General features: G+C 42.3%; 2 protein-coding genes across 3 annotated transcripts in view; one reads left to right on the top strand and one right to left on the bottom strand.

The window, feature by feature from the left end:
• THEMIS (thymocyte selection associated) overlaps nt 1-26,401 on the top strand; it is an 81,479-nt gene extending 55,078 nt beyond the window's left edge. Inside the window, exons 5-8 of one of the 2 annotated variants that reach the window (XM_076335493.1) lie at nt 16,638-16,791; nt 19,142-19,152; nt 23,373-23,384; nt 26,282-26,401. In XM_076335493.1, the coding sequence (XP_076191608.1) occupies nt 16,638-16,791; nt 19,142-19,152; nt 23,373-23,384; nt 26,282-26,401 (297 nt within the window). Of the gene's footprint in view, nt 1-16,637; nt 16,792-19,141; nt 19,153-23,372; nt 23,385-26,240 lie in introns of both variants that reach the window. The other variant, XM_076335492.1, reaches the window with a different exon arrangement.
• Nucleotides 26,402-40,758: 14,357 nt separating this feature from the next.
• On the bottom strand, nt 40,759-56,054 carry C3H6orf58 (chromosome 3 C6orf58 homolog). The gene is given in 7 exon segments (XM_076335491.1): nt 40,759-40,782; nt 40,784-40,887; nt 43,398-43,636; nt 44,084-44,217; nt 47,044-47,228; nt 51,339-51,425; nt 55,736-56,054. Coding segments are annotated over 7 exon segments (1,092 nt in total).
• Between the last annotated feature and the right edge of the window lie 16,035 nt (nt 56,055-72,089).

Here is a 72,089-nt window from a genome sequence, read left to right as displayed (position 1 = left end):
GCATCACTGATCCTGATGTATTTACTTGAACCTGGGTTGATTTCCCTACTTTTATCACTAGCAAGACAAAAGTAGATATCGGGAGCAAGTGATGTGCAAGACTCTGCAAGAAAACAGAGTATATTAATGAAATGTACTCAGCAGAGAGCCTATTACGGTATCTGTCCTCTCTCCTGTGCTACTGCAGAGCTAAAAATGATTGATAATAACCTTGTAGTTACTATACAATTTGCCTACAATTTTACAGTTGCAGTCATGGCATTGATCTACAGTTAAATGAGATAATTCCTGTGTGCTATCTTGCCAGTCTGCCAGCAGCAATGTACCAATTGTACCTGTAAAGTCACAAAAAATGAATACCTGATTGAATCCAGGGCTCAATACAGAAGTTTTAGATAGCTACATTATGAAATTGCTATAAAGACTATTCTTAAGTTTGTAAGAGAAATGTGATGAGGACTATTTAAACCTAGAAATTTCTATCAGTAATACTGCTTTTATCAGCAGAGTATTTTATAGCCTCTGCTTTCTTCCTCTCACTGGAGGAAGAAACTGAATGTTGCAAACCATTTTTTCTGAAAAAAAAAAGGAAACCTGGAATTGCAGTCTTACTAATATTAAGTTCTAAGACATTAGAAAATGTTCATGCAACATTTGCTAAATTAATCTGCAAAACTGGTGGACTACTAAGAATACTGAAATAAACTGGTTTAAAATACAAGATCTTTTCTTTCTGCTTTTTTTAAATCTCAAACATACGTACGATGGATGAAAATTCAAGCTCTTAGAAATTTTAATGGAAAATTCCAGTGAAACCCTACTTTGGACTAGAAATGAGGCAGTTCAGTGAAGACTTGCTGAAGCTTTCAAATATATGCGTCAATCTTTCACCCAATTTCTTCCCAAATGTCTTCTTTCACCCAACCCCCCAAACTTAAAACGAAACTTTTCGGTCACAAAACCACACAGACCACCTCCTGCAAAGGTTTGCTCAAACCAGAGCATGGTGAAACTCACTAGCTTTAAAGAGCTCTACACTGCAAGTGTGGCTTCTTACTCCTCCCTGGGTCTAGCTCTCGCTTGCATTGAAGCCTCTATTTGCTAAGCCAATGTAAAATGGGGCCTTAAAAGGGAGCCAGTCACTGTCACAGAGGGGCGTGTTTCCCTGTTGCTAACATGCTGGTTATAGCGGTGGCCAAATGGGCTAGGAGGAGTCAGAAGTTGCTGACCCGATAAATTCTGGCTCGGAAGGAGGCATCGGGGGTATTCTCAGGTTGCCTATGACACAGCTTTTTAATTCACAGCATTTTGTTTCCATGATTTCAGTCAAGAATGCAGAACTTGGGACTGTATGTCTTAGGAAATGAATAGTGCTGAAGGGAAGGCTTCTGTTGGCAAGCGGGGTTGTGTCATCCGCAGACTGTTGCTACTTCACAGATGCTCTCTGATGATCCATGTGAAATTAATGAGAGATTTTAGTCCAACTCCAGGTAGATTAGAGAATTTTCTCCCAAGAGCCATTGTCACTTGCAGTGTCGCCTGCTGTTGATCTTATTAGTTATCCAAGAAAGTGAAATAAATGTTGGAGGGTGAGGCTAACCTGAGATCTGCATTATTTATATAAGCTTTCAAATGTCACCAGACACCCAGAAAACATAGATGGATTTGTTAGTTTTGAAGTTTTCTACACCTAAGTAAATAAAAGATTATTAAACCACAGAATTAATGATAACCAGCTGTACATTCTTCTTCTGTTTTTGTTAGCCTTCTCATAAATCCACAAAGAAACAAATATATAAATAATGCCAAGTTATTTTCTCTATTTATTATTTGAATTTCAGTAGCACCCACAATATGTTAAACACTGACCTCATCTGTGCAAAAATATAGTTTGTTCCCTGAATACTTTTCGGTTTAAGACATACAGGATTTGTGTATCTGATAGATTATTTGGCTACATTTTATCATTTCCTTAGTGCCAAAAATACACTTTGCCATAGAAAATATTGAGTCCAAGGTCCTGATCTTTCCAACTGTTAGGCTTGTACAATACCACGGTGAGATTTTCCATTTGCCAAATGGGATTGTTCACCATAGTAAACTTAAGTATGTGTGAACGTGCTGGCAGGGTCAAAGCTTCTACGGTTCTGCTCCTGTAAACACCTACGCATGTGCATAGCTGCACTCACACAAGGATGCACACTGATTTTAATAGACTAATTTACTCCAGCTGATTAGATATTTTTCTTGCATTAATCTGTTTCTCACTGGGTCAAGAAGACAACAATAGCCAAAACCAGCCAAATGCTTTTGAGAATTTGTGTTGCTTTCACTAAACTCTCAGCAAGCCGTTTTTCAACCAGCTTGAAACAAGCACTGGCCACCTCATCTTTCTGCGAGTTGGCCGGGGTCATTTCAGGTTTGCCATTTTGTTTCAGCTGAGGCAACTTCACTTCTGCCATATGCCTCTTTGGTTGCATGATCTACAGCAGTCCTGATCTGCTCACGGTAGCTGGCCGAAGGCACGGCTGGGAGACAGTCCAGTCTCTCTGGCGCTGGAATGTTTTTGCATCTGCTCAATGCTGTGTCCTCTACAGCACTGTACTTCCACAGTCTGTGTTTTTGGTGAAAGACACAGAAGAGAACAGCTCTGGAGAGAGAAATGTCTTCTCACAGCTGGCTGTGGTGAGTCTTTCTTCTCCAAGCCCCCTGTTTCTGGCTGGCTGCGCTGGGCGGTTTCCTGAGGCAGCAACGACTAACTCCTGCCACTTCGGCCAAGAGCCAGCCTCCTCCTCTCCTGCCTGCCACCATTTTGCAAACCAGACAAAGGAAATGAGGGGAGGTTCGAGATCAGCGGTCATTTCAGCAGAGAAAAAAAAGTCCTGCTGCTGCCAACGCTGCCAGTTTGATCGGACACACTCTCCTTTTTGCTCCTGGAGCCAAAGCACGAGAACTGAGTTGGTAGATCTAGGAGACCAGCCTGCGACGCTGCTTACAAGCTCCTCTGTGACATGGGGCATGAAAGCTCTACTAGTAATCTGACGTGTGACACATACCATTGAGGGGAGGTCTAGTCTGCATGGTTGAACTACTTGCTGTTCGTAAGAGTGAGAAAGTTATCTTTCTTGTACAGGTAATAGGACTACAAATATTACCTTTCAAGACTGCCACAAGATTGATATCATCATATCTCTTTTAAAACCTTCTGTGAGCTTGCTTGGGGTTATCTCAATTTCCATCTCCTGAGAAGAAAGTATTCACACCAGAGAAGAAAGTATTCACACCCAGCTGACCATCTGAATGTTGAGCATGAAGCCTCAGGAGAAGAGAGCGTTATATTTTTAAAGGCTGGCTGCTGAACTGAAAAGCAAATGAACAATTAAGCCTGGTTCAAAGACGAAAAGATCAAATTTTAGGCTGCAGAAATAAAACCTTTTCTAAATTCCCAAGGTAATTCAGAGGACAGAGGAAACCAAAGCAGTCCTATGTGATCAAACTCATGAGAGTTACACAGCTCTGTCCTCAGAGCAAACTTTCTTGTCAATAGTTTGAAGCATTGTCCACCAAGCAATTATTTATCTGCTCAGAGAATCTTCTATCTGGTGTATATCTGTGGTCATTGCAGCAAAGCCCTCTGAAGATGTATGTGGTTGCCCTGACCACTCAGAATTTAACAGCTGTGTCGATGCCTAGACATGGGACACAGCAGGACTTTCCATGCCAACAGCTGTTTAAATGCATTGGTCAGCTGCAACAGTGCTTAAAAACCCACCGATGTGGATGTCTTCTTGGGCTTTGTAAATGCAGTATGGGAATTATTTACTTCATTATTTTGGTTAGGAAATGCAGAAACTTATCATTTAGTATGTCTTCTGCACATAGGGTCTTCCAGAAAAATATTAAACAAGTGGTTTAAAAAGCCTAGTTGAGGCCTACATTGAGACTATATGCAAAGTTCAGACAATATTTCATGAAGTTGGACATATTCTGAATGCAAATGAATATGAACTGGGGAGAAGCAACATCCACTTTCAGGGCTGCGTAATCACTAGTGTCATCTGCAGACTGGCAGAACTAACAACCAAGGTTTTATTGGGGTATCATTAGTTTTTAAGACAAATGCATACTTAACATGGCTGAAATTTCATGCTGTCCTTTTGAGCTACCACACTCAATGAACAGTTGTGAGAAAAAACATTCAGTGAGATTAATGCAATCCCAATTCTCTTATTTTTAACCCAAGCAAGCCAACCATTATTATAGCTGAAGTATCATTCTATAATGAAGAAATTGTCCTATATCAGAAAGACATAAGCAGTGAAAGGACACCTATTTGTCAAGCATGCTGTCTGATTGAGAATAAAATCTGCCTTAAAGGTCTAAAAATTACCTAAATATTTAAATACCTTAAAAGATTTTACCACAGACCTTTCTGTGTCCGACAAATATAAACCGGAGGTGTTGGTTCCTGTAAAAGCATGATTCTCTTAATTATACTTGCAAAGCATCAGTATTTGCTTAATGGACTGTTCACATCCAATCTACCATAGCTGTGGTAAGAATATTGTCACTGGTAGATGGACTATGAAGAAATTGTCTGCTCAAGAGATGTGACTGGGAACATGACTGCACATGTAAAAGAGGCTCTGGCAACCAGTTTGCTGAAATCTGTTTGATTTGAACACAGTTTTGTCAGCTTCATCATCAGTGCCAGGGGAGCTCACCAGGAGACAAGGTGGATCCTGATAATGCCATGCACTGAGAACATAAGCAAGAGATTGCCCTAGGGACTGAGAATGAAAGAGATCTTTTAGTCCTTCCTGTAAGCTTGAAGACTCATATTCCCCAAGGACTGTGTGTGGACATGAAAAAGATAATCAAATACAGACCTTATATTCACCATGTGATTCACCCAGGCCTTTTGTCTCAACTGGAAGTACTTGCCTGCCCTGTATGATACATCCAAAAGATCAGAGCAATGAAGAGAAATTGCTTATACCTTCAAGTTTGTCTTAACTTCCTTAGTGGTCTGTAGGAGCTGACCTGTTTCAACTGACCAGTCAGGGGTACCCTCTCATGTCTCACCACTGGGCATGCTATCTTGAGCCAGGCAGTCTTGAAAAATCAAGTGACCCAGGCTGAAGACTGGCTACAGCTCAAAACTCCTCAGAGGGTTTGTTACCTGCTTGCAAAGGATTGTTCCGTTACTGATCCCCTGCAAACTCCTGTAGAGGGAGTTTGAACTGAGGTTCAGCAGCAGCAGCAGCCGTGAAGGCCCAAGGTGGCATTACCCAACATTCATGATCGGATGCTTCCACACCCTGGTTCTGGTAGCTCCCCTAAGAGCTTAAACCACAGGTCCCTGATCCTCTTCAAGAACAATAATACAATGGCTTGGAGTAACAGGCTAAAAAATGACAACACACCACACTGCTTTAGCCAATCCACCTGAGTTCCTGCGTGCATCTTCACAGACCTGCTGAAGAGATCTTGTTTGCTCTGAGATTCCGTGTTGGCAGTCCCTTGCAGCGAACACAGCCTTCGCTTTTCACCACGAGCTGGGGGAGGGAGTGTGGCGTATCTGACAAGATTCCATGTTGTTTCCTTGTTAGGCGTGCTGTTTACAGATCATACAATACAAATATGTAGCATTTGCAAAGGATGGAGGGAGGAGGAGGAGGTGGTGAACAGTTTGGAGGTCTGTTTTCCACTCCGTTTCTGAAATTTTCAATTCCAAACATGGAATAGTATGTGCGTTTGGTTTACACAAGAGCGTTCACATTTCCAAAAATAGTGTGTGATTTATTTCCCAGTTGAAATAACTTTGAGGAATTGTGTAAAAGAAAAAACTTCTCTTTCTTAACTGACTTCCTCTTTCTTCTCTCCCATATACAGTTTTTCCATTGTTTTATGTGTTTTGTAGTTGTGAAACAATTTTAGATTGTGCTTAATCCTTTCTCATCTGATTTAGATCCAGTTTCAGTGTAAAAGCCAGTCTAATTTTAAGAGGCAATACTGGGAGAATTTTAGTTTACCTGTATTTTACTTTAGCTATAACTTAAGCCACAGTTCTGCAGTACAGGTGGTGGGTACATTTTTATGCTCATCTTTTTAATAGTATCCTAAATAAACAGAATACACTGAAAATGAGTAACTGCTGTCTCCAGAATAGTTCCTTTAGGAGCAACAGAAATGAGTGTCGAGGATACCATCACAGTCACCGCACGGGAAGAAACCACATAATTGCCACATAACCACCGGGAAGAAGATATAGGAGGCAAAGCACAGTGGTGCTGTGTTGGAAGAAGCCTGTGGTATGGCACATCCACCTGTGTCCTATAAACTAACCCATTATGCATTAATGTGAACATGTGTGTTACAGGCCTTGACTTCCACAATACAATGTAAAATGACTGAATATGAACCACCTTCTGCTATTCGACATTTTTTAGTGTACGAGCAAAGTACCACCATCACTGTTTTCCATGCTGCTTACTGGGATTACTTTCCAGTTGTTCTTCTGCAAGCCAATTTTTAACACTGATCCAAAAAATAACAGGTTGGGATTTGTACAGATCCTCTCTTCACACCTGTCTCTCTTTGAATGGGCTTAAAAGGCCTTATAAATGCTACAGAGGCATAGCTCTGAAGACCACTGGAGTGCCAAGTCTGTCCTACAAACCCAACTCTCTGGAGAGAACCTAGAAATGGAGTGGATATAACAAAAGCACTGGAAAACAGTTATGAGCAGAGGAGGACATTTAATTCTCTTCTTCACAGCTTGGTATTGAGGCAGCTCAGGGTTTGCATCTACAGCCTGGCTCTGAAGTGGGCTGGTGACCGGGGCTGCCATTTGCCATGGAGATAACCCGAGGAGAGCTCTCAGACCTCCCGTAGCTCCAGCCAGCTCCAGTGCCCAGGAGGGAGGGTGGTTCAGGGAGGGGAGCAGGAGGCAGAAGTGGGCACGTTGTATTATGCGGTTTCCTAGTGATACCGGGGAGCAAATGCCCTTGCAAGCCTTCCCTCCCGTTACTTTTTGTTCCCCGCACTGAATTAAGGAAATTAAAAATCTAAAATGCCAACAGGCAGAAACAGACCGCAAAGTCCCCTTTTAATAGTTTTGGTAAGTACTTGTAATTAGAACTGAATCTTTTCTGGGGGGGAGGCACTTCCCAATTTGCCAGAAGTTCCAGGATGTGAACGTCCTTTCTGATGAGGAAGAATCCAGCTCCTCCCCAGGACATTTTTCAGTATTGACAACAAACCAAAACCCCCTGTGACTTGGCCAGGTTTGTTAACCACCGGTGTGCAGTTTAACACAGCTGCGAGTTGATTCAGTGTCAGAGCTTTGAAATTATGTCAGAGAATAAAGAACAGAAAGGGAAGAGAAAAATGGGACAGAACAGTTTCTGCCAAAACAGACTAGCTTCTAGTGGGCAAGCTGAATTATTTATATACTCATACCTCTGTGTACACATATATGTATATGTGTGTGAGAAGGCAAAATTCTTGAAGGGATCCAAACGTTGCAGAAATACCTGCTAGAATAGCAATGCATTTTACTAATAAAATAACCCATTTTTCTTTTCGATCCTGCTGTTATATTCCCCACTGTGGCCTGGAAACCAGATGATTTTGAAAAACAAGAAGCCTGATGCTGAATTCAGCCATGACTGAGTAAACCCAGAATAATGCTTCCGAACTGCAGCGAGTGACTCCAAATTTACACCCGGTTTCTGAGATCCGAATGCAGTCTGAAGTATTTCATTCCTACCAATGCAGTGTCCTGCTGCTTTCCTGAGGCTGCTGTCTGCCATGCACAACGTTTTCTGTCATGCAGTAAGAGGAAGCACAGTGTGAGCTCTGCAGCTGGACCTGCAGACTCATGCTAGGAAGGGCAGCACAGCAGTAAGAAGTTGAAAACAATTTATTTGAAAAATCTTGCCCCCCCCACCCCCCCTCCCCCTTCCCACTCTCTGCAGGGCCACAATTAGAGGAAATGGGGCAGGATACATTCAGACCAAGGGGAGCCAGAACAAGGCTGGAAGTGGATCAGTAGTTCAAGGGGAGACTGGACAAATATTTGGAAGAGAGACCCTTTGAGGGTTACTAATAGACAAACCACGACAAACTCAGGAAATTCCCTGAGCTGAAACATAGTAAGAGGCTGAAGGTAGCAGATCGTCTTGCTCTGTCCTTACTCTTCTGTAGTGTTGGTGTCTCCTTAGGGCAACAGCAAAGAAACTGAGCGAGACGTATTTTGCCCTGAACCAGTGTGGCTGTCGTTTCATTTATTAGGGACAGAGAAGACCTGAGGACTGAGGGAGAGACAGCTGGGGGAATGGTGCAGCGAGGGGTGCCTCATTTGCGATTCTGTATCAGGAGTTACAGGAAATTTCGTTCTGCTTTTCATTTGGTTTCAGTTCAAATTTTCCCCACACTAGACTGCACTTATGTTCGCATCGGCTTCAGCATTCAGATTTCATTCTGCTGAGTAGATTCCATCTGCAGTTTGGCAAACCTGCAGATAATTAGCTCTCCCTTGTAATTAAATTTCCAGTTAATGTCCCATTAAGATAAATGAGAAGAATTCGCATCTTCTGCTTAAGTGGTGATTTCACAAAAAACAACATTTCATAGTCTTTGAACAAACAAGCACTTTCGTTTGCCGAGGTGAGATGTATTTGTAATACAGAAGCAGACCTTAATAATTTACATCTTTAGAACGCTTTTTTTTATCCCAAGAACTTCAGTGCTTAGTAGGTGAGTAGCCCGGGAGAAGAGCAAAGCCTGCCTTGGGGTTAAGGCATCGAACAACGGGGTCCTCTTGTCGCTTCAGTTCACGGTTGCCTTCTCACGCCGTGAGTGCCATGGAAACCATTGCCCAATCTGAGAGAGCCCAGGCCTAATTTCTGTAGCTGAGCGCTCACAAGCGTGGCTGCAATCGCTGGGCAGGGCGGGCAGGCAGTGCTGCCGGCAGTGAAGGCAGGGTGAAGAGTCAGGGTGTATGGAAAGGTGACAGCTGGGGGGACCTCACCGGTTCCTACCCACTTTTTGAAGCTATGTGGAAAAGAGCACATGTCAATTTGCCAGCATGTAGAATGAAGAAAACAATACTTACCTTTCACTGCACAGTGTGCTGAATAAAGAAAGTGTGGTTTACGACTCAGTACTCAGAAAAAAACATGCCTTAAGATAAAGACATATCTGCAAAAATAAATGTAACGCTAACATCATATACGTTACAGTAAAGACGAAAAACCTTCTCTGCTCTGAGGCTCTGGGGCACAAGCACTCCCCCCTTTATGTATTTAGCAGGGAGAGGAGAGGGAAGAGATGGAGCTGGGAGTGTATTATGCTCTTCTGTATTTTGCATTTGAACTATTGCTAAAAAAGACTTTAAAATACCCTTTTTGATTTGTAACAGTAATAGCTGAAGGTGTAAGCCTGGTCATTTTGTGCTGGTTAATACAGCATTGTTTTGTCCCGGGCCACTCAAGGGTGCCCAAGATCATTTTCTGTTCTCTTTTGCTTGTATACACACAGAGCAAGAGAAAGATGTCTGGGAAAAGAGGCTGACAGCTCTAGTTACCCACTGACATAAAAGACCCTTTGGTAGCAAAGCTTCATTTTAAGTATCTTGAGACGTACTCTGTACTATTCTGGGATGCATTTTGGAAAAGAAAAAGATCTCACTCAACAAATGATTAAATGAGTACTGTGAGCAGTGAATGAGTACATGGAAGTCATTGGATTAAGAACAAAAAGCCTGAGGTTCTGAATTTCTGGAGCACGCAAAGAATTTTAGTAGAATGTAGTAGCAGTACACTCTTGCATGTTTTTTTATTGATAACATAATGCAACTGATTTTGTCTCAATCAGCTGTAGAATACTTACCTGAACTGCGGGAACTGTCAGTGAAGACTGGCAGTATTTAATTACCTCCTTAAAGCCTTCATGAAATTTCCTTGAGAAGTGTGTACCGTGCACATACAACAGCCCTTCTTTAAAGGTAATCCTGTTGGCTGGATCCCTCCCCCCGCCCCCGTTTGCTACTCCCCCCGAAATTATTAATCCGCAGTCTGTTTAATTATCAGATTTTAACTTTTCACCACATACCATTGTCGCAAGAAATCATCAAATCTGATCAAGACTGTTTTCTTCCTGCCTAGTCCCAGATACAACTGCGAAATTTGTTGTGCTTGTGGCCCCAAACGGGGTGAAAGGGGTGGACCAGAAGGAGAAATCTTTGTCAGATGAGAGTTCGCATGCTAAGTTCTTACCTATTGTTGTACCGTCGAAATGCAAGCCCTTGTAACCGAGCTTTCCGCGGGAGGGCTCGGCGGAGCCGCGGGGATAAGGCGGGGGATACAGCCATCTAGCGGCGCCCGCCGCGCCTGCCCGCCCCCGGCGCCCGCCCTCCCCGCAGAACCCCCCCGGCCACGACCCCCTGAGCCAGAACAGCTTGCTCCGTGCTTACAGAGCTCTCGTTTCCCTCGCCGTTCACTCTTTTGCAGTCAGGATGTCGTCGGAGTATTTGTTCAAGCTCACGCATCAACTGCCGTGTCGGGCAAAACTCAGAATGGTCCACGTGCCGTTGATTTCTCTAAGACCATTTGGTTTGATACGTTACTTGCTTTTATTTTTGTAGAAGTGGATACAGCTAGAACATGACTTCCCGCTCTGTTTTGTTTTTTAAATCCAAATACTCTTATTCTGAAGAAGGATTAACTAATTCCGTCACTACTGTTAGGAAAATACCACTTTTTAAATACATTGTTTGAACCCTGAGAATGAGCCTACAGTGGCATCTGCCTATAATCTATCATGACTTTATCACATAGCCTCCCCCTTTTTAATCCTTGGGAAAACCCAGACTACTGACAATGAAAGTCAAATTAATTGTTATTGTAGGCATGTGCAGAAAGTACCTTGTGAGGGACAAACCTGTTAAGAGCTTGAACTCTGATCAAAAAAACTTAATTTGATCAGGTGTTTCATGTCCCTTTTAGGCAGAGAAGAACTCACGAACTAATGTAATTTTGTTCCTGTCTTTGAAATGATATAACCTTGACCCCTTCTTTGGCAAAAATAGTTCATCGGTAGTTTATAGTACCTTACGAGTTCTGCAGGCAAACAATAATTCTCCAAAGTGCTCCCGTCCTGTATGTTAATGAGGCTAAATGAGGATCCTCTTTATTGCCCATGGCCTTTCTGAAGCATCTTCTAACTAGCTTTTCTCCTTTTCCACACTCCAATGGGCTGTGGAAAATGAAGGCTTGATATCATGTACTGGAATCAGTGCAACGGGGAAGACTGTTAAAATTCTTTACTACAAAATCGTAGACCCTTGTCAGTACCCTTAACTATGGGTACACCGTGCCCTTGCAAAAATTACCCTGAAGTGCAAGATAAGTTGGCTTGCCAGTAGATCATGCAAGAAGGCTATCTTGGGATACAAATGAGTAATAATCTAAAGGTAATTGTTTCCTTTTAAGTGGAATAAATCAGTCCTAACTGTCTGCCATAATAATGCAAATTTCCTGAGAGGTGTCAGCAGTTTCCATGTGTGTATTCCCATTATTTGAATTTGTGTTTCCCATCTGTTAGGTGGAAGCATCCATTCCTACCTCTAGTCCATACAGTGGGTGAAATTTTATTTTGACTAACATTGGTGTAAGTCTGACCAATGTAGTTTCTCCAGAATGTAGTTACTCCAGCTTACGCTTTTGCAAACCGGAAAATAATTCAGATCTGTGTTTCAGAATGGCCTAAGGCTCCCATTGTGATAGCACTTACCCTGGTTCTGTATTGATACAATATGGGAATCAAAACCTGTGATTCTTCTCTGCTTCACTGCAGTTCCAAACTGTCTTTGCAGAAAGTCATGCAGATATAATGAAGGTTGGAGCAAAACTACATAGGTAGGTTGTCATTCTGTAGGTTGATCTGAAACTCATGAAGTCTTCTCTATAAATCAGCAGCTATGAAAACCCTGTTTCACTTAGACTGATATGTCTCTCTCTATCCCTCTCTCATAATTTCCTTAAAATATTCTCCAAAATATTAGAAGCTAAAGCTTCGCTCAGCCTGGTTTGGGCTTCCCCATGAGTACACTGCTCTGTGACTCTCTTACAGAATCTTCATTTGTAGCTTGTGGGGATAAATTGTCTTTTTTATCTGGAAACAGTGAAATATGTTTGGACTGCAAAATCATTCATCACACTTTCATTCTATGTATACAGCTTTTTTTCTGGTGGAAAGGTGCATGCAGCAATTAAGCATTTTACAGATAAATATACCCGTGCAGTATATGCCAAATCAAAGATATATTTCTAGAGCTTTGGCTTGAGTTTCTGAAGGCAGCAAAGAGTGCCACTCCAACCCGTCTTTAAAGATTGCAGTAAAAGGTTTATGATCTGTATCTACTAGCATGGGTGACTTATAATAAATGTACTCCAAAGGTGTAGTGCCATGTCCAGCACTGATTGCTCAGACAAATGAGTACTCCTCTTCACTAGAGTCATTTGTAATCATGTAACAGCTTGACTTTCTGTCTGGAAAAGTGTAGTTTTGTCAGATTGGTTTATGCCACTACATCTCTCACAGCATTTTCAGAGACTATGACAGCTGTTGGTTTCATATTTACTCCCACATTTTTCTGTATTGTAATCAAATGTTGTTTCTCCTTCTTTACTCTGAATGTTCTAGATGCTGTTGAGGCTTTCTTTCCTTTAAAAAGAAGAAAAGCAATAATGTGTATTATGAACTCATGTATTATTTTCTTTTTTTGTAAACATATTTAACAGCCTTTTTTTTCTTACTTGCTTTAAGAGCTTCTCTTTCCCCTATTCTATCTCAGAGGTTATACTAGTTTTGCTGGGCCCCTCCAAAGTTGGTTTTGGGGTTTTTTTGATTGTAAGAACTCCTGTGCTATTTTCTTGGCTTACTGAGTAGTTGTGACCAAATACTGCTGTCTGAAGTATGTGTGGTATATGGACTGCCTTCAGTAGTTTTGGATTGTATCTTGCAAAGAAGCAGGAATTTCAGGAGCTGGTGCATCATGGATTACAATTTGGCTCCTGTAAGAGGAAAGATTAAATAGACTAGAAACTCTTCAGCCTGAAGAAGCGGTGACTCAGGAAAAAGAGTAAAAACCTGAAGGCAGGGAGAAAATGAATAGAGAGGGATTACAGCAGCAGCATGAAATTATGAAGTAGGACAATTAAAAAAAAAAGCAACCCAAAGGAAATTTTACACAATGCAGAAGTAAACTCTGGAACTCATTGCCGCATGATGTTGATATCAGAAATGTGAACGAGTTCAAAAAGCAATTAGACACAGCAATGAAAGAAATATTCACAGGGAGACAACCATTAATAGCCCAATTTTTTTAAGTCAGAGGAGAATGCACCTTGGAGCTGTGAGAAGGGGATGCTAGCATACGCCTAAATTGCAGGGAAAATTGGCATTTTTGGAACAGGTTTTGTGTGACTGGGGCTGTAGGTAGGCAAAGCGTTACTATTTGTGCAGTGCCATTCGTAAGAATAAGAACTGCTGTCAGATTTCACCGCTTCTGGTGCAGGCAAACGGAGGGAAGCCTTGCGTGTGGAAGTGAGCTCACGCACACACGCACACCAATGCAGTGCTTTAAGCTCTTCAGGTAATCAAGGGAAATTAATCCAAACCATTCACTTCGAAACTCAGTTTGCTACTGCAGTGTTTTCAGTTCGTGCATCTTAGGTAAACTCTGCACTCACTTACAACTTCTGCAGAATGCTGAAACTTCTGTTCTTACTAAAGTGACGTGCCTCCAGCCCTTTAGTTCTCACCTTAGCTTTCACACTTTTTTGTATCCTGTTTGATAGAACACCTCCTATTTCCTGAGAGGGACTGCGCGGTCTTACGCTACCTTACCTTTATGGCTTTGTGCTTTGTCTTCTGAGTTATTTCTGGACAATGAGCAAACCTAGAGATGTAATGGGCAATGTTTAGCCATTGGGGAAAAATTTTTAGTTCACGCACCTGTAGCTGTTGGTTGGATTTTCCAACTGCTGAGATTCGGGGTTTCCTCACGAGTAGGCTGTTATAACAAATGACAGTGATTCAGATCATGAGTTTTTAACTGAATTAGTGTTTCTTCTGGCAGTAACAGTACTGAAAACCGTGCTGATATCCTGACTTCTTTAAATTAGTGGAACAATGACTCCACATAGATGGAAACCCTGTGCTGTTAAGCCTGCCTAGTGTTTGAAAGACAACTGTAAGGTTTCACTCTTGTATAGTTTAAAAAAGCGTCTTATCTCTGTTGGTCTCTAGTGTATTTGTTATCTATAGTGCTATTAAGAATGTTAAAGTGATATCAGATTTCAGCATGTAGTGAAGTGACAATCCAGTTTGTGTAATCCTGTTTGCTTTTAAAAGTTTGAGTTCTGCATATTTTAATTTGTTTGCAGGGTGCCCCAGGTAACCATTGTATCACAGTGTGTGGTTTTGCTGGTGTCTGATAAGATTAGCACAAACTTCAGTTACATTCTTCTTAATGAGGGGATCTTTCTGTTTTGATACCAAGGCTTGGTTTTAGTTAGTTAAGACAATGCAGAATAAATAATCTGAACATATTCATTCATGATATTAATTGCTAGGATTAATATGTTAAATAAGGAGCTGACTAGAAAATAAGAGAATTCATGATTTTAATTTTTTTTTTATGTCTACTATTTAAATTAAGGTTCCCTAGTTACCTGAAAGCTGACTTTTAAGTGAAAGCTTTCTGTGTGCTAAGTATGCCAAATAACTTGAACATAGGAAGAATCTGCCTATGAATAATAATGTTTCCCTGCCCATCCCAAGACCTTTCATTTGTGATAAACAGGTATTACTGATACTGACGATAGGACAAGTTTAGTGACAGCTTTGAAAAACTGTTATTTAAACGAGGAGGAGATGGACATTTCTCAATAACTGCTTGCAAAGTGTGTGTTCATATTGCCGGGCCAGACTGGCAACCAACAGGTGGTGCATATAGGCATGCTTAGGTGCAGATGATCGAGAAAAGAACTGGAGGTCAAAGAAAGGCCAGGCTCTGTTGGTGAAACAAAGACAAAGGTCCTGTAACCTCAGCGAAGCTATTCCACAATACACCAGCCGCCAAGCATCGTCCTAGTTTGAACATTGTCTTTTCCATTGGGTTATTTTAATTCTCTGCTGTGAAGAACTTCTGACATTTCTGTCCTCTGCAAAATACTTCTCAGCTGTATTCCTTTTTGTACAAATCCCTGAGGTTTTTGTGAATTACATCACTGCTTAAAGCTTTGCTTGACCTCAGAGGCTCTTTTGCAGTCTAGGAGAGCACTAGCCAGCATTGTACAGCCTGTACTGCACAAACTTGCATTGAATACTGTAACTCAATCAACCCCTGCAGATCAAGCCTGCAGTGTTTATTTTAGAAAATGGAAAAAACTACCGTGGATTCCTCTAACTGAAAAATGAGGGTCTTCCACTTATGTCACATTGTGACCCACCCACTGAGGAAAATTGTCCATACATTTTACAGATTTCGTCCTCATCTGTTCTTAATATACTCTCTCAAATTTTCTATTTCAATTACCAGTGACTTTCTTGTTGCTAGCTGATACCTTTTTTCAAAAGGGACAGATTGTCATAAAATGTAGGCTTGTGTTGTGCTTTCGGAAATTGTGGGTTGATTCTGAAAAGATCAGACACTATTACTGTGTAGCTACTGTCAGTTTTACCAACATGACCTTCTCTCTCTGAATAGGACGGGATTTTTCACTGCTGAGGAAGATCTACATTTGATTTTGAATGGAAAATCTATACTGATTATTTTTTAAATTATATACTCTCTGGTATAATGATTGCAATTGGACTGTACCTACACTGCTGCTACCGTATCGCTTCACTGAAGATATTCTTTTTGACACTTTTAATTAGCTCTCATTTACACAGATGAAAAATATGTATTTGACTGAAAGTATTTATGGCATAAATATCTCAGAATTAAAAAAACCCCAGAATTATTGAAATGTATGTATCAAGCCTGAATTTCAAGGGGTGCAAGTGTTGCAGCCATATAACTTACTTTCTGCAATGTAATAACACTATAATTAATAACTCCATAATTGCCTATTCCTATCATCTAACTATACTCACTATGCTATGAATGCTACTGGATAAATGTAATTGAAATGTCAGACTTTATATGAATTTATGATGTAATATGTAACAGAACTCATTAAATAAACCATCGATACAATAAAAATAGTTAATCAGAAAGAAATCTGTATCGACCAAAAGGGATACATAAATATCCCTCCTTGTGTTTCCATGACTCCATACACCCAAAAAAAAGAAAAGAAAGACTGGAGATACTCTTTAAAGGTAATTTTTTCATGTAGAGTGCCTTCTGGACATATTATTTTGTGATGTACATGCCTCAAAGACAAGCATTATGGTAAACGTGATTGATGACTTACTTTGACAAACAGAAGATTTGTGGTTAAAATTCACAGAAGTAACCCAAAGAATGTTGCTCTTACGTGTCACATCTCTGAAAGCATCCAGTTTGGAGTAACAATTTACATGTAAAGTCAATGTGGTCTTCTATGTAATTTCAGAATTTCTGTGTAGACACCACCAAGAAATCGTGCTCAAATCAAGCTGCTGATGTTTCGGAATTACAAGTTAGTTGTCAAAATGTTTTGGTGCATCGTGAGAATAAGAACGACATGACTGGAAAAGCTACATTATTGGAAACCAGTGTGATTAAAGGTCAGTTAAGCTTTATGGTTTGAGTTATTAATATAACAAAGTTTAACCCCAGCCCTGATAAATAATTTACATACAGGACTATCTTGCGTGATTTCACTTGGAATCTGTGGCTTAGTCAAAAGAGATGAAAAGTGAACATCTCTGTTCTTCCTCCATAAATGCCGTAAGGCAAATTCATCCAGGCTCTCAACAGCAGCATAGTATTAAACTGTTTGACACTGCAGCATGAATATTCAGTACTTTTTAGGAACAGACATATGGAAAAGATGTGCTTTCCTTTTGCTTTAGGATGACACTTACACATCATCTGTTATAAAAATGCTGATTCCAACAGGTATTAAAGATGAGCAAGCAATTTACATTAAAGATATGAAGATGTCTTCAACTCACGTTTTTGTATTTTGAAGAAAAAAAAATATTGAGCAAATTACTTGGCCAATAATTGTTTTTAAAGTCACCATTTGATTGGATTTCCCAAGCATTTTTGATAGCTGGCTAGTTCTTCTACTTATTTTTCAAGTTTTTCCTTTTTCAGAAAGGAAACGTACTGAAGTTGAGAAGCCAGATGATAAGAGGACAAATCCAAAGACTTTGCAGTTAATATAAAAAATTCAATTGATTTCATTAATCTTTAGTCACAGGTTATGTCTGAAATATGAACACATCACATTAATTACAACACTAGAACATTTGGAAGACTAAAGCACAAATACTCATCCTCACAGCATTTGTTAGCTGATAATTGATATCAATATAAGAACTTCCCATAAAGTTTCTCTTTATTGTCTTGTTATTCAGTGTGTGAGACTCCTAAAAAGGACTGCCTATTTGAAACTACACATATTGAAACTTCCAAATGCAACATAAACAACTTTTATAGTGAAGAATTGCTGTGGCGTGTTGAATATTCACTAATCCTTATTGTTGTGGAAGTTGATTATTTGGGGACTGGTTTTGAAAGGTATTTTGGTATCTGGCTGCTTTGAAAGATAATCCCAAATGTGTTATTTTGTGGCTTTGAAAAATCTCCCTGCAGACTCCATGTTGTCACTGCTTAATGATTTGATTAGATTTTATAGGGGTAAATAGTGAAGCTTCCATATTGGCAGTTACAAAGGACGGTATCCTCTGTTTAAACCCCAGGAAAAAATGAATACCAAGAGGGGTTAATGTTGTACTCTCTTGTGCCAAGGGAACTACCTGCAAATTACTGGGGCTTGACTTTGAAAACCGCTGTCCATCCTACAGGGATCAGCTGGATCACTTGCGTGGGTTAGTCTCTGTGTGGTGAGGCAGCCAGGGGAAGCTGGAGGGGGACGCACCTGAAGAAAACATTCCCAAAGCATCCTTAAGCCAGGCTTAAAGTTTGTGCTGAGGACTGGCTTATTCACAAGCACAGGAGTCAGTGCTCATGTAGGTGCTTTACTTGGTGGGTTCAGACTCCTCACAGACAGGGAAAGCCACACAGGCTAAAGTCACACAATGGTTTTACAGTCAAGATTTTTCAAAGATTTTTCTGAACGCAGGAGCTCAGTTCGTGCAGCAAGAAGTGGAGTTGTACAGTCATTTCCTGTGCCTCTTACAGGAACTGTGCAGTAGTTTCTAAACTGTGATCCCTTGGCTGAGAAAAGAAGTTTGGAGCTACTGTTACTAAGGCTTCAGCTCAATAACAGGACTGGGAGGTGGCCAAGTCTTTCCATTCTTTGTATTGGAACCATCTTCCTACTGTGAGAGTATTTGTTGCCGCTTGTGTTTCTTTTATCACTGGGCACCACTGAGAAGAGTCTGGCTCCATCTTCTTCACGTCTTCCCATCAGGTATTTATATCCAGTGATAAGATCATCCATGAGCCTTCTCTTCACCAGGCTGAACAGTCCCAGCCCTCTCAGCCTCCCCTCCTATTTTACATGCTCCAGTCCCTTAATCGTCTTCATGGCCCTTTGCTGGACTCACTCTAGAATGTCCATGTCCCTCTTGTACTGGGGAGCCCAGATCTGGACCCAGCAGTACAGGTGTGCTCTCACCAGTGCTGAGCAGAGGAGTAAGGATCTCTGCTGGCTACTGCCTTGTCTAATGTAGCCCAGGAGGTTGTTGGACCTCTTTGTCACAAGGACACGTTGCTGGCTCATGGTCAGCTTGTCTACCAGGACCCCCATGTTTTTCTCTGCAAAGCTGCTTTCCAGCTAGTCAGCCCCAGCCTGCACTGGTGCATGGGGTTATTTTTCCCCCGGTGCAGGACCTTGTGTTTTCCTTCACTGAACTTCATGAGATTCCTCTCTGCCCAGTCCTCCAGCCTGTCCAGGCAACACAACCATCTTGGCCACTCCTCCCAGTTTTGTATCATCTGCAGACTTACTGAGGGTACACTCTGTCCCATCATCCATGTCATTAATGAATTACAGTGTCTGTAGCAGACACCCACAACAACATCACCCATGTTGGTTTGTCTGCTAATCCCGACCCAGAAGCTCTCAGCAGGCTCTTCACCTGTCCCTAGGCAGAGGGCTGCCTCTGTTAGCCATGCTACCAGCAAAGTTTCTGCCTTCTTCTTCACACTGCCCACCTTTCTTGTTAGCTCATGCAGTTTGTGGTTCTGGACACTAGAAAACAGACTTGGACTTTCTGCAGCTGTTCTTGATTTGGACCTTTTACTGAACGTGTTTCAGCACTGTAGTGAAACAAGGCAATATTGCTGACTGTCTCATCTGCCCCGGTTTAAGTCTGCCTGCCTTCTCTCTCTTTATTCATTCTGGGCCAGTAGCATTAGTGTTTTGTCCATCCCATTGAGCCTTATTTATATGTCCCTGATAAACGTTTTTCAGAATCTCCAAGAGCACTTGATTTTCATTTGCTATTTTTCACTTCCTAGCACATCTATTTTTCTTAGCCAATTCTTCATTTGTTTTTAATTCTGAAACAATCTAATTGAGAAGAAAGCTTTTCCTAGGGACTTTTTCAAGTTTTAAATTATCTTCTCTTAGCTGTTCTTGCTCTATTTCCTTTGGCCTTCATTCCATTAAGATCCTAACGTTTGTTGTGGTATCCCTTCTGTGAAAGCAGAGTTTTCTTATCTGCTGGTTGAGATGCACTCATCAATCGTAATGGTAGATTACGGACTTAATTCTTCCTGCTTCCAGTAGACACAGTTTTTTAAACTTTAGGTGTCAATCAGGCTCATTTTTTTCCTATCCATTTCCCTGAGCTTATGGCTAGAGACCTGTGCTTTGCAAGTAGTCCTACATGCATGCCCAAGACTATTAGATAAAAAACAGTGTTAGGGCTGCTGAAGGCTTGCTTGTCCCTGGTCCTGCAAAGATTCACAGCACTAACTCTTCCCAGCTGGCCCAGTTCTTAGCCGTGTTTCTGATTTCGAAGCTCATCCATCGTACGTCTCCTGCCTCATTCCTCATGAAAGCTGCAATTAGTTAATTTTAAGTTCATCCTATATACTGTGTTAGCTTAGACTACTGACAGAAGATCAGATAAAGAATAGCCTTCGTTACTGAGGATTTTTCAAACAAACTCTTAGTACCTCTGTTTAGTACACACATAGAAAATCAAGAAGCAGTACCATAATGTTTCTTCTTTTACAAGGCTAGGAAATTGCTTCTTGTTTAATTGCCTTGGAGTATATCCCTGTACAAACTTTATCTAAATTTAAGTATGCTGTGAGTTAAAAGTTGGAGCTAGGCAGATTCAACCTAGACCAAAGAGCAGTGATGGATTGTACGCTGACATACCCAAATCAAAGCTAAAGTTTTTTCTGAAAGATATGTGTTAGTATAGCCCAAAGTTATTGGGTTTAATTCAAAGATAACTGCAGAATTATACAGGAGATTGGATTAGATGATACAGCAGTTCTTCCTGGCCAGCCAAGGGATCCCCAGGAGTCTACTGTTGCATGCTGCAAGCTTGCCTGTTCCAGAGAGTATACTCTGCTCTGCTAATTCACAAGATAATGGATTAGAAAATATGTCAAGACTAATAACACAGACACACTTCTGTGGGTTTTGAGTGGGAGGAAATGCACCATTCACTGACTAATCTTTAAACTTCTACTGGTGAATGTTAAGCCACCCTCCAAAGCACCAACCTGTTTCAAATTCCTAATAAGGGTGTTGAATCTGTGCTCTCAAAACAACCAGTTACAGAGACAATTACTATTTCTTACCAAAGGCCAGATAGTTCTGAAAAGAAAAGCAACATGTTTTTCTTTCAGTTTTAAAGGCTCTATTGTCTTTCCTTACAGAGTTCATGTTAATAAAGATAGGATATATTATCTTTGTTTCTAAGAAATTGAACCCTTTTCCTCTGTTGCAGTTAAACCTGAATTGGCCACTAAAGATATTATCCTATTTTCTTATATTTGACTGAGTTTGAATTCATTAGAAATAGTAGCAATATCTGCAGGATAATAACTCTCATCGGAAATCTGCTGTATCAGTTTTTCTTTAACCTTGAAATTTATTCTAAGCGGAGTTTCTAAAACATTACCTAATCTTCTTGCTCATGGCTTAGGTTTCTGGAATTGTTAGAGTCTGCAATAAAAAACTGTTTATGTTGATTTTGTTTATTGATGTCAGGACATTTTAGGGAAGATATTTATATATTCCGACTTTAGGCACTTGATTTAGGAGGCCAGTAGGCTAGAGAAAGAAAAAAAGGGAGGGGCCTTCTGATTGCAATTTAGGATGCACATGTAACATCTACTAAATTTGACAGCAAAGATGGTTTAAGAAATTTCTGCCCCTGTGCTGTAGCTTGTGGTCCCATCAGTTAGGGCAATACATTTGGTTATGGGGCTGTGCTCTAAACCAAATATTAAAATAAATTAAACTTAATATCCCCCAAAACTTAAAGCAAAACATAGAATTCTGAATTATTTTGAAAAAAAGCTCTTCTTTCTTCAGTGACATCACAGGGATTTTGCACTAGCATTCTGAATTAGGCACATAAGGATAAGCAATATGAACTAGGAATCCTTTATTGTATGTATGACAACTCTTTCAGCTTCCACACTTTAGCTCAGTCTTTGATTAGGGCAAAACTGTTATTAGATCCTTCGGCTCCTATGGTCTTGTAACTATCTTAAAAAAAATAATTGGACTCTTTTTCCTGGTTTTTGGGCTGTGAACACAAAACTTATTCTTGTCTGACACATCTTCTGAGACAAGTTTAAACAAAGGTAAGAAAATGAATTAAAATAAGGAGACCACATCATTTCATAGGATGACAAGTACACTTCAGTAGATTATATTTAAACATTTTCAATCAGCTTTCTTCTTAACCAAACTCGAACTTGTTGTACGGCAGGGGAAAGAAAGCATAGGCTCTGAATCCTTACATATGTCGTTTATTGGATATGCTTGATTTTAATTGCAGTAAGACGCAGAGGTTCCAGGCAGAAGCTTGTAGAAGTGGTTGCAAGGAGGAGGCATTGCACTGTTAGGTGCAGGGTGAGGAAAGGGGACTTTGCACGAGTTACTTCCCCTGCTCTCTGGCAGTGCTGTCTGGCCCTGCTCCACCAGCCCTGTGCAGAGCAGCAGCTGGCAGCCTGGGGGGTGCCTGGTGGTGCCCTCAGCCCTTCTCCTTACCCTCTTGCAAGAAAGGTATGATGGGGCCTGAAATACACGATTGTTTAAAACTTGCGGTAACCGTTTCTCATCCGTAAGAGTTGTTGATACACTGAGGATTTGTTTTACAAAAAGAGGCAGCAGTGCAACAGTGGAAATTAGTGTCTGTAAGAATTCAATAAAACCAGCGAGATAGACTAGAAAAGAAGTGACAAAGAAGAAAATTAAAAAATAAAAGGACGGTGAAAGAGGTCAACAGATGCCTCTTTCAGGAAATTTCAGATTTTTTAAGAAATTAAATTTAAGAGTAAACTTTTCCAAACAATGGGTTAATAGATTCCAGAGGGAGACAAACATCACCCATACATGAATTGTAACCCTGCAGTGCATATGAAATAGTTTGATTGTGGCAGTTAACAGTTTTTAAAGGTATGCTACATCGCCACGTGAAGGGATGGTTGATGGATACCAGCTCAAGGAACACTCCATTAGTTTAATGTGGTCCGATTCTTCTATCACTCAATACGTTTCAGTAGCACTCCCTGAGGAATTAGTTCTCATTAGCACTGAGGAGCATCAGAACCAGGTCCATAGCAAATAAAATGCTACTGTTTATAGATTTGGCTTATGCAAATGCCTTCAGTTCTGTGTATTTTCACTTAAGCGATGTGTAGAAATAAGGATGTAGTTCTACTGTGTTTAGTTCACAGTATTATTGTTCACTTATATACATCAGTTGTGTATATTCACAACTATTGTTTTTGAGTTAGGCATAAATAAACACTAAATGTTATTATGTGGTTGAATGTTAATTTATGCAGCATAAATCCTGAACTGAGATATTTACCACAGCTATATAACTGTGTTATGGTCACGGCCAGGGGCATTTAGGTGTGCAGCCTTGTAAGTACATGAGTTTGGGTTTCTAGCACTGGTTGCATTCAAGCAAGGGTTCTGATAGGTTGGGTTACTTCTGTTGCCTACATTTTGAAGGAGGGCAGAATAGAGAGCTATGAAACTGTTTGTGACCTTGAAATTTGTGAAAAAACAGCAAGTATATTCCGAGGGAAAAAAACCCAAATCCTACCCACTCGAGGATACAAGTGAGATACATGGAAATTTTTAGTCTGCAGAGCACTACCTTTCCACTATAAAGGCAAACACAATTATACAAATTGTTCCAGGCAGAGCAGAATTAATGAAATCTGGTTTAATAAGTATTCATGTCTGTTGTCCCCTACTGCTCCTCTCCCCTTTCCCTGATAATAACCAAAACTCTCCTTATGGCACTCCTATCAAATGAAAAAGAGCAGGTCTGGAGCTATGTGTGTGTTGAGAGGCCAACCAATATGCACACGCTGATTTATCCTGCTGTCTGCTGCCAAATGGAGTGTATAACAGCTGTGTGCTGCACGCTTTTCTTTCAATAGAGGAACTAATCCAACTCTCGCTTTTGTAACCACGTTGAGACTTTTGCCCCCTTTTCAAATCTGACCGAAATTGTCAAAAAAACTTTTAAAAGTACTGAAGTGATTGATAGATGGATGGATAGACAGCACAATGACATAAGCCTTGTTTTCTTAGCAGGCTGAGATGGCATATCTGATTCAGTAATTCAGTGTTGAGGCTAATAGATTTTTTTTTTCAAACAGGGAAGAAAATTGCATTGATTTCACTGTTCAGATTTCCCTTGGGATCATTCAGCTTGTCCCCTTCATTGCTTAATGCTTTATTGAAGTGTAAATATATACATTTCAGAAGGCGTCCTACACAGGTTTGGGACTAGGGACAGCTGTGATTTAGTCTGGCCTGATGACATTAATTTCCTTTCTCCTTGAGCTGTCTTGCTTAGAAGCGTATCATTTTGTTTGCGTGTGTTTGAGAAAGAAGAAAGTCTAGCTATGCCATCCATGAGCAATCTGTACTTTATATCCATATTAGCAAGTCTAAGCACACAAACAATATTTCCCTTGCTGAATCACAGGGATTAGCTTATTCTTTCAGTGCCTGTTTTATTCATTAGTTTACTTTCACTGATATCAAACACAGCCAACTTGCAAATGAACTACAAACCTGGAAACGCTTATTAACAAGATAGTGGCCACATCTGTGAGTGAGATCTTAATTAAATTTCTCATCATAGGTTTAGGTTTTTGGGGTTTTTTTAATTCCTTTTGATGCCTAGATCTGGAAATACTTTCCTAATTTACTCATTCCTAAAAAGTAGCAGGGGGACTTGTGAATAATTTTCTCCATGATAAACTCTGTGCTGGTATGGCCAGACAGCTGCTTGATTAACTTAATGATTATTTCTGACCTTAAAAAATCTATAAAAGAGAGGATCATAACTTCAGAAAGAAATGAGTCCTGACCAGTTTTTCAGGGGGAGACACCTCAGCCATGGAGAGTCTCAGGAGGAACAAAAGTGGGGTTTGGAGACCATCGAGAGAATATACAGCTGTTTTCTTGGTGAAGGGGAGGGAACACAGGGGTCGCAAGGATAAGCTTGGGAGGATTCTTGTTTGAGAAGCTCAGTCCCATAAAGAAGGACCTGTTTGACAAGCATGGCCTTGCTGGGAGGTCCAATAGTCTGTGAGGCCTTGTGCACATTTGCAGGTTGTTTCAGATTATGTCGTAGCAAATTAACCAAACAGGAACGGCTGTACCAAAAGCAGTGTTTTACACTGTTTTGACATTTCAGGTGAAACTTTTTGCTTTAGAAACACAGTATCCTCTCAGCTCTGCTAAATGTGAGGCTTCCTGACAAACCCCAAGGGTGAGCTGCTCCTGGCAGGGGAACTCTGGTGCTGCTCCCCTGGCTGGCCCTGCTGCTGCCTGACTCTTCCCCACCACAGCCTGGGCCAGGGGATGTGGTGGCTCTAGAAGGAGGATGTGGGGCACTCAGTGACTGATCCTTGTGGGGTCCTGCTCCATGTGACCAGTGGTCCCATGCGTCTTGTGGAGCTACCTGTAGCCCCAGGGAAGCAGTAGGACCACCTAGGCAGAGGAGGAGACCCCGGGGTCTTCTGGCAGCAGCCTGTAGCTCACTGGTGTAAGCTGTAATGTGAAGCTGTTGCTGTGCCAAGACTCAGAGCAGAGCCCGCCCCAGCTGCAAAGAGGCTTCCCGTGAGGGTCTCTGCACTTGTGGGAAAAGGCTACTGCTTTTTGGAACGTTTGTCCTCAGTATTGCCCCAGGCTGGTCTAGGTGGACGTATAAAGAAATGTACTCCAAAACTTTTCATTTTAACCTCAAGCCACTTTCAAGCCTGCATCTTTGTTTGTTATATTGCCTTCTGAATAAGAAGAAACTGGGGGGTTTGGCTCTAGGAAATCCCAAAGTAACAGCGCAGGTTCCTAGCTGCAGAGGCTCATCTCTTCAGGCAATGAAACCCAAGAGCATGGGAGCACATCTGCAATAGGGATGGTACATGCTGCACATCGCAAGTGGACTGCTCTTCTCTTGATACAGTCAGACAATTTTATGTGCCTGCTTTTATGCTGTCAGTGATCACACTTTTTAACCATTTTAATAAACCTTAGAGTTATCTGTGGACAGCTAGCAGGGTGTGGACAACAGATTATCCTGTTTGCCCACAGACTTCGAGGTACAAGTATTATGCGAAAACTGAAATAGGGATTCTTAAGAGTGAAGACTCTCTTATAAAATGCTCAGCTGGGTTTCATTCTTGATCTGCCACAGATATTGTTCAGGAACTTGAGCAAGTCATTTAAGATCTCTGTGAAAATGAGAAAAGTGAGGAGAACATTGTTTTCTTTGCTTTTTGTTTTTGTGGTTGTCTGTATGAATTGTACATTTTTTCAGGGCAAGGGCAGAGTCTTCCATTTCCTTACAGTTATTTTTTGCTAATTGCTCAGGTCTAACAAATAAGGCACTTGGAAAGTGTGAGGCAGAAAAGGAAAAGGAAGAAGAGCACAACTATGACTATGTGGATGAAAACATAATTGAAAACATCAGAAAAGTATTTCAGGACACCACCGTTAGAAATAAGCATGCACTCTCTGAAGGAAGAAGGTGAGTGTGATCTGTGATCGCTTATGGATGCAAACAAATGCAGGCAGACTGGCCAGTAACCTTCACCCCCCAAAACGAGGGAGGGTTTCCCCTGGGAGCTGCCGCTGTTGCTCGCAATGTCCTGTGAATAACACAAGAAAGGCGTCTCTGAGCTGCCACCTGTGACACCCTGTCACTCTTAGCGATGTCACCTTTGTCAAAGTGGTACCTATTGTCAGCCTGGTGATAGAAGTGCACAGGCAAGACCAGGTTTACAGATAGAGACAAAACCTTAATTAGACCAACAGTTACCCTTACAAAAACACGCAGAAACCCAGAGAAAGGCTTTGTATCCGAAAGCCTGTCTAATTTTGCTGATTTGTGCCAGTTTGCTGTAACAAATTATAGTACTCTAAATACAATCCTTTTCCTCTTTTTAGAAGTGGATGCCTTGTTGTGCATGATTAAGGTTTGTCTCTTAAAAAGTTTTCAGGAACTATCTGTGTCTTCACTAAATCCTCGAGGTTCTGCTCTGGCAGTCTGCAGAGTGCTAGTGAAGAGGGCCTTTGCTTCTGAAAAGCTCCAACCATCATTTCCAGCTAAACACATTTTAGACTTTTTTCCTAGATCTGAGTGAAACTAGTCCCAGCTCTTTTCACTCACAGCTGAACCTTCTATGAACTTCACTTGATTTGGCTGAATTGCTTCTCTTGTTAAGAGAAACCCCTGAAAACCCAACAAAACTTGAAATGTGTTTCAAAGATTTTAAAAATTATTTTAATATGAAGTGGTATTTTATTTCAAAATGTACTTAGTATTTATTTTAAAATGGCATGCAATGTTTCTGTTTGAGTTAAGCAGCTCACTGAATCTGAAATAAGCTCTTATTTTTTTTCTGAAATGCTCAAACCCCTCAGAAACATGACATCCAGGGCAGTGTGCGGTATCTGTGCGGCCATCTCTTCCCCTGCTCACAGCCACAGAAACTCCAAAGTTACAGGAAAGACTGAAAAATGAAACAAAGTAGGGCGTTTCACACAATGCATTATTTCCTCAGTCCATATGCCACTGAGGATGGGGACTTGCTCTGTCACGTAAAGAAGTCAAGAAAGAGAGAACGAAACTCTCGTTTGACTAAAATAGTCCTTTTGACTAGAGGCATTAAGGGAAAAGCACAGTTTCAAGAAGCAATGCCAGCCTAGAGATCAGCCTCCAATTATACTACTTACTGTTGTGGCATCAGCTCCTTTAAGTCTTTACCCACCCGCCCTTTAAACCCCCTATCAATAGAGGCAAGGTTTCACTTTACCAGTTGTCTCCTTTGAGGGCTCTAGCAAAACATGAAAGAAAGGACCTTTGCTGCCTTGAGGGAGATCACTGTCTGTCTTGGATTATGAAGCAACCCCATAAATTATCATCCTCAGTGGATGACAGAAGTATCCACCCTCTGAAATCATCAGCTAGCCAAGGAGCACGTAGCTCCTCCAGCCTGCTGGTCTCCCCCCGACCATTATGGCTTTTATCTAGCACTTAAAATTTCTATCAAGCTTCTGTGCTTGCGCTTGTGAGCATTTTGAGGAATATGGATTTGATGTGAGCATGTGAAATTAACCTTTAATGTGGGCAAAAGCCCTATAAAATTTCTAGCCAGATAAAATGATTGATGGAGTTTAAAAAATCAGCTTTTGCACATGTATGCTACACAGCTGGTTGAGGGGGCTATTAAAAATAACCAAATTAGCTGTTTTAGGCTTATTTACAGGCAAATAATTCACAAAAATGAGTTGTCTCTTGCACCTGTGCTGAATGCCTAACATCCGATCAGGTTAGTTCTACTTCAAGGATTCATCAGTCAACCATTTCCCACCCACGGTCCCTCCCTTCCTCAGGACATTTATGCTATTTATGAATATCCACTTTTAATTATTTGGTATATATAATCTATCAAAATTAAATCTATTGATCCAAATTACTTTTAAATAGAGTCATTAGGGGGAAAAAATGTTTTAATGAAATACAGAAGTAAACCTCAACAGTCAGGTGTACTTTGAGAAAATCAGTATTTATTATTTGCAGTGTTTCATCAGCCCCAGAAAAATCTGTCCACAATCAGGGCCAAAGCATGCCAGGATGATACTATTAAGAGCTAGTCCTCACCCTAAGTAGGAGGGAGAAAGAAAGAACAGAGATTTGCCTCAGGTCATTGCTATGTTAATTTTGATAGAATAAATGTGCCCAGAGGGTCAATGATGTTAACATGACCTCATCACTCCAGCACAATATACAATTAAACAAGCGACTTGACTACAGATGCCTCAGCTTGCTATGGCAACAACCACCATTAACATATTTTAACCTTTCATTAAAGATTCAAGAGAAAGTAGGAAAAAACCCTGGAAGCACTTAAAATGTGTGGCTTTCTTTTTAACAACACAAGTTTCTTTCCTTTTTACTGCCATGAGTTGGTTTTTGGGGGATTTTTTTTTAATAAGGAAAGCCCTCAGTTTGACAGTCTTTTAGAAGGCATTAAAGATGTCAGTAGTGGTTTTTCTTGGGTGTGAGAAAAATGGGGAGAGAAAAGGTTCATTACAATGAACTGGAATAGCTCTGGTGCTGCTATAACGTCTCATCGCATGTCCCTGCAATCAAAAATGAGATGGCGGCATGCAGGAGCAGCAACAACAACAACAAACAACAGCAAAACCAGAGAAGGCAGCTTCTGTCTCCAGTGCTGATAGCTGCTTGTAACCTCATGGCTGGAAAAGGACAGAAACAACATGGTCCAGCCACCTGGAGAGCTGAAAACGAGTACTGGTGTCAGGCTGTTTCATGACCTTGCTTTCTGGACTTTAACTTCACACAAGTGCTGGAAAAGGAATGGTCTGAGCTGACTAAGCCTGGGTGCTTATTAAATAGGAGCCAAAAAAAAGGAAAAGTAGAAAAGAGAGAGAAATGCAATAGGGAATGAAAAAACTGCAGAGCTGTGTTTTTCTCTTGTCACGAACTCAACAGTTGAGGCGGTTTTGTCTGAACAAAGTACTTTCCTGTATTTTCAATTTGTACTGATTTTTTTTAAAAGTAATGGTATGAAACAGACTGAGGTGGAACTTTTTTTTTACCTTGGTTGTGCTGAGATGTAGATTCTTGCATAACAGAAGGCTGCAGACAGTGCTATAAATGAAAACCAACCTTTCTGACCCCACCACATCTTCATTAATCTTTTTGTACTGTTTTTCTGTGACATTTCTCTGGAGCTTTCATACCACTGACACTCTAAGCTAGCTGTTTCTCTCATAGCTGCACTTGTCTTTGGCTGAAAGGCTGAGGCAAACTTTGCAGCCTTGGGGATATTGAAGTGAGGAACCCAAATCCGTGACTGGAGTCGTGTGTCCTCAGCACTTTTGAAAGTCCCTCTCCTCCTAAGTAGTATTCAGAGCAGATTTGAGGGCATCACCTACTTTGCTAAATTTCATTGTTAGGTAATTTTTCTACTGCCTGGTGTTTTCACTTTTCCCTAATGTGCAAACTGAAGCTTTTTTCCCAGGGTGCAATCAATGGTGATTACAGAAGAAAGGAAGAGTGGAGGGAGCAAATAAATAGTGTGCTGCTCCGAGAGCTGCAATTCAGTTCTTGGCTTTGACACAGGCAGGACTTCAAACAGCCTGTCTCAAAGCAGTTGTAGGTTCAGAGACCCTAAGGGCAGGGAGGACTACCAGACGACCATGATTATCTAGATGTTCTTCCTACATGCACAGGTCTTGCCATTCCCCTAGAGGGCAGATTAAAACATGCATTTTTGTACTGTGGCAGAGCTGGGAACAGAGCCCACTGGTGAAGTCTTAGCATGCTGGCATATTGCCATTAAATATTAATTAAGTTATTAATTAACTTCCCTTCAGGCCTGCATATCTGTTACCCCAGCCCCAGGGCACACCCTTTGGAAGCCTCTCTCCAAGAGGCGGGTATCTTTTCTCCTGTGTCTGCCAGACCAGCAACATGACACAGGCATCGCCGGCGTAGTCACACTGGAGAAACACCAGGAAAACTTTTTGCTGGAGTCACAGCTTACATTGTGTGAGCTCTTTCGCCCTGTATAGGTCAAACATTTCCCTAAACTGCATAAGCTATACTAGTAAAAGAAAAATTTACTGGTATGAGTTTCACACACTTAGGCAGAGTTGCTGGCATAGCTGTGTCGGAGTCATATATTAGCTTTATTTTTGCTGTAGTCTTGGGTTTGCTGGTATAATTGTACTGACAAGCCATTTTACAGCACAGACGAGACCTAACGTGCAGCCATTAATTTGACTCAAGAGCTCATTCACCTACACTCTCTGTGTAATTTTTAAATCCAAATGTAAAGGTTTCCTGTTTCACCCTGTCATTTTGTTTTGTTTGTTTTCAGAGACATCTGAAGCAAAATAATTCTGAAATTAACTGGAAACAAATAGGAAACTCTGTCCTTCACATATTAAGATCGACCGCAACTGTAAGAAAAAGCTGCTCATGAAAGTGTCCTTCTTGTCTCATGGAAAGCATATGAGGCTGTAATTTAACTATAATAACCCCCTGAGAAACTAAACTGCTTACTCATCCTAAATAAGAAGTCAAAGCAGCTAATGTCTCATGACCCTTTGAAGGGACAAAGTTCTTCTGTACATATTTATTCATGAATTCAGATAATGATGCCAAGCTCAGTCCTGCATTCTTATTTCACCTGAATTACCAGTTGATTTTCTGAACCACTGTAGGGCACATGCAAAAGGAACATCGCTTACTGAAACAGCTGTATGGTTGTTTCCTTTGGTTTTTGGAGGACGGAAGGGTAGAGAGGGGAATGAAGAGTTGTCTAAGGTGAACATCCATTTCTTTAGCCGGTCACATATGCTTCAGGTTAAGGCTCAAAATTGCAAACGGCCAGATTCTGCCACTCGTTCAGCTGATGGGCAATGCTTTACTGCACAAGTATTACTGTTGCACCACAAGCAATTCACCCCGGAAAGCCATGCCACTCCTCCTAGAGGGAAGTGCTACTCAGAAGGACCAGGGGTGCCTAAATTAGATAGCATTGCCATCTCCATAACCCCTTGCACAGCTTAAGTTATCTAGAATCACACTAGAGCAGTATATTTTGCTATTATGTTATGTTCAGCAATTTGCTGAAAACACAGCCAGGAAGGAAGGACAGAAGCTGGAGCTGAAAGAGTAGCGTTCGTGCCAGCCCTCCCAACTGAGAAAAAGGCACATGCTCCCTTCTTTAAGAGGTCTAGGAAAAGCAGTACTGAAGAGCATCACCTGCACCTTGTGGTACCTCATATTCCCACACAAGCATCTGGGGGAAGAGGCAGCCCCAGGTGCCTCTCTGCATCACACGTGAATGGCCAAAACTGCCCCACTGGAGAGAGGGCACAGGAAGAGCAGCAAAATCTCTTCTTTTTTAAACAAAGCAAGTGTTTGCTTTGAAGAATTTCCTTTTACTTTATACTTCTGAAAATGAAAAATGAAAGCCAAATGGTTACATGGTATCTGAAAGGATACAAGACCTCCTTGGCCTAGAAGGAGGGACGTCCCTCTGTGGCCTGCCCCTACCCTGTGAGTGCCGAGCAGCTGCAGGGAGAGCCTCTGCTTACACAGACGAGCATCTCGGTGGGCTTGGCAGTGAGCACGTAATCAGTGCTGATATTAGAGCTGCCATATTCCTGTCTGGGATCGCTGTGTGCGGACACACACGAGCTGCACAGGTAGAGTGTGCTTAACATCTTTGGGTGGCACTGGACCTAGTCCTCATGTTCTGGCTGAGTGAGTCTGATACCCATCATTTATGGCATATAAGAATAAGAACTGGGCAGTGCATGCATAGCGAGTGCTGTGTATCTAGAAGTGTTAGATCTAGGGCAAGTGCATATCCCTCTGGCAGTGCTTTGACTCTCAGGGAAAACTATTGAGAACTGATGTGTAAATACACAGTTGGTGTGCCAAGAGTTTCCAGACTCACAGCAGCTTGATCAGAGTGGCATATCCAGAAATCACAGACAGCTGCACAAAATAGTCAAACTTCCCAGACAGTTTTAGAGTGGAGAAAGGGAACATGTTTAGAAAGCTTAGACAAACCATATTTTCAGTCCTACTGAGCAGTTAAAAAGCAAATGCTCTCAAAAGTGCCTTAAATACTTTAAAGAAAAAGACTTTTCAAGCAGACAGTATGGTATCTTCAGACTTGCCTATTAAAATTCTACTGAATGATTAATTTTCACTAATGCAAATTAATTTAGAATTTCTCAATATTGTCTCACATTAATTTATTCAAGATAAATGTTCATCCTCATTAAAATCAGTTACAATTGAAGTATTAAGAATATTGCTCAGAGTGCTTTGATTCCATGCATATGTAGCATGCAGCGTTTTGCATATCACTAGTTAATACAGAGGCTTGCAGGTGTGTACAAAACTTGTAACTGGCTGACACATCACTTGTGGGTATTTGAAATATATTTTAAGCATTTTTCACAAAAATCTGTATTTCTCTTTGTAGCAGCTCAAAACAACTGGGTTTGTTATGCCAGCAAACACAGTCTGGTATTTGAATAAAAGCAATTTGTTGTGTATTTTACTGATGGTTTTTTTTCTTTTTCTGCTGAATGTGATGTTGTCCTCTGCTGGATGTCTGAAAGATATGATATGTTACTATCACAGTTTTCCTTCGCTTAAGTACCAGAAGCCTGACTCCTGCAGCTAGAAAGGAGGAGAGGAAAGCGAACAGCCTCCTGGGCTGCATTGGCAGAGTGGTGCCAGCAGGTTGAGGGAGGTGACTCTTCCCCTGTGCTCAGCAGTGATGAGGCCACATCTGGACTACTGTGTCCGGTTCTGGCTCCCCAGTACAAGAAGGACATGGACATACTGGAGCCAGTCCAACAAAGGGCCATGAAGATGATTAAGGACTTGGAGCATCTGACATACAAGAAGAGGCTGAGAGCCTAGAAAAAATAAGGCTCTCATTAGTTGCCCTAGGTGTTAGGATGGGTGTGGACAGGGTGGGATGCAGTAACTTTCCCAACAAACGTAAGCTTCTTTCAGACATTCTATAAAAGCATTTGAGAACTAGTTTGTGAACAAAAACAAGACTTAGCGGCCATTTTTGCAACTTCTTCCCTTTAAAATGCTTCCAAAGAAGCAATTTCTTTTCTTTGCGTAGATCCTGTCACATAAGGAGTCTGGTTCTGCCACCCTTGTCACATGCAACAATCCTGTCTTGTATATTCAACCTCATTGAGTTCAATCAGTTTTATTCGTCTGAGTAAAGCTGGCAGATTTTATGAACCTTGTAAATATATTAGTAGCAGAGATGTCTCCGGTGTCTTTTCCTCAGGCTCGTGAGCCAACATCATACCCTATCACAGAAATGAGAACTAGCCTGGCTGTTCAGTTTACGTGACGCAGAGGCACAGTGGCATTTGCATTCAGTTCTTGGCATGGAAGAGATGCCGTGGTGCTGCGCTGCAAGGAAAGGACATCCAGTCTTGCTGGGGAAAGCGGAGGGGAGGGAGGAGGCATGAAGTAAGATCCTTGTAAAAGGCTCGTGTTTGATGTTTAAGACTTAATAAGTATTGTGATTCCCTCGTGCCGTACAGATGACCACAATGATTTCGTACTGTTTGCTAATACATGTTTGACAAAGCTATAATGTCTCTGCGATCCTTGAGGGACCTGGTTATCATTCCCAGACATTACTGCTCAAGAAGACTGCATTCACGAGGGGAAAGCCATTTTCAGCTAAACACAGACCATGATCGCTATGCCTGAAGAGAACACAAGTGTATTTAAATAATAAGATATTTGCTTTGCAAAAGATTGGCATAAGCTTTTGCACAGACCTGTTGGCTTAAAGGCTTATCTCTTAACGCTAAGAAGTATTTCCAGTGTGTTCTCACTGAAGGCCTGCGCAGGAGCAGCTGCTTCTGCAGCACTCCATGTGTGCATAAGCCCTTAATGAGATGGAATTTTCTGTTTGGATGATCAACATGCACATTTTTTGTATATCCAGCCTTTGTGCCTGGGAAGATAAGAAGAATCTTCTCCCTCCATTCTTCTTTAAATGCCAAAAGCTCATGTCAAACAAATGCTTATCTACCACGCTCTTCCCAATAAGGAGCCGCTGTTTATTCTTGCTATCTCTTCATTTAAGATGTTTGATACTTTTCCTACCTCTCCTAAGACTGCCAAAGTGTTTACCTAACATTTTTTCACTTTGGTGTGCCTGTACCATGTTAACTTTAGACTCCTTGACACCATATTAAAACTGATAGTCTCCAAAGAGAGTTTTCTTGCTTATACTTCATGTATTAGTGTCAGGTTGTTGCTGGATTTTTTTTTATTTTCCTCCCTCCTTTTTTTAATGTGCCTGTGTGCTAGCAGTGTTCTTGTGGTTTACAATAATACATCTCTTTGACGATCTTCCTGTCTTTTTTCTTGAGTTTTTGTACTTTCTAGGATAGCCTTTTACGACTCTTTCTCTGGGACTGATAAACCATACAGGTCTGATCTAAGCGCAGACTGCCAGCTGCTGGCAGGCTGCGCAGGAGGAGGGATTACCCTGCCTTTGCCTTGCTGCTGCTGGTCTTGCCCCAGTCCACTGCTGCCGGCCACTGCCAGAAAGGCGGTACCAGGCTGGGTAGTTCAGTCCGGCCATTTTTACATTCTCATGTAACTTTAAATTCCTCTGTGTGTTAAGATTTGGGAGTATGTGGAAACAGCTACATGGTATCTCGCGGGCCTGATCCCACCAGGATTTAAGAAATGCCTGTATGTACAAGTGCCTTATCCCCATGCTCTCCATGACACTGTCCCTACGGCTCTGGGCACAGCAGCGCTGGCAGCCGGCAGCTCAGGCCAACCTCGGAAAGCAGCAAGGCTTGCTTAGCTCTTCCTAGGGCAGCCTCAGAAGTTTCAGGCTTTCTTTCTTGTAAATACACCAGCTCTTCCATAATCCCCCTGGTCCTCGTGGCACGGAGGAAGGGTCTGAGCGGGGCTCAGGGGATTGCCCCACGGGGTACTGCAGCTACACTGCCAGCAAAAAGGCTCTTCTCCTTTTTCCGCCTTATTCTAGCTTCCCGTTCTTCTTAGGTTCAGCGATCACATCTGTTAGTATTTCAGGGCATAACATTGCACAAAAGGAGAGGTAGAAACAGACTGTCTTTCTAAAATTAAGCTTTTCTCCAGTCTGCAAGGCTGGTTTATACTATCGTTATCTGTCCCGCCATACCTGCCGCAGTCCTTTCCTGCAAACATACGCACAAATAGTTTGTGCAGCTCTTTTCCACAGCTACAAATGGTTTATAGAAGGAAGTGAGAGACATTAAGGGTTTTATTCCATTGCATTTTCTGTCCTGGAGAGTTTGGTTAGGCATGAATCAGTTAAAAAACATGAAAAAATGATCATGTTTTTTCTAGATAAATATTACATAAATTGAGTCCTATTGTAACGAATCTTTATGTGATTCTGCCTCCATTCCTCGTCCTCCGAACCCCGTTTTGAATGACTGTCTGTGCTTCCCAGCCAGAGCAGCCCTTTCCAGCCAGCGCAGTCTGGCAGGTCTGCAGCCCCTGGGCTCTCCTAGAGATCCTTACCAGCCCCTGCCTGGGACAACGCTGCATTTCACGCCACTGCAAATTGTTCTTAAAATGCCTCATGGCCCATTGTGTCTCATCTATAGTACAGAAGATTAGATCCAAAATTAGTTTAGGTTCAGATCTACAAGCATACTCAAATTCTTAAATCATATAAAAAACATCCTATTGGGTGTTAGGAGCCCAAATTCCTCTGTGGGTATGGGCTGTAAGCACTTCAAACTTAAATAGAACAGAGCCCAGCAAGTGCTCTGATGTCCAGCATCACTGCAAAAATGAAATGACAGTGGGAGAGGTGGTATCAAGCCGGGATTTTTCTTTGAATATTAAACTGAAGGAAATATCAGACCTTTTTTAGGTGCCAGCTCTTTGCACTCTGTATATGAAGGCTCAATATGAGATCTGAAAAAGGCAACATCTGCCTCCTGGAGCCACCGAGGTTAGGGTGAGGGAAATGTTGTAAAAAGAGTGTATCATCCTGAATCTCACTGTCTTCAGTAGTGAGAACTGGAGGTCCACAGCTCACAACACCCTGCTGAGGAGGGCAGGCAACATGCCCTGGTCTGAAAAAGTAACTGAACAGTTTTGTTTTGGGAAATGCAGAGTTTTTTTAATGTTGTGCACTAACAGTTGAAGTACTTACACTAGGTTCAGTTTTGTTTTCTATCTGGGAGGGTCCAAATCTACATCATCTGCTTCCCAGCAAAACTTCTGAACTGCCAGGCAGCCCAGGCTGCCCTGGGCAAGAACATCTTTGCTCTCCCTCCCTCCCTGGCAGGTGTAGAGGAGAGTGCTTTTTCCCCCCAGCAAAAAGCACTTTATTATGCATTAGAGAGCACGGGCTGGAAAGAAAGAGTGCCCAAGTAATTCTGCACAGATTAGGCATCATAGGGAAGGGGAAACCCAAGAATCCAATTCCTGCTTGAAAGAAAAAATGGGGGTTTGCATTTTTGCTAATGACTTCCTTGTGTGTAGGCCCTGTAAGATCTATGTCTTGATACCTAAGAAAGCTAAAGAAGTGACTGCTGACACCTGCTTGCAGCTCTGTGAAGACACAGGTACCTTTCCTAGAGAAAGGGAAGGGTGCCATTCCCCTTATGGAACAAAAAGGGAGATTGCTGAAGAGGTCAGCCCTTTCATGTGTCTATTATGTGACAGTTTAGGACAGTATTTGGTAAAGCACAGGTCCATTTTGCAGTGGCTGTACTCCCAGTTGCAAATACGTAGACAAGTACAAGAACCTCACTTCTGACCGTTCCTCAGAAATGCGATCGCTCTTGTAAGAAAGACAGTGAAAACGGCACAGGTCTCAGAAGTAAGGAGCTGACTTGCCTAAAATGAGCCTGGATGACCTTGGGTGTGAGTAGAGTAGACTCAGGAGGGGAAGGCGGTGGTTCCCCATCAGCCCTGCAGAGTTGTGGGAGGGGTGCAGGGGTCAGTACTATTGTCCAAGCTTTGAGGATGGACAGGCTCTTTCCTGGTGGATTTTTATTCTCCCAAGTTCATTCTTTATTGTGTACTACATTTCATTTCTAACCTTCCCTCCCAAACGTTGTTTGTTTCCATCCCCTTAGGCTCGCTATTTGCAAGCGTGTACAGAAGTTTAACTTCCTGGCTTTCTGGAGCTGCAGCCAGTTGTGTTTATGCTTTCTTCTAACAGCACCTCTGTCAAACAGAAACTGGCCCTGCTTAATGCCAAGCAGTCCTCAGCAAAAAGATTACATGTGTAAAAGGCATGAGAACAGGGCTGCAAACCGCAGGCTAATGCTGAGTAAGAAAACCACTTCTGCTTTGTGAGTCCGCCTTGCTGGGCAAACCCCTGCTTTGGTAGTTGTCAGCTTTTGCTAGCTCTAACTAGCAAGCAGACTCCTCCAGTGCTCTCCCATCCTTCTCCAGAAACATCCTACCATACCTGTACGGCCTTCTCTTGATACTTTTCTCTCTGCTTAGTTTCTGATACCTGCATGTTTTCTTACTAGGATGCATCTATTCTGTTTCAAGATATCTGGCTCTGCTCTACTTGTAAGAATCCACCATCCCGCGTTTTGTCTAAACTTTTATACGTGCCTCAACCTCCAAAGCGCAATTGCTGGCCAATTTCAAAAGCCTTTACCTGACTGGTTGGCATGCTGGATTAGGACAAAGTGTCTGAAATACATAAATGCTCGATGCTGTATTAAGAAAGATGGTTCTTTTTCAAAATACTGAAGTATTTCCTAATGTTGCCATAAATTCAGGTAAGGAGACATTTGCTTTTTAAAAACGTGTTTTACAAATATCCCCTCAAGTGCAGCAGTTTACAATTTATAAGTTTGTTTTCCCTATTTGTATTAATGGCTCTTTTTGTTTTCTCAAAGCGCACCTTAGGTTAAATCTAAGTTAACCACAGAAAAGGTCAAAAATTTTTTTCAGACTTTTCTGGAGCACAACTAACTTAATATTTTAACAGCTGGCAGCTGTGGTAATTACTTTTAGATTATACCTAGAGTCTGTTGGAATCTAATTACTCTGATCTATGAACCAGGCGACTAAGGCAAAAACTCCCACATTTTCTTAGACCTCATTAATGTATTTCCTTTGAAAATTGTTAGCTAATGATGGTACATTAAGAGTTTATCCATAAAATGACAATGAATAATTAAAACCTTTGTCCCGGGACATTAAAGGACGGAACAGTGTTTAACTGCTCAATGTCTTGATAATTATTTCTTAATTTGCAGTGCAAATATCGTGCAACTTTGGGGAGAGAGGACCAATCAAACTGGGAACGTGGCACGGAAAGGCAGAAATAATTTTCTTTCCCTTCGTTTACTGGTATCCGGCTAGGATAATAATCCAGGAGGTGTGGAGACTCCCGAGGAGCTGACGTTTCTCCCGCTGCCTGCAGCTGGGCTAGCAGCACCGAGAGGCACCGAGGGCTTGCGCCCGGCGGGCACACAGCGCCTGGCCGTTTCATACGGCAAGCGCTGCCGGGAGCAGCGTCACCCTCCAGGCTGCCGATGGGCTCCCTCGCAGGGCTCCTGCAGGCCTGGGGACAGCCTGCAGCAGCCGCAGCCGCAGCCTCGGGGGCCGCTCCCCCGCCCGGCGCCGCCCGCCGGCGCGGCCCTGCCGTGTGCCGTGGGGACACCCGCGGCGCGGCCGCGCTCCCCGGCACCGCCCTCCGGCCTCGGCGGGAGGGCGGGCTGTCCAGGGCAGCCTCGGAAGGTGCCTGCCGGAGGGTCCCTGCTGGAAGGGCCCTTGCTCAGCCGCTACCGAGGCTGCGAGAGCTTCTTTCAGCCGCTCTGGTGCTGGGGGAAAGGCCGGGAGTCCAAATCTCACCCCTAACGTCCGTGGAAAACCTTTGGCTGTTGTACGTGTATCAAAAAAATTATCGCTACAACGGCTGCAAATGAAATGTGGTATGTGAGTGCAACAGAGCGGAACCGCGTGCTCCAGCAGAAGAGCAAGTGGCACACGCATCTCTCCTTACGAGTGAGGGGTATGGGACAGAGTTACCAACTGAGATGCCAGGTACAACCGAAACTGTGCGGCAGACCTAAAATGGTGGCAAAGCAAAGCTGCTTTCCCTTGTTTTGTCTTAGGAGTCTAAGGCTTGTGTTATTCTTAACCACGCTGTAGTGCAAGCTATAATCTGAGAGGATGCAGCAGGCACTGGCTGTATTGCCGTCCTCTGCGCTCCGCCACGGAAAGGGAGCTCCAGCCGTGCCTACTCTCTGGGGGGAGTTTTCATAAGGATGAAGGATCCAAGTCAGCATATTTCCTAAGAAACTCCAACCCCTGGCTGCCTGTGGGCGCCTTGTCCCCCTTCCCTACAACCTCTGATGCCAAGTTGTTACAATTAATTCCCAATATGTGTTATCACCCAGAAGACCGGGATCAGCACTTGCGTCTGAGTGTGCCAGGCGCTAGGAGGACACACAGTGTGAACTCATCTCTTCCTCAGTAACCAAATCTAACATATGACATGCTGCAACAAGAAGGATTAGACATGGGGGTAATGGAAAAACAACCTGTGGCCATACAGACTATGTAATCGCATAAATCAATAGATAGATCAATGTTTTCTTGAGGTAAGTGAAATGAATCAAATACCAGAAATCTCTGTTGGTCATGTAAGAGCCGCTACAGAATAAGCTCATTTGCTTCAAGACTTCTCGGGGACTGGCTCCACAGTACCACGTGAGGCACGCACTTGTTGCAAAGCAGCATACCAAGGGGATCCATCTGTACTCAAGTATTTAATCTGATAAGCCTGAAAGCTTCAAATTTGATTGCAGCTGGTCTGCAAAATAATGACTTTGGTGGGAAACAGTCGAGGCATTGGTTTTGGATCAGAACTTCAAAGAAAAGTTTCAGGTGATCATCTGTTAGACCATCAAGGACCCGAGTAACTACATATCTGGTGGGATCCCTGTATACAGAGAAAAAAACAGTGTGAAACAGAATATAATTTGCCTTTATTTAATTTTGTTTCCAATAATGACATATTATTTATAAAGTCCAAAAAAGTAATAAAGTAAGATTTTCTGTGAGGCATTTTATTTATAAGGAAACGAGTTAAACAAATGAGCTAATTAGGAAAATTAAGGATAAAAATATTGATTCAATATGAGAGAGGTGCACACATGGCTACTCAGGAAATCCTGCTATAAGAAATTACCAAGGCCAGATTACCAGACATATCTGCTAGAAGATTAAATCAATCAATGTTGGAACTGCTTTTTCTCAAGAAACTGGGCGCTGTCAAATCCGTTCCTTTCAAATCATTATATATTCCCACTGGGTCAAACTTCTGGCTCGAAGCCAAGTCTTCAATCAGTTTTCGGCCCATTTTTCTTCCTGCTTCAGTAGACATAGCCTTTTGCCAGAGCTTCAGCAGCAATCCTCCTTGGAAAGAAACACAACGTGACATTGTCAAATTAACGTGGAGCACATGCAGCTCACAGCACACAAGGGATGAAGCGCACATCTGGCAACCAACACCCACCACTCTCCTGTGGACAGTGAAACGCAGACAAAGCTGGAGCGTGCCAATGGGGTAATAATTGCCTACAACTGTGTAGGGCCATTCATTCAGCTCAGGATCTTTTGTATTGATAGACAACAGGGCTTGTTCCCTTGTCACCAGTGTCGCAGGTCAAAATGATTGAAGACACATGTTAAGGTCTTGTTCTGCAATTGCACATAGCTTCATGGCTTATGAAGCAGCAGCCTGGTAGTTATAATCATGCACGTCTTTGTTTTTACTCTAAATCAATCAAGAATTTGCATTTCTGCCAGCTAAGGCCTGAAGTTAAAGAAGCAGATGATCCTAACACTTTCATCCGGGCAATGAGCAGTGGCTCTCTAGGAAGCGTGCCTGACCAGTCCAGCATTAGCACTCGTTTGCAGGATAGTCATTGCCTGTTCCCCACTCCTCTCAGTGCTGATGAATCCTATGGTGGATATAGGGCCCACAGAAGAAATCTGAGGGTAAAAAAAAGTCTACTAGAAAACCAAGAGGAGTTTATTCTCTTGCAAAACATGCTTTTATATAAAACTGGCAACAGTGAAGAATTGAATTTGCACAGTATTGTATAAGGGAGATGAGGAGTTAAGAGGAGAAGACAGCAAATGGTCCTCTTGCTTAGGAGGACCACAGGAGGACCGCAGGAAAGGTGAGGACAGCAGGAAAGGTCTCGAATAACAACGCATCTGCTGTTCTGCCTTCAGATATCGGTGAGGGGCAGAGCATAAAAAGTAAAGCTTCTGACTGTCCATGAGTCAGGAAGCTTTAGAGGTAGCACAGCGCTCTCTCAATACAGGTCCCTGCTGGACTGGCAGAGGCAGCTAGAGGAAAATAAAGAGTAATCAAACTCTGAATCAAGAAATCAAATCTCACTCTGGGTTGGACAGGGTCCTGTCCTAAGAGGTACTGAGGCCCTCTATCCGCTGATGAATTTTGCAGCACCAGAAGAGGACTCCACATCTCACAGGATGTATTTAAAAGTTTGAGGAATCCGACGCTACAAAAACAGTATGTCACATTTTGTCATGTGAGTTTTGTGGCAATAAGATCTAGTGTTTCAGGTCCCCGCTCAGGCTGTGTATCCAGACCCAAGTCAAATTTAGTTTAAAGCTCCTTTTCTGATCTGCAAAGCAGTCACCAGGTTGAGTTAGCTGGCATTTAACTCTCAGCTGAATGCAAAACCCATCCCTTCAAAGCAGGGTCAGGAAAATCTCCCGCCTGCAAAGCAAGGGATTTCAGCTACAGGCTTCATTATGGCTGCACCTGCATGAAACTTCTTCATCCCTCTCTTTCCTTCCCTCTACGGTGTTCAGCATCCACGCCTCTTTTCCTCTCTCCCTCCAGTGCTGCCCTCATCTGCTCTGCTGCCCTGGTGCTCTGCTCCCTCCTTGCTGCCCTGCTGGTCGTGCTTGTCCTTGCTGTGCCCCCTCCCCTCCTGGAGGTATGTCAAGAAGCCCTGAACTGTGTCATAGACTACCAGGCATGGGATAGAGCTGTTAAGATTCTTATTCGTGCTATGCGGAAAGTGTGAAGGAAGCACTCTGTGATGTGAGGATGCTCTTTTGTAACACTGAATAGCTTCATTAAACTGCCGTTTTTAGCTATAGATATGGTTAGTGAGAGAATTTTCACTGAAATGAATAGGCAGAAGAAGATCACAAAACAAATGCCATAGCTCTGGATACTAGTTTTTCAGTGTATTTTTATTTAAAGAACCAAAATAACTTTCCTTCACAAAGGACAAACAAAAATATCCAACCCAGCAACACCTTTGAATGAACTGAAACCTCAGAAGGGTGTAATTCTGTGTCTCACCGCTGGATGGTGATGCACAACTTATTTTAGTGAACATGATGAAGCCAGCATTGTCTAAGGATACAGTTTTGCTGGGACAGATGATATTCTCTGTTAAACCAAAGATTGAGACAAAACAAAAAACCAAAACCAGAACACTTGTGGACACACAAACTGTTGTTCATGATCATTTTCCCATTTTTTTGTAATGACCTCAACTGATCTAATAACTTCATTTACAGCTTTAATGGTTTCAGATTTAGCTGGTGAAACACAAACTAGTGTCTGTGTTTTTAAAGTTCCTGTGAAAACTGGAGAAAAAAAAAGTAAGATCACCTGCTCCAGCAAACCATGCATTTGTCTCATGTGAAATCCTCACTGCGTATCGTCAGTGTCCCATTGCTGCATTTGCTCTCTGGTGTGTTGTTTACTTATGGTTGTATTTTTAGCTGTACTGCTTTATTGTTAGTCTCTAGAAAGTGTTTCTACTATTGTGTATCAAAAATCAGTGTGTTCACATGGAGAAATGTGTAGAAACAGAGAACAAGATATTAAATATGTATGGATTACAGACATTTGTAGGTTGGGCTCATACCTGTTAATTGATTTGCTTTGTGAAGAGCTCTCAGTGAAAGCAGGACTCTGTTTTGCTGTGGACTGAAGTCACTAATGGACGGGAGGACATCCCCTTCAACGAGCATCCTCTGGGGCAGGAAAGCCTGGAAGTTGTTTATATTCTGTAAATCTGTAGAGAAGTGTGTGGCTGCAATGAAATCTACAGCATTAGCCCAGTCTTCACCGAAACTTGCTTCTGGATCAGAGAGATATTTTAAGCTGAAAGAGATTAAAATAAAAATGTAATAGATAATTGAAATCCACTGTAGAACACATTAGTCTATCAGTTTTCCTAGAGATGTTTTGTTCAGTATAAAATCCTGAGTGGTCTCAGTGCCACAGTGACTTCAAGCTGCCTTCAGCACTTTACACGTAATTTCTCCTGGCATCACTGCCTCTGGCCAGGCTACACAGCTCCTGACTGGGGCCCTGGCTCCCAGAGAGGAATCAGCATCTCATGTTAAGCCCACAGCCTGCTCACCCATTGCAACCTGGGCAGCCATCTCTCGCTGGTCATCCCATGCTCCGAGAGAGCGGAAGCAAGAGCAGACCCTGAAGAGTAGAGGCCTGAAGTAGGAAAGCTCGTGCGGACTTTGTTGAGATACTATCCTTCCAAAGAGGCATGCAGGTGGGAAGATCCCCCTTGGGCACGTCTCATCCCCGTACCTGTCCTGGAACTTGGGCAGCGCGTAAGCAATGGAGGAGACGTGCGCCCTCCACATGAGACAGAGGGCATCATCCAGTTTGAAGGAGGAGAAGGTTGCAGGGCTCATGGCTTTGTGTTCTGTAGACAACAGATACTGCAGCAACAGGGAGGAAAAAAGGCAGAGAAATGGGGTGATGGCTTAAACCCGATGAATTTTTCAGACTTACACACATACCTCACAAAATAGTAAGTTTGCAAGCTAAGGGAAATTGCTTTTGAGTAGTTAGAATGTGCTGCTTTGTAAGTAACTGTAAAGTCTGACATAGGGAGAAAAAGATGTTTAATATAGACCTATTAAGTGAATACGTATCCCCACTGAAGCTAATTGGAGTTACCGTTCTTTGACTTCAACAGAGCGAGGGTTTACCCACGTAATCTAGGTATTCTGTCGCAATAATTCAGTGGACTTTTGCATCTGAGTGCCATGGAAACTTCTGTGCTGAAATATTGGATTCCTTGAAAATCTGTTTATATTCTTTCAGCCACAACTTTCTGGAGATTTTCAGAAAATAAGAAAATTATTCTTAATGGTTATCATCATGGCTATTTGAGATGTAGATCTTTTATAATAACTTCTGAAACATACAGCTTAGGAAAAAAAAATCTTAAGAAAACAAATCCAGTCTTGCTCCTAAAAACTCTACCTTCACTCACAGTTGCCAAGAGGGACTTTGTTCAGGTTTAAATTTTCTGATCATTATCAATTCCCCCTGAGCTGGAAGACAGGGATGGCGAGCAGGATGAACCCCCCATAATCCAAGAGGAAGCAGTTAACGACCTGCTACGCCACCTGGATGCTCACAAGTCTATGGGGCCGGATGGGATCCACCCGAGGGTGCTGGGGGAGCTGGCGGAGGAGCTCACCAAGCCACTCCATCATCTATCAGCAGTCCTGGTTAACGGGGGAGGTCCTGGACGACTGGAGGCTTGCCAATGTGACGCCCATCTACAAGAAGGGCCGGAAGGAGGATCCGGGGAACTACAGGCCTGTCAGCCTGACCTCGGTGCCAGGGAAGATTATGGAGCGGTTCATCTTGAGGGTGCTCACAAGGCACGTGCGGGACAACCAAAGGATCAGGCCCAGCCAGCACAGGTTCATGAGAGGCAGGTCCTGCTTGACCAACCTGATCTCCTTCTATGACCAGGTGACCTGCCTAGTGGACGAGGGAAAGGCTGTGGATGTGGTCTACCTGGACTTCAGTAAGGCCTTTGACACCGTCTCCCACAGCATTCTCCTAGAGAAGCTGGCGGCTCACGGCTTAGACAGGTGTACTCTGCGCTGGGTAAAAAACTGGCTGGACGGCCAGGCCCAGAGAGTTGTGGTGAATGGAGTTCAATCCAGTTGGCGGCCGGTCACAAGCGGTGTTCCCCAGGGCTCAGTTTTGGGGACGGTCTTGTTCAATATCTCTATCAGTGATCTGGATGAGGGTATCGAGTGCACCCTCAGTGAGTTTGCAGACGACACCAAGTTGGGCGGGAGTGTTGATCTGCTCGAGGGTAGGAAGGCTCTGCAGAGGGACCTGGACAGGCTGGATCGATGGGCCGAGGCCAACTGTATGAGATTCAACAAGGCCAAGTGCCGGGTCCTGCACTTCGGCCACAACAACCCCATGCAATGCTACAGGCTTGGGGAAGAGTGGCTGGAAAGCTGCCTGTTGGCGAAGGACCTGGGGGTGCTGGTCGACAGCTGGCTGAACATGAGCCGGCAGTGTGCCCAGGCGGCCAAGAAGGCCAATGGCATCCTGGCCCGTATCAGAACTAGTGTGGCCAGCAGGAGTAGGGAAGTGATCGTGCCCCTGTACTCGGCCCTGGTGAGGCCGCACCTCGAATACTGTGTTCAGTTTTGGGCCCCTCACTACAAGAAGGACGTTGAGGTGCTGGAGCGTGTCCAGAGAAGGGCAACGAAGCTGGTGAAGGGTCTGGAGAACAAGTCTTCTGAGGAGCGGCTGGGGGAACTGGGGTTGTTTAGCCTGGAGAAGAGGAGGCTGAGGGGAGACCTCATCGCTCTCTGCAACTACCTGAAAGGAGGTTGTAGCGAGGTGGGTGTCGGTCTCTGCTCCCAAGTAACCAGCGATAGGACGAGAGGAAATGGCCTCAAGTTGGGCCAGGGGAGGTTTAGATTGGACGTGAGGAAAAATTTCTTTACTGAAAGAGTGGTTAAACATTGGAATGTGCTGCCCAGGGAAGTGGTGGAGTCCCCATCCCTGGAGGTATTTAAAAGACGAGTAGATGAGGCGCTTAGGGACATGGTTTAGTGGGCATGGTGGTGTTGAGTTGACAGTTAGACTCGATGATCTTGGAGGTCTTTTCCAACCTTAATGATTCTATGATTCTGTGATTATTTGACTACCAACGAAAATGTTGAATATAGCAGCCTGTCTATAAAAATAGTTACTGAATCTATGAAGTAAGAAATATTGTCATCTTTGGGATTAGGGAACAGCTGAATGAGGAGGAAAGAGAAACTTGCATAAATAAGTGTCCTTCTGAATGAAGTTTCAGCATTTTCAGTTTTTTAGATGTTCAAAGGAATAAATGAACCATATAAAACCAACGCAAGGCCATTTCTCAAGGGTAATGTTCTATCTCGCATGCTTATTTTGCATTGCTAATGTAAGCAGTATAGCAAGAATACAAATATAGCTGTTAACAAAACAGTCTCTTGGGCCAGACTCCAAAATACAGAATTATCTTAAAGGAAGGAAAAAAATCCATAACCTGTAAAAATCCCGGCCTTCTTATCTCTGACTGACTTTACGTCATGCTTTTAATTTTTTCTGCTTGTTACTTTTATATCAAGCTGTTATTGAAAGCAAACCAAACTCTCTGAATCTTACAAATAACAGTAATAATAGTTTTTAAAAGTAATATTCTGGTATCATTTCTGACAAAATATGAAAAAAAAAGTAAAATTGTTTACTTCAAAATAGGCCTTCCACTCATCCATGAGCTTGGGAATGCGAGACCGGCAGTCGGCAACACTGTAACAGAAATCAGCTCTTCGCTCCTCTGGTGGCAATATTTCTATCTCGTACTGCAGCTGCCCAAAGAGGCCAGCCTCCACTGCCCCCAGAAAGGGTATGATAGCAAGGTAGTAGTTCATACCTGTAACAATAATTAAAAAGGTGGAGGTGTTAACCACAAGCAAACAAAAAATTCCTGCATAGAAAAATGAAAACTCTCCCATACTAAATGCAACCGTTTCAAATTGCCACTGATACAACTGTGTTCAGCAGTGGGACATATGGACTGAAATGCACTAATGATGATATCTGTATTGATTTAGATATGATTTGCAGTATTCATTTATATATTGTCCTTTAATAGCCTTGCATGAGCTGACAGTGTGCTATACTTTGCAGGAAAGGACAAACAACTGAAAAAAGTTAGATCTTTATAGATTGTCATGGACAGGACGTCAAAAGTCTGTCAAATATTAGTTGCAAACTAAGTACAGAAAGACTAAGGGGTACTCCATGAATATAATTTTCATTGAAAAAAACCTCTTCTATGCATCCTAGGCATGTAAGAAAGGAAAAGGCAAATACTAGTGATATTTTATTGGAAAATACTAATTTTGCTTTTAAAAAAGATTTTGCTCACTGAAAACTTCTTGGAAATGGTCTCTGTTTGTTTGTTTAGATTTATTTTAGGATGATGGCTTCCTTTTGTCTGATCCATAAGTTGGAGCAGTCAGACCTAGCATGTAGGAAACCCAGGTTCAGTTCTCACCTGTGCCAGACCACATCTCCAGTGAGAGTGCCCATAGGGCTATTTGATATTCCTCATTTGAAAGGAGGATTTTAAATTCTCCTCTTAATTGTGTCCTCTTTGTAGAAATAAAGTTTAATAATTTTCAGTGAAGAAGAGCCTGGAGACCTGCTGTTCTCCCTCTTGTGTGGGTACTCCTGAGCCGTTGCACTGAGGAGTCATTTACTCATGCTTGGTCTCAGGGCCACGGATTGCCTAGGTATTTTGTACACAGTCCCAGCAGTGAGGACCAAAATCATCAAAACCTGACCACCTACCATGTATCCCTGTCCTACTCATGGGAAACCATTGTTCCACCTCCTGTATGTGGGCCTGGCTGGGTATTCAGGAGGAAATGTACGGCCAGTCAGAAGAGCAAAGGAGAAGTCCCAAGTGACGAGAAGACAGTGTCGCACTGGGAGTCATTGCTCAGCTGGGTCTTGCTTCTTGTTCACTATTTTCATGAGAACTGTTGAAACCTGGATTTCACATCAGAAAGTTCTTACATTCTTTTAAATGGGCTTGCATATATTACATATTTATACCTGCCTGGGGGACTCAGAGGGCAGAAAACAATGCAGGAAAGGACTATACTGAATATTATTCTAGGCAAAAAGGACTGAACTTCTTAAGCAGGGAGTGTCTCATACATCCTGGGGCGTATTAAATGTGAGTTTCTGGTTTAAGCTCATTCCCAGCTTCGTATGACTACTCACGCCAGGGAGGGCTGCCCTTGAAGGCCAGCCAAAACCACTTACATCCTCAGACGTAAGATGTAAGAGATGTTTCTGTGCAGTCTGAAAGACTTTTTGCATGTTCCTGCTGCAATAGGGTAAATCAAGGCTGAGTTTATACATTTTCTGGAGGCAACAAAATTGGTATCATGCAAATGTGCAGTGTTTAGTAGTGAGAGCAGGAATGCGAACACTGAGAAAGTAAAGGTGGTGGTTTCTGTTCCAGGAAGGTCCTCTGCTTGCACAGGGTTATGCAATGACCCTTCTTACTTGTCACTGCATGGGACACCTTCCCAAGGAACACCTAGTGCTAGTCACCCACAGAGACAGGAAACTGAACTTAATAGTTGGAGTGAGTATCACAGTGAGCTTTGGTTTTACTCTAAATTTACATTTTAAATTTACTCTATGCTTACATCTTTGATCACCTGAAGATACACACATGTAATTGCTGGCTTACAGCCAGAAGCTTCATTCCAAGGGCCTCTACAAGAAAGTGCTCGTGTGGCAGGGAAGGGACAGAGCTGCTCACTGCAGCCTGCCAGCAGGTCTGGTGGAAAGGGGACTTGTGACAGGACGGCAGGGAAGCTGAGGGAGTGAGGGACGGAAGTGATGGAGGGCAAATGTGCTAGAGGAAAAAGAACATGAGGCTTTCCCTTCCCTAGGAAGGGAAAGAATATTGAAACTGGAGGACTTACAAGGCCTTTTACCTCCTTAAAAAAGTATTTCCATCATTTTATTGCCTTTAGATACAAGTAGTGATTGTAACCTATAGGTCAGGCTTGTCTTCCCCCCGCCCCCCATCCTATCTGTCAGTTCTCTTTCTGAAAAAATAGAAGATAAACTTTCCCAAAGAGTCAGAGTTCCAGTTTCAGAAAAAAAAAGGGAGTCTAAAAATATTGACTTTGACCTAGATCAGATAAAAAGTAAATTTTAGGGTTTTTAAAATAATGTGTTCATTCATCTTTTGAATAATGGAAGCAAAAATATCCTTTGGGGGATTCTATTGGACTGGTTGGAATATGTTACTCGGTTTGGGTGTAGGCAAATTAATTAAATGTTTCTTATTTATCAAATGAGTAAATTTAACTGTTGTTTATGTTTTTTCATGGGCTTAGAAAAAAATTGTGTTGTAAGATGAACCCTGTGGAAATCTAGGTATGCACTTTTGTTTGAGGAATCTATTTCCATATAGACACTGACTGTAAAAATACCAGAGGGAAATAGGCTACACATGTTCTTGCACTTGAAACAGTGAGCACTGTAGTATTGGTGCCTTTTCTGTTGACGCTACAAGTATTATTCATTGGGCTGCCCTGTGCAACAATAAGTGGATACCCTTGAGTTGCATGTGGCATTCCAGATCACTTCCTTTCCTCTTCTGCAAAGATTTTAGCTAGAAGTGGATACGACTGGTTTTTCCTTTCTATGTAAAAACCTGGTTATAGTATCCTGTCTCACGCACTATTATTTCTCCCATGATCCTGGCAGTGGACCTACCCTTATGTTCCACAGGAGAATAAGGTGCTCTGCCACATCTACCAGGCGTGATGCCAACAGCACATATGGCTGAGTTAGCTCACAGCTGGTCCTTCAGTAGAGTTTGTCACTTTGCCTTTTCTCTGCTCTGCCTAGTGCAAAGGTGGTTCCAAATTTGGTACCACCATCATTGAGATGACACTGCTTCCTGCAATGCATATTTGCTTATTTGCAATGGTAGACCCATTCTCCTACTACACCTATGATATACATTTTTACAAATTAAATTCTTGTGTCTCTCAGGCTAAGAGAAACCGTGTATTAACATGATCCCTCTGGTTCAACAGGGCAACATACGAATGGCCTGAATCATCAAAATTATCCAGGAAATTTGAATGTTTCCTTTTTTTGGGAAGACTGAATGATCTGGATGTGTTTTTTTAGAGATAATGAGGAAAACACTGAGAATGTCGGTGGCATTGACATTGGAAATTCAGATCTTTACACTTCTTTCCATCTTCAGTTTGTTGTGACTTATTGGAATAATGAAAAAACTTCCAGAATTTCAGCCTACTAGAACTCCAAAGCCAATATTAAAGAGAACAGAAATTGTCTGATAGCTCATGTACACCAGGTCAAAGTATTAACTGAGTTTCAGCTGGGTACTTAAAAGCCTGCTAGATAAATGTTGTCAGTGCTATGAAGGTAATGAAGTTATTTAGATATCGTGGGCACAAAGTCTCCCTTTATTTCATTCTACTGATCACAGTGAAGTTGTGGAGGTGCAACTGAAGGCAGAAAAGTCCTGTCAGATTTCTATTACTGAGGGTGATGCAAGAACCACAAAGATTCCTGCATGACATTCTCACATTAAGTTTTAGTTTGAAGTACTAGCATCTAAGCTGAACAAATCTGCTCTGAAGTAATTGAAAACTGTAATTTCTACAAATGTCTACCAATATAGATACCCATCATGGTGTTTCCCACGTGTTTTTACATGCATTTTTGCAGTGTAAACATTTTTAAGGCTGTAAATTTGCATTTTTTTCCTTCCTCAAATAAGTTATCAAAGTCAATTAACTTTCATTTACTCACTCACACTTAGGTGTCTTGCTGCAAATTTTCAATGGAGACTTATGTAGCACTGGAATTACTTTGTAATACAGAAGTCTAAGGGGAAGAAAGATTCTAAATTGCCTTCTAGGACACTAACCGCGTTTTGGGGAAGAACAGTGTAACAGCGTATACTTACAGGACCACCAGCTTCTTACAGATATGCACAGGAGGTCTCCATCTTCATAGCCACAGGAAGTCACACTGGAAGGATCTGCTAATCTGCCTGAATCAAATGAAATAATACACCAAACACTTCTCAATCTTTTTCACACAAGAAATCACACTGAGATGAAAAAAAATATATAGGAGTAAAGCATGCAGAATTTTGCTCAGAGAAGCAGAACAATTACTGTTGCTTTGCCTCATAAACTACTGTTCCTAGAGTAGTTGAATTTCTCAGTCAATACTTCATGCAGTGCATAGCAATTTGATTGTGGTTTACAGCTCAATTTATTCCTCACTGTAAATGTATTCTGAGAATTTATGGAACTGTCTGAAAGTAGGACATCACAGTGATATTTTTATGGAGGTATAAATATACATGCACATACGGACATAAACACATGCATAGCTAATGCATCATTTTCAATAGATGCAGGGCTACTAGCGTAGGAGAGCTGCTTAACGAGCAGAAAAGCACAAATTAAATGTGCTAGTAATTGTCTCACCTAATTGGGTTGTGTGATACAGAATCCCTTCCAGTTTAATGATGCATACAAACATGGCCTTACTGTGAAGCTAAGCATGCAAATGTTGTTGTATCTGATTAGCAGAATTTTCAAGCATCTGTGCTGTAGCAAACATACAAGACATTTCACAATTATTCGTGACAGCATGTAAGGCATATTTTACTTTAAGCATGTGATGTGGAGAAATAGGCTAATTCCTGAAAGCATAATGTACGTGTACATTATGTGGTAATTAGTCATGTAGTGAGTCAGGAAGTCTGCTTTAAGTGTATGACGTGAAATTACCATGGTCAGGTCCAACGACTTGAGCTATTCTAGAAGCTCCCAAACTCTGCCCTGCAGAGCACTTACTCTCTGACGAGTCAGCTGAATGCCAACATTGTCACTTGTCAGATTAGAAATAAACCTCATTACATTCTTTAAAAAAACAAACCAAATTTTCTGATACTTTTTACTTGAGAAGAAGAGATGATCATGAACCATGTGCATACAGGTTATCCTAATTATCCTCTCTAGCTGACTGGACAGAGCTTGTGCTTTGGGGCATGCTGGCTGCTCAAGCCTGTATCTTTCAGTAGCAGAGCACTGAGAGCATGAACTTGCAGTGGTGAGGAATGCAGTTCAACAGGATATTGTTTTTTTAATTAAAAATTATATTTTTTAATATTTACAGAAAGATTTTTTTTCAAGATTTTACTTTGACACAGGGCATCAGAAATAGGCAGCAGTAGTTCACTGGTGTGCAAAGGGGATGAATGGGAAGGATAAAGGAAAAGAAGAAAAAGACGACAAAATGTTGCAGAAGAATTGCACATGAGATTTACCAAAGATTGTTAGCCTAGGTGTTTTGGGAAAATGAAGAGTCCCGGGCAGTATCGGTGATAATTATAAGATATGTATAAATGACTTGGAGTTGGAAGCACTAACCCTACTTCCAGGTCTACACTCCAGGTTTCTCCTCTCTGCTCCCTCCTGTTCCCTGTGCTTAACATGATTGTTATTTCAGTCTTCAGGTCTACCCAAGCTATCTCAGTCTTTCTCTGTATTGACAGTGCCTCCTAGCTGTATGTCATTAGCAACTATGTGCAACCTCATCAGCAAGATTTCTCTGCTATTTTTTGTGGCAAGATTGTTAATGAAAAAGCTAAATGCAGTTGTTCTCAAGAATGATAATTGAAAAACTCTGAGCATATCCTCCACTTAGCTGTAAACTTCCCTTAGCAACACTCATCACTAAACTCTCCTTTAAGTGTTCCCTTACCAGATTTGAAATCTCCCTTTTCATTCTTATTTTGTAAAGTGTCATTAAAAACTTTCATTCTATGCTTTGATTATACAAAGGGAGGAAATGCATTTCTGGACTTTGGTAAAACAACAATTATACCATAAAAGAAAATATCCAGTTAGTCTGACACAATCTACCTTCGATTCATGTAAGCGGCACTCCATCCCTTTTTCTATTTAGCTCCATATCTTTAATATTCTTTCCTCTACACTTATTCTAATGTCTCACCTACTGCTGATGTAAAAGAAATAGATTTTTTTATGTCCTTATCCCATTTTTCCTTCTTCTTAAATATAGGTACAACCTTTCCTACTCTTCGGACATACAATACCACCTGAATCTTTCTTAAAGTTCTTGCTCCTGGATTTGTATTTCTGTATGTCAGTCCTTCCAAGTGGGGGTAGAGACCATCCAGTTTCCTCTGTCGGTGTAGGTAGGACTCTCCGTTTAGCTCTGTCTCCCAAGTGACAATTTTTATTTCCACAATCTCATTCCTATCAGCCATGCTGTCTCAACATCATTGTCTCTACTGTAAATTTAGGCAAATTACTGATTTCATTTTATGTCCATGAGTAGATTATTGCAGATCTTTGTACCACTCATTAAATAGTAGCTTCACTTGCTCTTTATGGTTTATATAGGATCATATCCACAAAAATATTTTCTCAAGCAACATAACTTTCATGACCAGACAGGATTCTTCATGCAAAAATTTTTGTAGCGTTTTCAAGGATCTGCTGTCCTGCACCATGAATTCAAATCCTGCTTTTGCTTGCCCAAGCCTATTATGTTGATACACAAGTGCTTCAGTCATTCCTCACTAATCTAGCTGAGCTACCTATGTGCATTAGGTTTAGCCAGTTGCTAACCTCACTACTGTACTCACCAAAATTATGTCTTTCTTCCCCCCTTATCCACTTATCCTTCAACTTCTTATATTTTTTACTGTTAAACTCTTTCCAGCCATGTGATATTTCTCCTTCTATTTTTTCAACCTTCTGATCATGTAAATTCAAAAATATATCTCCTTGCCTAAGGACCAGTCCTATGACTCTTTGGCAGGTGACAGTAGGTCTTTACCTGTCTGTGCAACCAGGTGCAAATCTTCCTCTCACCCACCGTGTCCCTCATCTCTATTTGGGAACTGTCACTGCAACCAGGCACATCTTCACTTTGTGGATGAGGCCACCCTACATAACTAGATCATTTCCACCAGGTCACCACTCAAGCGTAGCTTCTGCATCCAAACATCTTTGCCTCTGCCCCACATTGGGCCAACTCTCCTGCTGCACCAGCCATCCTCTTCATCTTCTCTTTCTTTTCCTATACATAAAGAAGGGAAAGAGGAAAAAGCTTGCCTAAACTCCAACCAAATTCTTCTTGCTGCTGTCTGTTTGCCAGCTAGTTGCCTGCTTGGCTTTTGCTTATTCTACCTCCTTTTCCTCCTTTTCCTCATTTTGACTTAGCAGTTAATTTTCCATTAGGTGTGACTAAATGCTGGCAGCCTTCCTTCACTACCAGCTGCAGCGCCTCTGCTTCTTCCAAACATACGGCTTCAGCCAAACACCACCTCACAAAACTACAGATTGCAACCAATAAAAAAAACAGGCAGACGGATGCATTTGCTTATGCCTGGATACAACCAGGCACAAGTTCCTGAAAACATCATTGACTATTATTCCTTTCTTCCCATCTCTGCCAGTTGGTAGAACAAGGCAAGTCAACTCCAGCTTTGAACGGAAAGCTTCACTGCAAGCTGTGTGTGAAGCAACATGTGGAAGAACACGTTCTCTGATAAAGCCCTCGATAAGATACTGCAGCCTTAGCCTCAAAGGACCTTTCACACGTGTTTCTGTGTCTGCTTCCCTGGGGTGGCCAACAAGCAAACAAGAATGACCGCCCCAGATAACAACCAGCTTTTGGGGGATGAGCCATTAGAATTTGGACATAATTTAAAAAAAAAAAAAAACACAAACCAAAAAAACCCCAACAAACAGAACAATCTATAATTTTTGTAAAAAACATTTAGAAAATAAAGAGGCTACTCCTAAACTGATCAAAAAAGGCAAATGGAAACAAATTCTCAGAGGGAGAGGTGGACTTTCGACTATCTGTATTAGAAATGAAACTCAAACCACCAATAAAAGATCATAACATTAACAACCAAAAAAAGCCTATCAGTTAACAATTTAAGAACAGCACTGCAGAGCGCAGGACCTAAAATCTACCTACTGTAAAGCAACTGGGAATACCTTTTCAAAGATTTTCAGCCAACTGAAATATTGCCCATCTAAACCACAGATCTTCTGGATTCTGACCAGTCCTATGTTTAGCAATACCTTTTCCTACTAGGAAGTTTAACAGCTATTGCTCAACAAGGCAAGGGTGTCCCCTTCATTCAGGATTTCTCTTTCAAATCGGCAGCTTAGCTCAGTATGTCAAAATTTACACTGTCTGAGGCTATACTGGGCTTGCGAGGCAGAAACCTTGGAAAGGATGACCCAAGGTGGGTCTGGTAAACACTTAGCTGTTCCAGCACCTTAAGGACATAACTCATACCTGTACGGAATTGCCACCCATGCTGCAATGGTAATCCCCAGAGAATATTGCCAAAATTTTGGGATCCAAAGGCGGTAAAATATTTGGCTGAAGAGTTTAGCAAGTTCTTATACACCCCCAGTCGTTCTTGATAGTTCCATGCATTGATGACAATTTTGTTGTCCTTTACTAGGAAATCCAGCAGGTTTTCAGGGGCAAGATCCCACAGAGGGGGATAGACATCTCCAGTGGTATTTTTTTCACTCCATGCTGGGGCAGTCGCTGGACTCAGGGTAACAGTCACTATAAGAAGAGCATGTATGCCAAAGTAGGGCCGCATTGTGAAGGTTTGTGACCCAGGTGTTTGTGGCTGCAGGGCTTTTATCATGCAAGGTGAGGGCTGGGCAAAAAAGGGTGACTCAGACGCAGAGGTCTCCGTCTCCCTTTCCTCTTTCCAGTGACCCTGACGTGGAGTTGCCAGATTAGCAAGCTGTGAGTAATGCTCTCATCCCTGTGGGATCTGGGGAGCAGCAGCAGATGTTTAAGAGGGATCGATCCGACCAGAACATGTCCAAATCTGTGCTGCCCACAACATTTACCCACCCTCCCAAAAGGCTGAGGTGCTACAGTACTGATTGTAGAGTCGTTTTATCAACCTTTTTGTCCCTGTGTTTCGAACTAGCTGTCACCTTCCCTTTCCATGCCTAATTCCTTCGGGTAAAGAAGGGACAGCAATGCCACAGAGCTCACCCCAAAACAGGCACAGGCAGGGTTAGGTTAGGGCTGAGGTGCTCTGAGGAGGGCTCCAGGTGCCGACCAAGGAGCAGAAGTGACATATGGCAGGCGCTGCCATTGGCACCTTTGTCTTTTGGCCTTGGGACAACTGCCTGCAGCCTTCAGATCCTAAAAGTGTTGGAAGTAGCCAAATTGGCCTGGTTGGAGGCCATGCAGCACCTGGCTAGCTGTATTTTTAGTGTTTGTTTGTCTTGTGTGGAAACGATCATCATAAAGACCTAAAGTCTCCTGCTAAACCTCCATGATCTTGTAGACTTCAAAGGGAATACAAAAGCCACCCCTCCACTGATAAAATTGGTGTCTGACTCAGTTACACTCCAACAAAAATGAAACTGTCCAGCTACCTTCACCTCACCTACTTCTACAACTTTATAATCTCCAGCTGCTTTTTCTCAGATAAGCAATGGTTACAAAAGAGCACTCAGCAAACACACGCACCATTTCTTATCTCTGTAGTCTTTGTTTCGCATGAGAAAAATTGCAAATGCCCATTTTCTTTGAAGTAATTCTGTGAGTTTTGATTGGGCTTTGTGTGCTTAAAGTACCTTAAACCCTGGATGAGGGCAAGTCAAAATTGGCTGCAAACTTTTGACAGTAAATTTAAAAGAAATTATCAGTTTAATTAAAAATTTTTCCATCTTCTCTATTTATTAAGAAGTCTTTCTAGTAAATAGCATAATTTTTCAATGGTAACTTTTTATTTTTGGCTCCACTACTGAGAAAGAAACCCAAAGGCTTTTGAAAAACAATCAGTGTTCAAGAGAGATTAGCACAGATCTGAGAACACTTTTCCTAATCATGCTGCCTCACAGAGATTTCGAATAATCAAGTTGTTCTTTCATTAAGTTCTATGGATGGGATTTATCTAACCTAACTGTGGACATTTAAACATTGACCTTGCTATGTAGATTCCCTCGGTAGCCAAAGCAGAGAATCAGACATGTGCAGAATGTAGCTCGTTTAAAATACACCACTGAGAGATGTATTGCTCGTGACTGACTGTAGAGGGAGTTGAAATTACAAGTTTAGCTTTAAACATAGAAAAATACTTTTAGATTAAATAAAATCAATATTGTTTTTACTTACTTTTACATAATAATATCAGAAATGTTTTCAAAGGTACTTGTTTTTTCTTGAAAGAAGACATTCTATAAAATAATCCTGAGGATAAATGTCAGGAATTGTGTTGGTTTTATATATATATTAGGCTCTAATTGAGGTAATGGGCAGCGAGGCTCACCTGAAAAACAGGGATGCTGAAAGGCATTAGCTAGGGCACAAGATATATGGAGGAAACGTGTGATTCTATGAAATAAAAGGCACAAAGGTCATAATCGCACTAGGGCAGACATTTTAGTTGGGAACATGAAGGAGTAAGTAAAGGTGGGGGTTATTTTTACCATCACTGAAAGAAGTGTCCAATTTGGGAGTCTAAACTCTCTCTGCCTTTCTAGAGTCAAGGAGGAGAGTTTGAATTCTCCTAGTGAGAGGTACCAGTCATTTGTATTACATGACTGGTTTCAGTTTAGGTGCCTAAGGTAAAGAGATGTGAATAAACATCTTCATTTTTCACAGAGATACCATATATATACAATCTCGTGGCAGATTGCATGTAGTAAATTGACTGGTTCCATGTTTGTGTGGAATTTCATCATGCATGAAAAACTGTCCTCCTGCTCTGCCATGTAGAAAGGCAGACCCTACTAACACCAGTCTGGGCAGGCATACAAATATGAATTACTAGTCTGGATGCAAAAACTTTCTCAAAAGACTTATAATAAAGAATTAAGATAAATTAGTGACATAATGCTTGCTTTATATCAATTTTTGAGCTATGTGATAAAAAAAAGGTTTGTGCTATACACTAAATAGTGAATAATATAAAACAAGAATACAGCTATGTTGTGATTTAACCTGGCAGGCAGGTAAACACCACACAGCTGTTCGCTTACTAACCCCCCCCCCCCCCCCCGCAATGGGATGGGGGAGAGAATCGGGGAAAAAAAGTAAAACTCGTGGGTTGAGATAAAGAGAGTTTAATAGGACAGAAAAGGAAAGGAAAATAATAGTAGTAGTAGTAATAATAATAATAATAGTAATAATGATAAAAAAAATATACAAAATAAGTGACGCACAATGCAATTGCGTACCACCCGCTGACCGATGCCCAGCCAGTCCCCGAGCAGCGGTCGCCGCCCCCCCGGCCAGCTTTCCCCAGTTTATGTACTGAGCATGATGTCACATGGTGTGGAATATCCCTTTGGCCAGTTTGGGTCAGCTGTCCTGGCTGTGCCCCCTCCCAGCTTCTTGTGCGCCTCCAGCCTTCTCAGTGGGTAGAGCATGGGGAGCTGAAAAGTCCTTGACTAGTGTAAGCACTACTTTTCATGCCCTGACACTTCCACCAGTGACTGTGAGTGCTGCTTGACTGTGAGCCGTTCCAGGAAAAACAAGACTACACTGTAGCTAAAGGTATTCTTCATGTATTTCACTGGATAAAGTTGTAGCAGTGAATATATTTAGGTTGCTTACCAATCTCTGTTGCTATTGTCTGCAGCTATTGCTTTGAACAGACTTTCTATTTCTTTTTGTCCCAGGCCTTTGATATTTGGCAGGGAGGATCTCTCTGGTCCCAGTGTCCTCCAGCAAAACCCCATGACAGGGCTATAAAAGGGATTTTAAATTGCTACTTCACTTCTCTTAGGTGTGGTTGTGAGTAAAGGTCATCAGCCAAAGCCCACGGCCACATGAGTGGACTCTACCACTAATGCAGCAACACACGTTGTGGTATGAGCATCGGGCATCCGAGGGGAAGTTACATTGTGTGTGTGGTGGAGCTAGCAGGAGGTGCTGCGTCCTCATATCCTGGCTCCTCCATACACCCTTGGACCTAAAATTTCTCCTTCTTTGGAAAACATCATTCTTGTGTTATCTACTAATCCTGTTCTCCCCTCTGCAAAAGCCTTTCCATGTTATCTGCTGATCTTGCCTCACCAGAAAGAGTAACCTGTGCTGCAGATCCTGACAATTCAGGCTTTGAATTGTGCTGATAAATCCTGTTGATGAAGGATGGTCATAATAAAATGCTCACTTTGTCTTTTTTTTTTTTAACAGAAGCAGTCTACTGAATTGGGCATACACAGTAGCACCAAAAAATAAAATAAATTAAATTAAATTTAAATAAACTGATAATGAGTAATGTTCCAAATCAAATCCAATTGCTCCTATTTTAGGAAATACCAGATTCATAGCTGTGGTGGGATATTTACCATATGCAGTTTTTCTTTCCCAGATGAAGCAGTCATTCTTCCATGAGGCTGGCTGGGTGAATGACTGGCTGGATAAATGGCTACAAAGACAAGTGTAAATCCAACGTGGATAAATGGCTACAAAGACAAGTGTAAATCCAATGTTTCCAGAGTTCCAATTCCTAATATTAAAAGAAGATGAACTACCAGCCAGGTAAAAATCCTGATTTAGGAGCAAGCCTACACACAAGATGTGTAATGGATACCTGATGCTGTCCCAGACGTACTCTTTCAGATCTAAGTGCTCCAGAGGAGAAGTACAGGCAATACTCAAATTTCCTGAGGAGGCTTGCTTGCAGGACCAATGTTAAAGCATATAAAACAAACAAACAAACAAACAAAACCCCCTCCCTCAGGCCTGAAGTGGGAAAATTTGAATTAACCTATATTTTTCATTTTCATAATGATATTATGGAGGTGTATTTACCTTATAGGTTAGTTCAGATGGTACCATAACCTTCATGTCTTTTTGCTATCTTCAGCTCAGAAGGTGAAGGTTAAACTGATCACGGAGTTAGATATCTGTAGTACTTAGCACCTACAGATATATGGTCTTCATCATCACCTCCTCAACAACACTTATCATAAAAGACACCAGCCTTATTTTCATAACGTGATGGAATTCATTCCTCTGAGGCAGACCATACAAAACCCCCGCTCACTGAAACACATATTTAAAATTTGGTGAAACCAAAATAAATAGATATATTCCTGAGAGCATCAGGGTTGTAATACAACGATTGTCTAATGTAGGGAGATGATAGTAAATTTTTAGTATAATATGTCTATTTTGTCTCAGAGATAGTTACTCAAATACAGCCCTAAGTCTGCTTATAAATTCAAGGAAATCTTTTGGCTGTTTGTTTGTATATCACTAGGGAAAGAACAAACTGCAGAAAAAAGTACCAGAATCACATTGTGAGTTGGCTTTTTTTCAATCTTTCATTAATTATGCATCCATTTATAAGACAAATTAACTGAATCTTCACTTATATTTTTAGCATGGCATTTTAATTAGATGAAAATGAGAATAAGTGGGAATAACTAACTAGAAAAAATCAGCATAATGGCAAAGATTCATTAAAAGAAAGGCACAAACATCCAAAGCAGTAAATCTGTAGCTAGATGCTAGCGCCTAGATTAACTGATGTGAAATATGTGAAATGACAGCATCAATTAGAAACTTGGACCAAAACAGCTTTTTTGCCATTTGGAAGGAGTAAACAATTAATTCAGAAATTTAAATCAGGAGATATTTTCACCTCTTGAAACTCAGAGACTGCAGAGAAAATTTTCAGAGGACTGTGATCCATCTTCTTCCAGCTGCAGCCATTTTCCTTAGGCTGAAAAAATAAAAGGGAGGGGGAAGGGAGAAGCTTCCTTGCAAGAAAGGAAAGGAGAGCTAGCAAAAATGTTTCTCGAAGAAATAAATTAGTCTTTATTGTGTAAGCAGGAAAAATAAATTTTGGTACAAGACAACTCAAAAGAAATGTAGTAAAATAAAAGACAGGAGGTATAAATCATCCTTACATTTATTGCCTAATTTTGCTTCTGTCATGGGAAAGAATAACACTCTTGTTGTTTCTAATTGATATTCTGTGTTGGTATACAACACAGTAATTTGGTTCTGCTGTTTCATTCGCAATGACAGAGGAAATAAGGGTGATTTTCAAGAAAAACAGATTTCAGCCTTGTTTAGAGAAGTGTGAATAACTCACTCGAAACAAATTCCAAACCTATTTGTTTAAATTAAGATGTGTATTTAACATATACTTCCTACACCAAATCAGTCATTTCTGAAACATAATAATGGTACTATAGACCTAGGAAAGGTGTGTAAGGAGCAAACATATGCATGGACAGATACTAAAAGAGAGAAATGACTGGGTATTGACAGATACATGCACAACAAAGCTAGCATTATTTTGAAATGAAACCTAATGATAGTATATGGAGAGATGTCACATCACCAAGTTGAGAGATGACAGAAAACACATTTTTTAAAGCAGAATATTTCTCTGGAAAACATGATAAATATTTCCATTGTCCATTTTTTCATGCTTTTGTTTCACTTTTAGTTCATTTTAGATCACACCCCAAATTTCAATACCTGGATGCTCCCAAAGACTCTGCTTCGGAGATTTCTCAAACGACATGATTTCATACACACCAATATCAATTCCATCATACAAGTGTCCAACATATAAAGATTCATGTGAAATATATTTCCTGTAGCTGACAGCTATCTGCTGATATTACACAGCAAACATACACATGACTAAGTGCCACAAAGGCCCCCAAGCCTGGGACCATAATGAAAACCCTGCGGCGCACAACCAAGCAACTGTTGTGGGACAGGGCTTTCTAGTCCATTGCCCCATGTTGCCAAAAAAATTAGGCCTTGGAATATCAAAGGGATGCAAGAGAAACAGATGTTTTGTTTTAAATGGGTTTGAAAGGAATTAATTTTAGTTCCCAGGAATTCCTATCAAATGAGAACCTCTGAGGACTCACTGATTTCACTGGAAAAAACATCCAGCTTCCCAAATATTCCTGGCCTCCTCCAAAGAGCCATTTCCTCAGATGACTGTGGCACATGACCTTACTCAGATTGAGTCATATTTAATTGTCATATTTTATTCTCATCAGGAAGATGAGAATAGTCTTTGCTGAAAAAAAGTCTGTCTCCCTCAGCCTCCCATAGAGCTCTCTGTCCTGTTGCCACCTTGATTTCCAATATAACCTTCCTTCATCCTCTCCCTTCCGGCACCATTGCTTGGGTCATGCTCTGTGGTCTTTACAGGGAGCCACAGCACGGTGCTTACTCACAGTGGATGGCAGACCATGGGAAACCATCCAGCAGAAGAGGCTGGGGAGCTATGATCTGAATTTTTTCTGCCATTCAGGTGGTGAAGGGAGTTGCTGTTCTCCCTAGGAATAAAGGTTGCCTTTCCCGAAGAGTGATGAGACCTGTTAGAGATGACTAGGAGTATCATTGACACAGGTATAAGAAAGCCTTACACTATAGCCTAGATTTAAATGAAAGACCAGGGGTAATTTTTTTGCCTTAGCATAGACCTCACTACAGGCTAATTTACACATGCTAACGTAGTGCACAGTTAAGCACAACCAATCTTAAAATCTTGAAACCTTGAAATCTTAAGCTTTCAAGAAGGAGGCAGAAGACAAAAATCCTCCAGAACAGCAAATGTAAACAGCCAAGCTTTACAGAAGGCAGGTTGCTGAAGTCTGTGACTTCCTCATGGATTTCTGTTGCATTTTCTTCTAATTAATCTAATTTAAAAAGTTCAGCCTTGGAGCCAGAAGATTTGGATTCCTGGTCTGATTCTCTGCCTTTGAACAAGTAATTAAAAAGTAAAGTGTTGTAGTTTATTTTATCAAATCTGAGTGAGTCCATCAGAATGAAAGATAGGCTCTGATCCTGGGCTTCTACCATCCTTATACTAAAATCCCACACCAAAATACTTTGGCTTAACCTCATCTGCAAAAAAACTTGTAATAAGATATTTGATATTCTTGTTCCACAACTATGAATGCTAACAGTGTGGGCATAACACAACTTCTAACCCATTGATCTGTCTTTTTTTTTTTCTTGGAATCCACAAGCTGACAGCTGGAAATAGGGAATTTACCTCACACGTTCCTTTGGAGTCAGCAGTGGTGCCAGGTAATCTGAGCAAGTAAGGATGGTGAAACTGCAGGCTCCTGTAAATTTGTATATGACCACTAGATGATGCTATATAACTTTTCAATCTCTCTATTACTGTCACATAACTGAAAAAAAAAAAAAAAATCAGAAGACTAGACTAGAACTTGGTTTTAATATAGTGGCAAATGTGCAGATAAGCCGAATCTTAGCACTTAAGTAAAAAATCCACATTCATTTCCCAGTCAGCAATTGTTGACGGATGTAATGAGAGGGTACATCTGATTTTAGGGCTCTTTGTGCTAGATCAAAAATATTGTGGCAGTGTGCTACAGAATGATTTTAAACAAAACTTTGACAGCAAAGGTGCTTTCAAAAACTGGTAAAAAAGTAACTTTGCCCAGCAGTTTTTATGTTGGATCAGGTATTAGCTCTTTTCCTGCAGCCAGGATAACGCCTCAAGCTGGCAGAAACATCACATGCCATGCTTGAACTAAGCCAGCTTGGTTTTGATCCAGATGAAACTTGTGCTGCCAGGTAACATGGTAGTGTACAGAAAGAGGCTGTGGCTCAGAAAAAGGCTTTGGAATCATTCTGACTCCTCCTATTTTTCCTATAAGAAATAGCTCAGCTCCTCTGATCTCTATGACCCTTGTATGTGTAATGTCTTTTATATATTTCACATCGTTGTGTCACTGTTCAAACACTAACCAGCCAGTGAATCTGAGTCTTGGGATGGATATAGCTATAGATGCAGACAAGTCCCTGTCCACATATTCATGAGTTTTTCATAATTTTTGAAATACTGAAGGGGAGAATAATAAATTCTGGTGTCTGGGAAGCAGACTAGCAGTTGCTCTTGCCTCAGGGAGGTATTAATTTATGCAGTTTCCAGAACTCCCTGGTCAGGGGACACTGCCTATGCACTAATGTGGTCACCAGGCAGTCATGGAAATAACTCTGCCATCATAGATGTTCTCATTTCACACCACTGGTGCAGGTCACCATTATGTGAATTGCCTGAATCAGACTAATTGAAAGGGTAATTGATGAGGGCATATGGGCTTGAGTTATGCTTTAAACTTGCTTGAAGAATTAGTTCGATCTTTTGCCAAAGCTTTGGTAGTGATTACAAGACATAGCTTTAAAAGGTTCTTCACCAAAGGCTGCAAAACACTTCCAAAAGGTGAGCTGTCTGGCTAAATCTAATTGCTTTTCTTTTTTTTGGTCTTTTGTTTTTTTTGGTGTTGCAGTGGTGAAAAGCAGTCTCATACTTTTGTAAAGTCTTCTGGACTTTACAAGCCACTACTCAGAGACAAACTCTATCCATTAGATGGATGCACAATAAATTCCTAATTTTCAGGAATGTGACTAACCCAAGTTGTATAAACCACTGATTAAGTATTAGAGGTATTAGTGGATAAAATTACCTGTTCCTTCATACGTAAATATAGTTAGTCAATCTGCTCATTTGCTAAAGGTTGAAAGGTACTAATGCACTTGGATTACATTTGTTTTGCTTGGCATAATTTATCCAATACATGCTCTCAAGTGACACCAGATAACATGTCAAGGTTAGCGGCATCCCTACACCCTGCCTGTCACACGCCATTCCTAGAATGACCTGCTCTGTCCCCCTCTCCTGCTCCCCTTCCTCAAAGGAGAGATGGGGGGGGAGTCTGCTTCTTACAGCCCCTGCTGTCCCTGTTCAGTGTTGCCCCTATGTGACAGAGGCGAGAGACAACATCTCTCTAGTGTCTCCTGCTTCCCACGCTGTTTCTTCCCCAGCTTGGAACAGAGGGAGGTTCAGGAAGAACTCAGATCCTAAATTCCCCCAAGAACTGAGGGACACACACATGGAACAGTGAAGAGCTGTGCTGGGCTTTGCCTTGCCCCTGCAAGGCTGGCATTTCTTCCCCTGGCTCTGGCAGTCTCTGGCTCACCATCGCTGCTCCGACCTTGCTTTGTAAGGTTTGCCCACCAAGGTACATGGGGGAATTGGGTAACTACGCTTAGTTCTTGACTTGGCAAAGAGAAGAGGGATGGTGCTTAATAACAGCCACGTGTCCTCCATTCCTAGATAACGATGTCATCTGACAGATGTCTTGAGTCTTCTGTTGATGTATCAAAAAAACCCCAACAAAACGCATGTAGTAATACTATTAATTACAGCATAATGTTAATAAAAACATTCATTAACACCACTGATATTTTACAGTGAAATGACAGAAGGTGTTTCCACTGCCTAGTCATTAAGACATTGAAATATCTGTCTCATTTTTTTGTTGCTTTATATGTGGGAAAACCGTTGTGCGTGTCTTTTGCATATGATAAAAGTCTTATGGCATTTCAGTAATTCAACACCCAGTAATCACAGTGTTCACTTAATTCTGATCTAAAATCAAGAAAGAAACAAAATGCAGCAAGTATTTGTAGTGTCCAAGAAAATATATCTATTATTAAACACTCCCTGTAATGAGTACAGGGAAAAAAAGGTACAGCAATTCCAATTGTATGCAACTTACCCACCTCTTCTAAGATGTCATTTCTGTCCCTATTTATACCCTGTTCTTCTTGCAGTTCCTTTTCATTTACTGTCTATGTTGAAGACAAAAAGACAGGAAAATGCATATGAAAAACATAAGACACAGGGCTGAGTTTAGTAATACTCCACTGTTGGATTTTCAATGTCACAGTTGCTCATATGACAGAATCCGATTCCCGTTGTGGGACTCTGCCTGGCCCTTGCCTGCAGGGCCTCAGAAGTGTCTTGCTCCTGCCTGTGAAGGTGTGTGGCTCCTTGGTGTCCCAACAGGCACAGAGCAGACTGTGGCTAGTTTATTCAGTAGACCACAGAAAAAAGGAGGTTAAAATGACCCAGAAGGCTTCTGCAAAAATGAGTGGGTTTCAGGGAAATTATTGAGTGGATCCAGCAAACCATCACTGAGAAATCCTGTCCAAGGCAAGCACCACTGTAGCAAAGATGTACGTTCTCAGATAAGACACAGCAGAGAAGCTGTGAAAGCTGTTGCTGTTGCTGTAGAAGAGAAGAAAGAGAGATCTGTAGTGGTAAGAGTTTAGTGTACTTGAATTTTAGCGTTATCAGAACTAGAGCACAGGGTTTTATAATGCTCTGCTTGAGCCTGAGAGCAACTCTGGTCCCTGTCAAGTGGGTATGATTACAAATATGATGATAAGAGTGTAACCAGGGAACAGAAGCTGCTACCTCTTACAAACTGTGGAAGTCCTGAATTACGGTGCTTTCATTCTCAGCAAGACTTTTCTATCTCTTGTATATTAAGCTTATGCCCTCATCAAGAATATTTTAAAATACAACTGAACTTTTGTACTTACTCCCCATACGCACCTCCAGCTTCCTGTGTGTCCTGGTTTCAGCTGGGATAGAGTTAATTTTCTTCCTAGTAGCTGGTACAGTGCTGGGTTTTGGATTTAGTATGAGAATAATGTTGATAACACACCGATGTTTTAGTTGTTGCTAAGTGGTGCTTACACTAGTCAAGAACTTTTCAGCTTCTCATGCCCTGCCAGCGAGAAGCTGGGAGGGGGCCCAGCCAGGACAGCTGACCCAAAACTGGCCAAAGGGACATTCCATACCATGTGACGTCATGCTCAGTACATAAACTGGGGGGAAGCTGGCTGGGGGGGTGGTGACCTCTGCTCAGGGACTGGCTGGGCATCGGTCGGCGGGTGGTGAGCAATTGCATTGTGCATCACTTATTTTGTATAATCTTTTATCACTATTATTATTATTATTTTCCTTTCCTTTTCTGTCCTATTAAACTGCCTTTATCTTAACCCACGAATTTTACTTTTTTTTCCCGATTCTCTCCCCCATGCCATTGCAGGGGGGGGAGGGAGTGAACAGCTGTGTGGTGTTTACCTGCCTGCTGGGTTAAACCACAACAGTCCTTTAGGTGCCCAACGTGGGGCACGAAGGGTTAAGTTAACAACAGATCTGACCAGAGCATGTTAAGGCAAACTTGTTATAAGCATTCATTATATTGGTTTAATAGTCGCTGGTCACAACGTTGATTAATTTGCTCTCAGAGCTGCCGTGCTTGCTCTCAGAGTTGTGTTATGTAACCCCGTACTTGCCGTATATGTTCCCTGTTGTGCTGACTGCCGCCTCTGGGAGCTGGATATCATTTTGCTGCACTGTGTAACACTACTGGCTTATGATATGATAAAATTATTGGTCATGAGACTAGTTTTTGCATTTGTACATATGTATTTGTACTTGGCATTGCCGCCATCTCCGTACCTCGGGAGCACTTTTCAGAAACTATTAGTAATTACATTCTTTACCTTTTCTCCTCGGGGAACCAATCCATGGGGGAGACAAAGGGGGACACTTTCCCCCACTCCTTCACCTTCCCTTTCTCCTTCAGGCTAGTTACAACAGCTCTTGAGAATTTTGAATATGCTTGCAATGTTCAAACCAGCATGTTCCTATTGCTGTGTCTCCTGAATGTGGTTCAGGTCTTGTTTAAGGTTAAACAACTATTTAAGAATACCATCCAGAGATCAACCCCCACAACAGGCACTGTGGCTACACAAACCCCAGCGACAGGCATTGCAGCTACTCCAACCGCAGCAACAGGCACAGAGGCTGAACCAGAGAACCAACCCGTGCTGGTATCAGTCGCCCCTATACACAAGAAGAAATACACAAGAAAATCAGCTTGTTTAGTAAGGAATGAAGATGAACCAGGGCCATCATGAGAACAGGAGGAGGAAGAGGCAGAACCCATAAATGCGATGGTAACCACCTGATCCCTATCCCTGAGTGAGCTGCGAGATACGCAAAAAGATTTCAGTCGTCATCCAGGTGAGCATGTTGTCACCTGGCTGCTCCGATGCTGGGATAATGGGGCCAGTAGCCTAGAATGAGAGGGTAGGGAAGCCAAGCAGCTGGGATCCCTTTTCCAGGGAAGGGGGCATTGACAAAGTGATTGGAAAAGGGACACAAGCCCTCAGCCTCTGGAGGCGACTCCTGTCAAGCGTGAAGGAAAGATATTCCTTCAAGGAAGATGTCATATGTCACCCAGGCAAGTGGACCACCACGCAGAGAGGTATCCAGTACCTAAGGGAATTAGCCGTGCTGGAGGTGATTTATGATGACCTGGACAACGAGCAGTTATCCAAAGATCCAGATGAAATCAGGTGCACATGACCCATGTGGCGGAAGTTTGTACGGAGCGCACCATCATCATATGCCAACTCATTGGCAGTAATGACCTGGAAAGATGGGAAGGGACAAATGGTGGGTGAACTGGCTGGCCAACTCCGGCAATGCAAAGAAAGTCTCTCTTCCTCCCTACGGGCCTGAGTCTCGGCTGTGGAGAAACTGTCCCGGGAGTTCCAGAGATTCAAAGAGGATATGTCCTACTCCCCACCTGTATGGACCAGTATCTCGGCCATTAGGAGTAAGTGTCCCTCTGCTCAAAGAGAGAGGATATAGTGGGTACACACCACGGGCCACCCTGTGGTTTTACCTATGGGACCACAGAGAGGACATGAGGAAGTGGGATGGAAAATCTACCTCGACCCTAGAGGCACAGGTATGTGAGTTGCAAGGAAAAACAATCACAAAAGGGGGTTCTCCCAGGAAAATTGCTGCTCCGGTTTCCAGTGGGCAGTTCCCCAGAGAGAGTAGAAGGGCTGATCTTACTTCTGATATTAATAAAGGGACCTTTGATTCACATTTTGATTTACAAGAAGTGAATAATGAATACTATGACCAGGACTAGAGGGGCCCTGCCTCCAGCCAGGTGGAGGAAAGGGACAGCTGGGTTTACTGGACTGTGTGGATTCGGTGGCCTGGCACATCAGACCCACACGAGTATAAAGCTCTAGTGGACACCGGTGCACAGTGTACCCTAATGCCATCAAGCTATAAAGGGGCAGAACCCATCTGTATTTCTGGAGTGATGGGGGGATCCCAACAGCTAACGGTGTTGGAGGCTAAACTGAGCCTTACTGGGAATGAGTGGCAAAAGCACCCCATTGAGACTGGCCCAGAGGCTCCGTGCATCCTTGGCATAGACTACCTCAGGGGAGGGTATTTCAGGGACCCAAAAGGGTACCGGTGGGCTTTTGGTCTAGCTGCCTTGGAGGCGGAGGAAATTAAACAGTTCTCCACCCTGCCCGGTCTCTCGAAGGACCCTTCTATTGTGGGGTTGCTGAGAGTCGAAGACCGACAGGTGCCAGTCACTACCACAACAGTGCACCAGCAGCAATATCGCACCGACTGAGACTCATCCATAAGCTGATTCATCGACTGGAGAGCCAAGGAGTGATCAGCAAGACCCGCTCACCCTTTAACAGTCCCATATGGCCAGTGTGAAAGTCTGATGGAGAGTGGAGACTAACAGCAGACTATCGTGGCCTGAATGAAGTCACACAGCTGCTGAGTGCTGCCATGCCGGACATGCTAGAACTTCAATACGAATTGGAGTCAAAGGCAGCCAAGTGGTATGCCACAATTGATATCGCTAATGCGTTTTTCTCAATCCCTTTGGCAGCAGAGTGCAGGCCACAATTTGCTTTCACTTGGAGGGCGTTCAGTACACCTGGAACCGACTGCCCCAGGGGTGGAAACACAGCCCCACCATTTGCCATGGACTGATCCGGGCTGCACTGGAACAGGGTGAGGCTCCGGAACACCTGCAGTACATTGATGACATCATTGTGTGGGGCAACGCAGCAGCAGAAGTTTTTGAGAAAGGGAAGAAAATAGTGCAAATCCTTCTGAAGGACGGTTTTGCCATAAAACAAAGTAAGTTCAAGGGACCTGCACAGGAGATCCAATTTTTAGGAATAAAATGGCAAGATGGACGTCGTCAGATCCCAATGGATGTGATCAACAAAATAACAGCCATGTCTCCACCCACTAGCAAAAAGGAAACACAAGCTTTCTTAGGCATTGCGGGGTTTTGGAGAATGCATATTCCAAATTACAGTCTGATTGTAAGCCTTCTCTATCAAGTGACCCAAAAGAAGAACGATTTCAAATGGGGCCCTGAGCAATGACAAGCCTTTGAACAAATTAAACAAGAGATAGCTCATGCAGTAGCCCTTGGGCCAGTCCGGGCAGGGCAAGATGTAAAAAAATGTGCTCTATACCGCAGCCGGGGAGAACGGCCCTACCTGGAGCCTCTGGCAGAAAGCAGCAGGGGAGACTCGAGGCTGACCCCTAGGGTTTTGGAGTCGGGGATACAGAGGATCCAAGGCCCGCTATACTCCAACTGAAGAAGAGATATTGGCAGCATATGAAGGGGTTCGAGCTGCTTCGGAAGTGGTTGGTACTGAAGCACAGCTCCTCCTGGCACCCCGACTGCCGGTGCTGGGCTGGATGTTCAGAGGGAGGGTCCCCTGTACACATCATGCAACTGATGCTACATGGAGTAAGTGGGTCGCACTGATCACACAACGGACTCGAATAGGAAACCCCAGTCACCCAGGAATCTTGGAAGTCATTATGGACTGGCCAGAAGGCAAAGATTTCAGAATATCGCCAGAGGAGGAGGTGACGCGTGCTGAAGAGGCCCCAGTGTATAACAAACTACCAGAAAATAAGCAATATGTTCTGTTCACTGATGTACCCTGTCATATTGTGGGAAAGCATCGGAGGTGGAAAGCTGCTGTGTGGAGTCCTATGTGACAAGTTGTAGAAACTGCTGAAGGAGAAGGTGAATCGAGCCAATCTGCAGAAATAAAAGCCATCCAGCTGGCTTTAGACATTGCTGACCGAGAAAAGTGGCCAGTGCTCTTTCTCTATACGGACTCATGGATGGTGGCAAATGCCCTGTGGGGGTGGTTGCAGCAATGGAAGCAGAGCAACTGGCAGCACAGAGGCAAACCCATCTGGGCTGCCACATTGTGGCAAGATATTGCTGCCCGGGTGGAGAACCTGGTTGTAAAAGTCCGTCACGCAGATGCTCACGTACCCAAGAGTCGGGCCACTGAAGAACATCAAAACAACCAGCAGGTGGATCAGGCTGCTAAGATTGAAGCGGCTCAGGTGGATCTGGACTGGCAACATAAGGGTGAATTATTTACAGCTCGGTGGGCCCATGACACCTCAGGTCACCAAGGAAGAGATGCAACATATAGACGGGCTCGTGATCGAGGGGTGGATTTGACCATGGACACTATTGCGCAGGTTATCCATGAATAAACACAGCGCGAAACATGCGCTGCAATCAAGCAAGCCAAGCGGTTAAAGCCTCTCTGGTATGGAGGACGATGGCTGAAATGTAAATATGGGGAGGCCTGGCAGATCGATTATATCACATTCCCACAAACCCGCCAAGGCAAGCGCCACGTGCTTACAATGGTGGAAGCAACCACTGGATGGCTGGAAACATATCCCGTGCCCCATGCCACCGCCTGGAACACTATCCTGGGCCTTGAAAAGCAAGTCCTATGGCAACATGGCACCCCAGAAAGAATTGAGTCAGACAACAGGACTCATTTCCGAAACAACCTCATAGACACCTGGGCCAAAGAGCACGGCATTGAGTGGGTGTGTCACATCCCCCATCATGCACCAGCCTCTGGGAAAATTGAACGATACAATGGACTG

The sequence above is a fragment of the Aptenodytes patagonicus genome, chromosome 3 (assembly GCF_965638725.1).
Source record: "Aptenodytes patagonicus chromosome 3, bAptPat1.pri.cur, whole genome shotgun sequence".
In the NCBI taxonomy this organism is placed as follows: domain Eukaryota; kingdom Metazoa; phylum Chordata; class Aves; order Sphenisciformes; family Spheniscidae; genus Aptenodytes; species Aptenodytes patagonicus.
The sequence above is the reverse complement of the archived record's forward strand: the minus strand, read 5'-3'. Positions and strand labels throughout refer to the sequence as shown.